The following is a 72,089-nucleotide window of genomic DNA, read 5'->3' as shown; positions in this document are numbered from 1 at the left end:
TGGTCTCTGTCAATACCCAGTGACATGACCAAGTGTAGGGTGAACCACCCCCTTACTCTTGGATGATTTCACATTTCACATCCTGTTCTGGAAACTTTAGAATCTTGTGACATATCATATAATGAAACATGGGTCATATTAAGTGCCTTCAAGTTGCTCAAATCAGCAATCTTGTAACATGATGGCAAGTCACATGAAAAATTATCAGAAACACAGAAAGCACTCAATTGCGTTTGTTGCAGAATTCCTTCTCAAACATGCAGGGGTTGAACTCTCCTTTGTGCTACCCCTTTGTGGAAATGTTTTATGTTTAATCAACCTCTCTTTGCCCACATGCCTGAGAAATGCAATTCCCTTTTCAATAGGGAAAATTGGCCCCTGACTGATTTCCATTATATTTATATATCCTTAGCCTTGCTGGGCATGCATCAGCTGGGTCTCTGCAATGACTAAGTGATGGATGGGGCTCTCTGGAGCGGAAAGGAGATGCATCTCCATAGGACTGAGTTCTTCCTTTCCATCTATCTGCTCTGAAGGTATACCATCTCTCAGCTGGAAGCCACAAAAACACAACACAAAGATCCTGAGACACAACAAAGTGTTTTGAAAAAAAAGAACTGAGAAATATAAAGCATAGTCAAAGGGGTCAGAGTATTCTGTTATAGTCTTGACTCTGCTGCTAGCTAAATAGGTGACCTTGGATAAACCCCATAAACTCATTAGTAAAATGAGATTCCATCTCACTTATCTCAGGAAACAACAAAAAAATGACAATGATACTAGGAATACAAGTTTTTTGATAAATATCAACTAAGGATAAAATCTCAAGGTGCCTCCTCTAGTGCTCTTATTTGGCCCCCAGCAGTAGAGCTTTGTGGTTACATGTAAGGAAGGATGTTGGGAGTGATCTGCAGGGTTTAAATTCCACCTCCAACTCTGGCTGTATGTGTGAGCCCAGGCAAGTTACTTAAACTGAATTATCAACCTTCTTTTCCTGATCTACAAAATAATTAGCTCATAGAGTTATTCTCATGTTAGTTCCACTGATGAGAAAAATTAACACAACTGAGGTGATTCCAGTTCTGGACATTAATTCTAGACACGGTGTCAGTTGTTACAGGTGTTGTTTAAAAAACTGAGAAATCAACTTACAGAAGGCTAACACAACAAATCATGGAAAAGGTAAAACTCCTTTCTATGCCCAGTGCCAGAATTCATCCCCAGACCTCCCGTTCTCCTCCCTGTTAACCCTTTAGTGAGCTCAAGTTCAATAGGACTTTAAAGCCGACCTTCCTTCATACCACCCATTGAAGAATGAATTGTAGCTATAAGACATTGCCCTCCAGAATGCGCATCTTGTGGGACCAAGCACAGGACACAAGAAAATCTGAAAGAAAAATTCTAAAGTCTACATACAAATACTCAAGACAAAGGAAGTTAGAAATGAAGAAGCAAGGGAATTATCCTACTGGGATATGGGTCACTGTGGCTATACTAGACGTAATCACAGTTATGTTCTTGAATGGCTTCTGTGAAAACATCCCAACATATTTTATTATCTATAATCTCATTCAGAGTAAATATTGTCATTCCTTCTTTATAGAGGAGGAAAAGACTCAAGGTGATGTCTCCTGGCTGAAGTCACACAGAAGTAAGTTATGAAAAGAAAGGGATTCTGTGATAGGCTTTTACAGCCATACCTTTATACCCCACACACTCGGGTTTTTAAAAGTTCGTTTGGCTGGTCACATAAAATAACTCACCCGTAAATGATCAAGACAGTCTTCTGGACCTTGGACTATTATCTTCCGGCCTTCGTTGACCCACTAAAAGCTTAAGTTCCCAAAATCTCTAGATAAAGAGTGGTTCCAAAGGCTCCATGAACCTAAGAGAAAGAAGAGAATAATAAATGGGCAAAATCCTAATTACACAAGTAAAAAATACTGGCAGAATAAACCACTAAAAATAGGAACTACCATTTTCTAGAAAATGGGGGGAACAGAGTTTAGGCCTTCATCTTGAAAAATATAAAGCTAAACTGTATTAAAAGGAGTTAATTTAATGTTTAATAAAAACATGAGTTATATTGCAATTATTTGATGATCATTAACAAAGAATATCTGAAATTATTTTCCAAGGAAATTACATAATCGCATGCTCATGATACCCTTCAATGTAAAGAGAATCATTTTTACATTTAAAAAAAATGAAATTTCATCAATTTTCCCAAAGGCCTCCCTGCATCCTTTGATATTCAAATCACCAAATTATTCTCTTTTGAAGCCTATCTTGTCATGATCCTCCTTGTCGATTTTTCTCTTCTTCAATTATTAACTGGTCTAACTCTGTCAGATCCTCATTTGTCAATTATTTTGCATGTGATTAGAGAAATTCTCCATCATCATCCCTTGATCTTTGCAACAATCCTGCAACTTTTTTCCAAGATGTGCAACTTTTTCCAAGATGTGCAGTGTTCTTCTGAAATCAAATTGGAATATATATGTGCTATGTTATCAGATGTCTGAGAGCACCCAGTGAAGGTACCAATGCCGTGTATGTAGAGAGGTGCGTTAAGTGAAGAGAGATACTCACACGGACACTAACCGTAACGAGTGGACTGTTTAGTGCATGCTGTCATGCGCGGATGCTTTTCATCCCACTCTCCTATATAGCTGTAAACTTAGGGGTGCTGGTAAGTAACATTGGGATAAAAGGATTCTCTGTAGTAGAAAGAATAGTAACTCCTAACTCGTACAGATCTCTTCACAGACAGCAAGTTAATTTCACAACCATCACCTGCTGTCATGCTAACACCATCCTTCAAAGAGGAGGGGAGCAAGTATTTTTATACACAATTTACAGATGAGGAAACAGACTCAGCAAGAAGGCCATTTTTTAAAGAATTTCTTCCTAGCCTACTCTCTATCTTCATAGTAGTAACTTTCATTTACTGTTCTCTTGCTTGGTATTGAGTACTGTGCTAAGCATTTTACACATATCACCCTATTTATTCCTGATAATTGTCCTACCAAATGATTACAATTAGGCATTATTACCTCAAATTTAAAAAGACAAAATGAAGGATAATTGAAGTTAAGGAACTTGCTGTGTTAAGTCACGTATTGCTACAAAAATGCTGCATAACAAATGACCCCGAAATCTCAAATGCTTCCAACAATCATCATACATTTCCTATTCAAAGAATCAGTTGAAGGACTGAGTTGACTCTGGTTCAGGTTGTGGGTTGGGTTCAGAAGTGACCCAAGCTAAAGTTGCAGTAGGTATCTGGGACAAGACCTCCTCATGACATGTCAGCAGTGCATGAGGCTATGTTCATTTATATCCCCCAACTTATCACTCTCCTAAATGAGTCAGAGGGTAAATACAAAGTCAATGGAATAAGGATGTAGAATTTGTCTACTCGACTGGGAGGCACTGCAAACTCACAGGATTAAGAATACGGGTGGAGGGCACCTGGGTGGCTCAGTGGGTTAAGCCGCTGCCTTCGGATCGGGTCATGGTCTCGCGTCCCAGGATTGAGTCCCACATGGGGCTCTCTGCTCAGTGGGGAGCCTGCTTCCTCCTCTCTCTCTCTCTCTGCCTGCCTCTCTGCCTGCTTGTGATCTCTCTTGTCAAATAAATAAATAAAATCTTTAAAAAAAAAAAAAAAGAAGAATATGGGTGGACAATCCTATTACAGGTATGGAGGGTCATACAGGGTAACAGTTAAGCATCTTCAACAATAGACTTATTTTACCACTGGCCCAACTTCCCCTAATAAGTTCTGGCTCCAGAGCCCATGCTGTTAACTACCTCAGGGTACTTCTTTGAATCTGCACCTAATGCATAAAGGTGAGTCTTCATGGTCATGTTGATATTATATCACTATTTCCTCCTGACCAAAGTTGTTTAGCACCTGTTGGCTGAACCCTCTTGATCCTCCTTTGTATATCTGGCCCCATATAGCTGAAAAACTGACCCAGATCTGGGTGATTATGTATCTTTCATACAGCAGCTAAGTAGGAGGCAAAGATTTCTTCCTGGCCTGGACTGACCTGTATTGAAATAGCAATTCTCAGTTCACAAAGCATTTTCATAGGTCTTATTTCAGTCGGTTCCTCTCCCCTTAATTTTAGGGGGTAGACATTATTATACAGATCTGCAGATTGAGAAGGCGAGGCTTAGCAAGACAAAATGACCCTCCAAATGCATAGCTCATGAGCTCCATGGTCCTGATGTGACCTGCAACGTTCTGTTTAATGTACTTCTAACATTTGGGCAAGAAACTTAACTGGAAAGTACTACAGATGACCTCATCTAATCTTTATAGCAGTGAAATGGGCAAGATGCTCTTAACCCTTTCTGTACATGACAAGTTAGAACAACTGTCTCAGGTCATATGTTAGGAAGTGGCAAAGCCAGAGTCCAGCCCAGCTGTGTCACTCCACTGTCTATGCCTTTAAACTCTGCACTATTTTGTTTCTTCTTTCATTCTTATCCCATCTCTCTGCTTAGAAATCAGCTGCCAAGAGCTAGATGGTCTCTTGTCTTGAACCCTTGTCATACAGTCAAACCATGGTCTGGTTCCTTGTCTCCAGGTTCCAGATCCCTCATCTTCTTGACTCCATGCCTTAATCTCTCTTTTCTTTCTTTTCTAAGACACCTGTTTGCTCCCATGTTTTTTAGTTCCAGCTGGATCAGTTGCTTTCTGACCCTCAAGCCCACTGGCTAGATTCTGATGCCTGTTGCCTTCATCCTGCCACAGAAAACTCTCCCTTCTTAATGTCTTATTTTAAGGCATTTCTGCATTTACAATTCTATCAATTTGGGTTGGAATGGCTTAGTTCAACTTTGAGACAAAGAGGTTGACAAATATGTTTACAAGAATAAATCTATCATTGCTGCTTTTGTCCACAATGTATCTCACATATTTAAATTGTTCTTTTTAAATTTACATATAATAAAATTAAATCTTTTTAATGTCCAGGTTGATGGATTTTAACACAAAAATTAGTTTGTGTAACTACTATCACAATCAATATACAGAACCATTCTATCACACCCCCAAATTTTCCCCCTGCTTTCCCTTTATAGTTATACTCTTCTTCACTCCTAACAATTGATAACCACCGAGAAGTTTCTCATTATTATAGTTTTGTGTTATAGAATGTCATATAACTGGAACCGTATAATACATAACTTTTTTTTTCTTTTAAAGATTTTATTTATTTATTTGACAGAGAGAGATCACAAATAGGCAGAGAGGCAGGCAGAGTGAGAGAGGGGAAGCAGACTCGCCACTGAGCAGAGAGCCCAATGTGGGGCTTGATCCCAGGACCCTGGGATCATGATCTGAGCTGAAGGCAGAGGCTTTAAACCACTGAGCCACCCAGGTGCCCCAATACATAACCTTTTGAGACTGGCTTCTTTCTCTCAGCTTAGTACCTTTGAGATACATCCAGGATGTTGTATGTATCCATAGGTCCTACATTCTTAGTGCTGAATAATATTCCATTGTATGGATATTCCACAATTTGTTTACCCTCTCACGTGTTGGAGGACATTTGCCAGTTTCCAGTTTGGGGTGATTGTGAGTAGAGCTGGCATGAACATTCACATGTAGATGTTTGTAAGAACAGAAGTTTTTACTGCTTTAGGGTAAGTCTTTAGGAGCAGATTGCTGGGTCATATGGTAGCTGTGTTCTTAACTGTATTAAGAAAGTGCCACAGTTTTCCAAAGCTAGAGGTAGTTTTCATATCTACCAGATTGCGGTTTTATTACAGGCAGATGCTATTACAGTGATTATGTCTGCTCTTTGTTCCTCCAGATCCATTCTTGGCTCTTCTTCATTTTTCTCCATGCTCAGAAGACCGGTGTCCATTGCTTCACCAACTGCCTCCCTTGTCTTATTGTTTCCATTGGATTTAGCTTGTAAAAGACACTTGTCAAGATCGCAGAGGGCAGAAGAAGGATGTCGGGATTTATTTGCCTGATGCTTCCCTTTTGGTCGCCAGAATTGCTACCTCTCTCTAACATAGCTGCTCCTTCTTCCAGGCCACACATTTTCTTTCATTCCTTCACCTCCATCAACCTACTCCTGGTCACCAGGAGTCAATGTGCTGTCCCTGGTCATTTTATATTCAGTATCTTAATCTTCCCAAAATAGTGATTTCCTTCCTTCCTATAAAATAGGAAGATCAGTGAGAAAACAGAGTCTCAAAGATAACTTGTCTAAGGTCACATGGCTGGTAAGCAGCAAAGCCAAGATGAAAATCCAAGTCTTTTGACTCTTATGCCCATGCATTTCCCAATAAACTGACTGCACCCATTTGTGTCAATGCTCTTATTACATATCTCTACTGCATATGCTGGAAGCATTAAAATAAATTAGCAAAGTCTTGAATACATGATTCAAATCTTCTGAGCAGATTGACTGTATCAACATAGCTTTTTTTCTTATTATTTATTTGATTTTGTTTCTTAATTCCTAATACTTGTGGTACTTTCACATCAATTCTAAGCTTAATAAAAATGATCAGAATTCCTGAATAAAACATGGGAAAACTAAATAAAATATTTTCCGTTTAAGTGAATATTGTGTGATGGTAATGTACCCCATACTCATTATTTCAATGAATTGAATGGATTAATAATTTCATTTAGACTTTACATATTTTAAATAAACATCTACTTACATAATTACCAATGGTGAAACTGAAAGCAACTAATCTTGTTTATTAACCAAATAACCAGGGCTTACTGTTGGTCTGGTCTTACCACCTTTAGGGAGAAACATAAATATAGGTCCAATGGAGAGCTCTATATTCACATTCATTTATTCATTCCTTTGCAAATAACTATTGACTTCATTTAAGCCCCTTACCCAAGGTCTCTCTGCTAGTAAAAGGAAGAGCAACTTCTCTTGATTTTCACATCAGGAATCTATTTGCTATGTGAGTGTCAACAACAGGACTCCTGAGATGCACTCTTAAGGGATCTTGTAGGTGCTCTTTAGGGAGTCCAACAATCACAATTTGTCCAAGAGTGGGGGAGTTTTCCCAAGATGTGGGACATTTAGCACTAAAACTGGAAAAATCCTAGACAAACTGGAATGAAAGGGTCATCCTAACTAGACAGCACATGTTTGAATTCAATTATAAGAAGGTCACCTAGATGATTCAGTACACACACACAAACACACACACATACATATATATTTATACACACACACACACACACATATGCAGACTCTACTGGAATTATGCATACAAAATTATCTGTAGCTTCAATTCTCTTCCCTACCACATTTCTTTCCCTTTATCCCTAACTGCAGAGGAGCCAGAAGCAGCAGGCTGAGTTGGGGAAAATGTGGAGAAAGGAGAGCACATTCCTGCCTGCATTTCCTTTCCTATGGCTAGTCAGTGGAATGCAAGGCAAGTGTAAACCCAAGTGAGCAAATCAGCTGTGAACTGATGACAGACTAGACTCTTGAATTTTCTATCTCTGAAAATGATATCTGAGTATCTGAAACCAACCAGAAAACTAATGGAATCTGTTTAACACAATATCTTGGAACAAAGAAAGGAATTCAACAGAAGATATCTGAAGGCAGAGCTGGGCATAAAACAAAGCCATTTCTTGGATGTTCCCTATCAAGACCAGCCTGCTTAAAAAAGTAGTTTGGCGTGAATTCCCAGAAGTGGAACTGCTGGATTAGATGGTAGTTCTATTTTTAATTATTTGCAAAGCCTCCATATTGTTTTCTACAGCAACTGCATCATTCCCACCAAAAGTACATGTGTTCCAGTTTCTCCACATCCTCACCAACACTTATCTTTTTTTAAAGTTTCCATTTAAACTAAATTAAATTTAATGAACATAAATTATATTGTTAGTTTCAGAGGAAGAATTTAGTGATTCATCAGTTGCATACAACCCAGTGCTCATTATTTCAAGCACCCTCCTTAATGTCCATTGCCCAGTCACCTCATCCGCTCACCCACCTCTCTTCCAGCTACCTTCAGTTTGTTTCCTATAGTTAAGAGTCTCTTATGGTTTGCCTCCCTGCCTGTTTTAGTCTTATTTTTCCTTCACTTCCCCTATGTTTATGTTTTGTTTCTTAGTTTACATGTGAGTGATATCATATGATATCTGTCTTTCATTGACTGACTTATTTCGCTCAGCACAATAATCTCTAGTTCCATTCATGTCATTGCAAATGGCAAAATTTTATCCATTTTGATAGCTGAGTAATATTCCATTTTATAGATATACCACTTCTTCTCTATCCATTCATCTGTCAATGAACATCTTTCCATAGTTTGGCTAACATGGACATTGTTGCTATAAACATTGGGGTGTATGTGCCCATTTGGATCACTATGTAGTCCAATTGCTGGGTCGTAGGATAGCTCTATTATCAACTTTCTAAGAACTTCATGGTGGTTTCCAGAGTGGCTGCACCAGTTTGCATTCCCATCAACAGTGTAAGTTCCCCTTTTTCTGCATCCTTGCCAACATCTGTCATTTGCTGACTTGTTAATTTTAGCTATTCTGATTGGTTTGAGGTGGTATCTTTTTTTTTTTTTTAAAGATTTTTTATTTATTTATTTATTTATTTGAGAGAGAGACAGTGAGAGAGAGCATGAGCGAGGAGAAGGTCAGAGAGCGAAGCAGACTCCCCATGGAGCTGGGAGCCCGATGTGGGACTCGATCCCGGGACTCCAGGATCACGCCCTGAGCCGAAGGCAGTCGTCCAACCAACTGCGCCACCCAGGCGTCCCTTGAGGTGGTATCTTATTGTGGTTTTCAATTAGCAATAATTGCGCCTAAGATAAACCTCATTAGCTATAATACTGCCACTGTGCAAAGCTTCATTGTGGTTTTGATTCGTATTTCCTTGATGCCAAGAGATGTTGAGCATTTCTTCATGTGTCTGTTAGCCATTTGTATGTCTTTGGAGAAGTGTCAGTTCATGTCTTCTGCCCATTTTTTCTTGACTGGATTTTTTTGTTTTGTTTTATTTTCTGGGTGTTGGGTTGGATTAGTTCTTTATAGATTTTGGATACTAGCCCTTCATCTGATGAGACATTTGTAAATATCTTCTCCTATCACAAGGTTATTTTCGTTTGTTGACTATTTTCTTAGCTATGCAAAAGCTTTTTATCTTGATGAATACAATAGCTATCTTAACAGGCGTGATGGGATATCTTATTATGGATTTGATTTGCATTTCCCTGATAAATGATACTGAGCACCTTTCCATGTACATGTTGGCCCTTTGTATGTCCCCTTTTGCAGAAATGTCTATTCAAGTTTTTTTTATTAATGAGATTATTTGGATGTTTTTGCTATTGAGTTATAGGAGTTCCTTACATATTTTCCATATTAACCCCTTATCCAATATATGGTTTGCAGCATTTTTTGTAATATCCAATATACAGAAACAACAAAAATGTTCATCAGTGAGTGGAAGAAAAAAGAAAACACAGTATACACATACAATGGAATACTACCCAGTTGAAAAATAATAATCATGCCACCTATCATCTATCCTTGAATTCTGAAACCTTATTATATCTGGTCTTTTATTAGATTTCCAGTTAATGCTGGGCCTTTCCAAAGTGACTCTCTGCTCCTTAAAGATAGATATTGGTCTGTCTCTGTTTTGTTCACCCCACAATGTCAGGATATGGATAAACACTTCCAAGGTACTCAGTAAGTGCACAGTGGCTCTTAGCTCATGAATCTGACTGAGGTAGGGAGTTGCCACTTTCTCCATTATCTTTGCCAACTGCAGCTGGGGAGCACTTAATTCTGAACTCGATGCCAGTTGAATCTCTAATTAAAATAAATTACTCGGATTCTAACAAGGCCACATGGAGCCATAGAGTCCTCAAGCAATGGGTCTCAGACTGTGTCCCCCAGAGTCCCAGAGTTCACTGCAGAATCTCACAAACTGGGAGCCTGGGTGGCTCAGTGGGTTAAGCCGCTGCCTTTGGCTCAGGTCATGATCTCAGGGTCCTGGGATCGAGTCCTGCATTGGGCTCTCTGCTCAGCAGGGGGCCTGCTTCCCTTCCTCCCTTTCTGCCTACTTGTGATCTCTCTCTGTCAAATAAATAAATTAAATCTTTAAAAAAAAAAAAAAAAGAATCTCACAAACTAAGGAGACAGAGAAGCTTGGTGGAGAGCCAAAGGGGAGATTTTAAGTTTCCTCATCTTTTCTTTAAACCAGGCAGCTGTTCTCTCTGTTCTATACATTAAGGTTTCAGGTTAAGATTTTAGAGGTATTTTCCACTTTACATAAAAGGGAATTACCCAGATAACAGAGGGAATCAGCGGCTAAAAACAGGCATGAGAATGCTACCCATGAGAAAACTATAATGATAATCTCCTTCAAGCGGAATATTTTCTAAGTTTCTATGTGATCTGAGCCTCACTTTCTATGAAAACAACAGTCCCCAGAGCCCTCTCTGTATCATGTATTCTACAATTTGGCTCATTTGGCAGCATTATTACCATTTAGAAAGTATAATTTAATAGTCATCAGTAGTGACTTGCTAAGTATCTCAGTGTGTGGGCCCATGCATGTGAATTTCCTCATGGGTGTGGACTTAGGTGTCTCTTCCATACAAGTAATCATCCTGTCATCAAGTCTGTGGACTGCCGCACTTGTCTGCAGTAATCACGGCAATATCAGTAATAAGCAGAACACAGAATAGATATTTTGGGGGAAATGGACACATCCAAGACTTTATAAAAATAGAATGATCTCTAGTATTTGCATTTGTTTTTCTGTGTATGTGGTTTCTACTTTCATTGGCAATGCCTTTTTTTCCCTTGATTATTATTTCTGGTTTTTCGTCACATATAAATTTATAATACCATTTTTCCATTTCGCAGTCGTACGTGCTGAATCACTGAAAACATAAGATTAAACCAGTGAAAGAGAAGAAACCTATTTTAGGAGCTGTAAAACAGGGAATATAGAAGATCTTCTAGGACAAGAGACACTGGTTTTTCCCAAGAAGAGTTGTTATTAATCTAACCATGAAAAGATATTTTCCAGACCTAAATGTTCATAATGGAAAGAAACAGAGAGACACACACACAGCAACAGATCACTGAGAAAGAAGTTCAGAAATCATGAGGGAAAGTTGGTGAGAAAAGAGCATGAGTCTTAGAGCTTATTTAAAGGAAAAAATTATTTAAAGGAAAAATACTTGGGGCACCTGGGTGGCTAAGAGGGTTAAGCCTCTGCCTTCGGCTCAGGTCATGATCTCAGGGTCCTGGGATAGAGCCCCGAATCATCATCGGGCTCTCTGCTCAGCAGGGAGCCTGCTTCCCCCTCTCTCTCTGCCTGCCTCTCTGTCTACTTGTGATCTCTCTGTCAAATAAATAAATAAAATCTTAAAAAAAAAAAAAAAGGAAAAAAACTTGCCCTGACAAACCATTTTTAACCTCTTTTGGTCCCTATATTTTAGGTACTAAATCTATTGAAGACCCAACAAAGCATTTGTTTATGAGAGCTGTATCTTCTAATATTGACCATATCTGAAATTAAACCTGAAAAATTTAAAGGATATTTATTTGTGGAGCATAACAAATAGCATGGAGGACATGGGGAGTTAGAGAGGAGAAGGGAGTTGGGGGAAATTGGAAGGGGAGGTGAATCATGAGAGACTATGCCCTCTGAAAAACAATCTGAGGGATTTGAAGTGGCGGGGGGGGGGGGGAGGTTGGGGGAACCAGGTGGTGAGTATTATAGAGGGCACGGATTGCATGGAGCACTGGGTGTGGTGAAAAAATAATGAATACTGTTATGCTGAAAATAAATAAATTTAATTTTAAAAAAGGATATTTATTAATTTATTTTAAATAACAATAAACTTACTACATTCATAATGCAGTTCTATGAAAATGAAAAAATAAAAAGGCATTAAATATTCAAGCTTAGGTTGGCAAATATAAATTTTCCAAAATTCTAAAAATGGTTGCCTGGAGCTTCAAACTTGCCATTGGCAACTAATACTCTCAGTTGTTTGTTGTTGTTGTTGAAATGACAAGCTCACTTCATTCATTTTAGAGAAAATGTTTCTCAAGTGCCCAAGACCAAATACTGTCAGTTGGTCAGTTGGTCTTTCAAGTAAAAATGGTGTTCAGTGAAAAAGCAGGTAATTCTGCTCACAGCTCAACCAACTGCCTAAGTATGTTTCCTTAAGATAACCATTATACTATATATACCTAGTTTGCAATGGAAGTGTGTGTGCCCTGCGTATTTCTTATTTCTTTACACAGAATATAAAAATAATTTTATTTCCTCATCAAGGACAGTCCTAAATGAAACTAGCATTTTTTAAATAGTGTAAATGCATGGTTTGAAGAATACAACTCCTCATATGATTTGAACCCATGGTCTTGATTTGTACTGAAGCAACATTATTCTTGTAATAGCAGTGCAAGTGTCAGTAGGAAAAAAACATGGTATCTCAGTATTACCATGAAAATATTTTTGACCTCTAGAACTCCCTGAAAGGGTCTTAGGGACCTCCAGGGCATTACTGTGATGACTACTGTCTTAAATTCTTTCCCTCTTCACTTTCCTCCCTATGCTTGTGAACAAAGCAGGTAGAGGCTTGGAGCCAAATACTAATGGACAACCACAGATAAATATAACCTGTCTCCTGTCCCCACAGATCCTAGTCTCCTTGAAAGCTCCATCTCCTAGTGATACACTCCCTTTCTTCCCCTACTGCCCCCTGTCACTTGCAACAAAAAATCCCTAATCAAGCAGAGCATTTAAAAGACCCAAACCAGATCCTTCAGATTTGATTTCATTCCATGGATTTTCCATAGCCTATTTAATCTATTATTAATATCTATAACCTATTAGCATTGATCAATTTATCAGTATCCTCATTAATTTTCTTATGTTCTGCAACATGAGTATGTTTATTAGTTTGAATTATATCAAATGTCCATTTTTGAGTGTGTCAAAAATGGTTAAATAACATCAATTTCACGTAGTTCAACCAAATAGCCAAAGTATTATTTTCTATTATTGGAGGGGAAAAAACAAAATACATCAGCTGAAAGAAAATGGACTGTTTCCAAGTGATAGGATGGACTTTTACTCCAGTAAGAACAATTTCATTAAGGTAAAGATCACATGACTGAAAATGTGCCTTTGTTGAAACAAAAAAGTCCATTTTGGACCATGCTGTTTTTGTTCAAATACTGAGCTCACCTGTTTGTTTTTATGACCCTATACTGTTGAGGAAGATAGATCTCCCATGGCTGGTATCCTTCCAGGTGGACATCTAGCCTCTCACACACACCATCCCACTCACTCCTCCCCATAAGAAATTTGAGATAAAGAACAGAGCTTTATCTGGAGTCACCCCCTTTATCTTAGGATGACAAGTTCAATCTACTCCTTCAAACTGTACCTTATACAGGGGCAGGCTCCTGGGTGGGAAGAAGAGGTATGCCGTGTTGATGCAGCATTGTCTTTGGGTGGAAAGTTTTATAGTAATCTGAGATTCACAGTAAAGAATTACATCATAAAAAAAAAAAAAAAGGAATTACACCATAACCACACACCCAAAGCACTTTATGATTTCTCAATGTCTAGCTCTAAATTTGGCAGGAAACGAAAGATTAATTTTTCCTCTTTAGATATCAACATGGTGCTGCTCACATTTATTTGCCTAATCCATAACATAATGCCTGGCACACAGCAGCCACTCAACAAATATTTGTTGAGTGAGTGAATGTTTGCAAACATGTTATCTTCTTAAGAATGAGAGTCTATGGCTTTATCCATGCATGACAGCCAAGGGAAGAAGTTTATATTTTATACTAAGGATGTTAAGGGAGTAGGAAATTATTGAAGGTTTTAAGCAGGAGGATACATGATCAAACTCACGTTTAAAGTGTTAATTAAATAATCACGAAGACAAATGGGAAATTGTTTCTGGTGGAGATCCAGACAAGGGCAGGTGGTGGTTAGTGGGGGAGGAGGATGTCATATGGGTCTGTTTCCACCTCATTACTTTCATGGTCTTCTTTCCAGAGATGAAATGGGGAGATTTGCATCCTGCTTGATCTCTGTAGGTGGTTGGTGTTACTTTTGTGACACCTGCTTCACAATATCTGGTTGTTTGTCCTTGATACAATGAGGCTTCTCTGGGGCTTATGACAATGATGTCAATTATTTTTCCCAGAGGGAAAATAAAATTGACTGCAGAATCTTATTGATGAGTTTTGGCTATCTGCTTCTCAGAGATAAAAAGCTTTCCACACATTATATGACTGGCAATTTAAACACTTTTTCATAGTCATTGTGGTCTAGTGATCATGGATGTCATCTGGGGACAAACCATTTATTTGTCTTTGCCTTCTGCCTCAGAACAGCTCTATAAACAGACTGATGGAATATTCCAGATTTGGAAAGGGGTCTTGAGGACCTACTGTAGTATTTTAAAGGTAACTTTACTTCTTGCCACCCTTAACTGCAGAATAGGTCTATGGTCTCTTAAAAGTCACCATTTTTAGTAAAGGCCACATCATCTACAACATGGAAAGAAGAAGTGGGTATCAGCCTACCCAACTAAATCCCAGCTGGGTTAATCTTGACTGTAGGGTGACAGAGGTTGGCAAATCCCATCTTTGTATCCAAATTGTAAGAAAAACTTGAAATTAAAATTAAAGCCAATAGTGACCATGAGTAAATGAAAATAGGTTTGACATCATCACAAACTGATGAAGCTATGTGTTATCATACAAAACGGTGACGAGGAAGCACAACAGCTATTGATACTATTTTCCCCCACAGTCCCCAAGACTTCAAACTTGTATTCCTGATGAAAATTGATAGGGTTTAGATCATGCTTCCAGTAAACACAACACAAGTGAAACCACACCATCTTTCCAATCTCCAGCATAACAGTACTAAGTATTCTCTTTTACCAGGGCCATATTCATCAGAGAAATGTTTGCTTACAACTCCAGTTGTTCAATTTTTTGCATGGATAAGCCATAGAATCTAATTCTTAAGAAGCTAAACACTTGCAAACACTATTCATTCAATAAATATTTATTGAATGGATCTTACATGCCAGGCATTATGCTATAGATTAAGTAGATAAATACTCACAAAGCACATACAGTCTGTGACCTCAGAATTACATATAATTCAAGCATGTGCAGAAAATTGCCTATAGAATATAGAGGTCACAAGAGCAATTTAACCTATCCAATTACACAGATGAGAAAACTGAGACCTAGGGAGTTATTTTCCTAGCATCACACAGTAATAAACAAGAGCATTGGAGATGATAATAAGCACCATTAATCTTTACTGAGTACTAACTATGTGCCAAGTACCTGGTAAGCAAGTTTTTCACTTAGGCTATTTTCATGAATTTTTATACAATTTTTCTCAAATAAAAAGACTGAGGTAGGGGCGCCTGGGTGGCTCAGTGGGTTAAGCCGCTGCCTTCAGCTCGGGTCATGATCTCAGGGTCCTGGGATTGAGCCCCGCATCGGGCTCTCTGCTCAGCGGGGAGCCTGCTTCCTCCTCTCTCTCTCTCTCTCTCTCTGCCTACCTCTCTGCCTACTTGTGATCTCCCTCTGTCAAATAAATAAATAAAATCTTTAAAAAAAAAAAGACTGAGGTATAAGTTCATAGAGTAAGATTTATCTAGGCAGGGTGACTTGAAAGAAAGTGTTCCTAGTTACTGTCACACTGCAAACATGTATCATCTCAGTGGCACATGCACTTACCACCACCTAAAGTCCAACACCTGCTAATATCCACAAAACTAAGGGAATTTACCCAATGTATAAAGAAATGGTGATACAGAAAACATCTTCTTGCTTGCATTAAAGCCACGAATGACCATGAAAAATAAAAATTTTTCATTTAAGGTTTCCAAAAAATGTCTGAAATTTTGGTCATTGGTATATCAAGTTTTCCTGTAGGAATTATACATGATGCTAGAAAATGATTATTTTTAACAACAGAGGATGAAACCAAAAGCTAACTTTCTGTAAAGGTGAATGTCCTTCATTTTACCAGACAGCTCCCCAAGAGGGCCCTTGAAATGTTATGACTTTCAGGTCCCTCAAAACTTACATTTATTAGTACTTTAGCCAATATAGAAATGTGCCCTAAGAGAGTTAATTCTGGCTTTGAATTTCTAACTACAAGACTTTGGGTAATTTATCTATTAGAACCCTTTTTTCCTATCTACTAAATGGAAATAAATGGAAATAATCATTCTTGACATCATAGGATTATTGGGAGAACAAGAGTGGGCATGTTCATAAAGCAAGAAAGACCAATGGTACATGTTGCCTCTTATACCTGTTTCCCTGAGAATGGATTTTATCTATAATAACAACACCTCAAGGTACAGTGACTAAAATGAACAAGGGTCCATCTTTCTCATCTGATAAGAAGTCTAGAAAGAGTCTCAGAGATGTCTTTGGGATCCAGTCTCATTGAATCTTTCTCTTTAGCCTTCCTTGGTGTGGACTCCATCTTGACAGCTTCAGAATGGCTCTCCATCCCAGACATTATGTTTGCATTCCAAGAAGAAAAAAGAAGGGAAATGAGGTATGCCTACTGAATTCATCTCCTTGTAACAGGAAAATACTATTTCCAGGAAGTCCACTGTGTAGGGAGAGAGTTAATTTATAGTTTGCCTGTGATAATTCCATTCCTATCCCATGGATAGCTAGAACCATGCCAGGAACCATGGTACTGGCCCTTGAACAAGGAAGGGATGAAACACATTAACTAGTGCTTTACAATATTATGCTTAAAGTCCAGAATCGCCAGGAGGCATGGTATACCAGTTTCTCTACACTGTTCATTGAAAATGTGTAGACTGATAGGCTGCAGCTGGTTTACCTGGTTTTATAGCCTAGTTTTTGTTACTCGATGAGTATTGTATAAAAAAAATCTCCTCAGTAAACTTGTGCCCCAGGTTCCCTAAGAACGGGCTATCTCAAAAGCACAAGGGTAGTTTATGATCTGGTGAGGAGGTACTCCTCTGAAACTGAGAAGCTGTGCCTAGATATTTCAAATCTTCTTGATATTTACCTATGTTTTCTTTATCTTTCTATATTGTATCTTAAGCCTTCATTTAAAAAATATATATATGTATCTTTATATATATAAACAGATGTATCTTTAAATATATAATCTATTTTATATATAGAATAGATATATAGAGATAGACCTCTGTAACAAGAAAATATATATATGTGTATATGATTTGTATTTACATATAGGATCTGTATGTATGGTATACACACATGCATACACACACACACTCACACACTTGTGAGTTGTTTTAATTATCCAACCCCGTGTAAATGTTGCAACCACCCAGTTATATCTCACTGATAAGCAAATCCCATAGCAATCTCAGTTCTAGGGGATCTGGGGTGGAAACGATTTTTAACTAGTAGCATCTCTTAAACAAAACTGAAGTTCTGTACACATGAAAGAGAAAGGCATTTATCTAGTACAGGGTTCTCAAACTTCAGCTAACATCAGAATTACAGATTGTCAGGCCCCAACCCCAGAGTTTGATTCAGTAGGTCTGGGATGGAGCCTGAGAATTTACATTCTTAACAGCTTCCCAGGTGATGCTGTTTCTGCTGGTCCAGGGATTACACTTTGAAAACTATTTGCCTAGCAGAATGAAAAAGGGTAGGATTAGCTTTGCTTCATGTTTGACAGCTTCTACTAGGTTGATTTTATGGTCCAAGCAAAGCAGAAAATAAATGAAGAAACCAATATCAAGCCTGGACGGGGCTTATTTCTATCTTCCTAGGGAAAATGCCACATAAATATCAATCCATTTCATTGGCTTTATTTGGTCTGGGGACCAGAAGGGTACTAATGAAGAGAATGGCTATTTGGCCAAGGATTTTTAAACCCATCTCAGCAGTGAAGTGTGAGCCATTTGTGCCAACTGCCATAGAAGAAACACTGAGGAAATAGGACAGATGAATCCTAGGGACAGCCAGTTCTGAAAATGCTATTTTCTACTGCAAAAATATGACCAAAGAGACCATGCATTCCAGAAGCTGCCAAGCAGAAGCAACAGGAAAGAGAGGAGAAAAGCTGAGAACTGATGCCCACAGCTTTGTATTTTAGGTCTTCACTTACTTCGACATAATGTTTGTGTTCTGGCTGTCATGGGAAGGAAATCCGGGGCTTTCCGACAAGCCAGTGGAACAGGACGCTAGACCTACCCTGACTTAACTTGAGAAATGCCAGACCTATCTCTTCCCTCCTAAATTCTAAAGACCTATTTCCTTAAATCTTGCTTGATAAAGGTCCATGATTCCTTATCCACAATTCTAGAATCCAAACTCTCTGACAACCAAGAGTTTGTAATCTGTTTGTGGTAAAACCTGACCTGATTACATTTGGCAGCAAAGCCTGAGGTGAACTCACATAAAACTATTCGTAGTCTTTAAATTTTCTTACTTGGTGTGAACAGCTTTACATTTCACTGCAGAAAAATGAACACACTTGATTGTAAAGCTCTGCCCAGACATGCTGGGGAGATTTTACATAATCAGTGAAATATACATCATGTTACCTTTCAAAAGAAGAAAAATTCCAAACTCCAAAATGTCCCAGGAGCTTTTAATATGGTATTGTGGACCTGACCTTTACTTTGCCTATTCATTCTGGTTCCCATTTTTTGATGAATCTTTCTGTCACAGCCTTGCCCAGATCTCTTTCCCCTGGGGCAATTTTCCAATACATCCAGATGTTCGTGAGTTCCTTAGCAACTGGAGACGTGACGCCACTAGTCCGTGGCTGAATCCTATTTTGAACTCAGCAGGGAGCTTTGCTCAAAAAGTCCCTTCTCAGTAGTCTGAAACTCAGGAGAGGAAGTCTGAATCTCCTGACTTGACTGCTTACTTTGGGAAAATCAACTTAATCATTTAAGTCTTCCATTCCTTTCCTTAGGCCACGTTGCTGGCAGTATTTTTATATACAAAGGGAAGAAACCACAGCTCGGAAAAATTAATCAACTTCCTATAACACTACCCCAACATGGTTCTAAGACACAATACTGTAAGCAGCTTGAGGGAAGAAACAGACTGTACATCTTCTGTACAGAATAGGTTGCATAATTTGCAGAGCCCTGGGAAAACAAAAGTGCAGGATCCCTTATCCAAAATACACTAAGAATTTCCAGATGGTAATGTTAGAGCTCTAAACCAAACAGCAGGTGCTTTAAGTGAGAGGTTGTGCACAGGTGCACAAGTCGCTTGCTCTTGAAGCCGGCACTGCTTCTCTATTCTCCATAGCACCTAACAGAGGATGACTTAATGAAATAATGTTTTAATTGAGTGCCATCAGTAACAATCAATGGGAGGTAATGCCAAAAAACGACATTCACAAAGTATTACAAAGCTGACTTCACAATATTCCTCCCTACTTTAGTACTATCCATTAGACGGTCTGCTTAACTTGCAAACTGCTTTTTTATGCGTTGAAACAACACTTCTGTAGCAGGCATATTGCCCAGGAGATGGCAACACTGCTTAAAACCTATTGGTACTCAAAGTAATTTATTATCCTTAAAGCTTTTCCTTCTTTTTTATACACCAAGTTATAACCTCTTCCAGAAACCATTACCCAACACTTTCTCAAAACACTTCCTTTTGGTTGCATTGTGGATGTGATGGCATGTCCATTTGTCATGGTGAGTTTATAAACATCCAACTTTTCTTCATTGAATATTCAACTTATTCAAATACTGCCAGCTCATGACATAAAAAGCAAGCTAACCAGCCAGGAAGGCCAGAGTCTATACAATCATACCTAATTGGTAGAAAAGGTTGGTTTCATTATGAATAAGCCAGTAATGTTCAATTACCTGTACAAAGGAAAGGGAGCAGAAGTATTTAAAATATAAAATAATGCATAATTCAAAAACCTCTTTTGTGACTGTAGCGTTGTCTTCTTTTCTATATTCTCATCAACTATGCTTTGTGTGTGGTGCGTGAAGAGCTCTATCTACACAAATATACAGGCAGTTGAGTTGGATTAAGCCAAAACCTTGTCTAGTGTCCCCTTTTGGTGACCTTGTGCAACTGTAAGGACAGAAAGATGCTCAAGCTCTGGGAAATCTTAAATATGAATAGTTCCTGCTTCCTCACATCATGGAGGGAGAATGTGAAGTTCAAAGAGACTTCTTCCTGCGGTTCCTATCCATACTGGAAACTGGAATCAGATTCTTGTCTCCCCTGTTCTCCTCAAACTCGCCATCTACTGTACTGGCCTAGGTACCCTATCGAACATAGAGCTGAGCTGTCAAGGAAACTGCTGAAAGCAGATCAGGCATCATGGTATTTTGCCTTTTGAAGTGTCCAGAAAAGAAGATTCTAAGAGTGGCAGGCATTAAGTGTAACAAGGTCAAGCTATTTACTGAATCGTTAAATAGCAGCATTCCCTGGCTAAACAGCACTCTGTCAGGCACTGAAGGAGTTAACAACAACAGACAACTAGGTGATAGTATAGTCTGCTTCCTCATGAAAGGAGTCAACAACCAATTTGGGAGACAAAAGTGGGTTCTCACTAGACCCTAAGTTCCCCTGGAGCAAGTTCTGTCTATGTGCCTGGTTTTTGTTCTGTTTCGTTTTATTTGCTTTCTTACATGGGACAAAGATCACTGGCCTGTTTGTGCAATGGGAAAGAGACCCAACCCACCGACCACATCATCCTAACACTGTGCCTCCACCTTGTGGAGGGAAAAAAGACAAAAAAGGAATCCCAAGTCAGGACACAGTGCCAAAACCCTCAATAAGTGATCTGGTACCCCAAGGTGTGGACCTTGTGATGATCAGGCAGTTGCTGGGGGACACATCACAACGTAGGATGGAGGAGGTCTCAGGTGCCTGGAACAGCATGGTCCAACAGGTATGCCATAGCTGTTGACCAGGTCATCCATGCTAATGCTCTGCTCAAGAGGGGAGAAGCTGAGACCCAAGATGGTTCCATCCTTACACCCCACCATGTGCTTCTGCCCCCTCAGGTGGGCTGCAGCCACTGTTGGCCATTGGTTGTACCCACTAGCACCCAGTCCTCTGGGGGCACTAAGGGATAGGCTCATTATCTGAGACTCAAATTGGTATTCTTGGACTCCAGTGGTCCTCAGGTCCCACCCCTACAGGCAGGTACCCAGACCCCTGCTCCACACCCTGTTCAGATGTTCTGGTCTTTAACAGCAATGCTTTTGCCTCCATTTAGGTGGCTCAGCAGGTCCCTGACAAATCTGTTGTCCCACAGCTCCTGGATCCTGACTGTGCCATCAATGAAGCCAATGAAGGTCAAGTTGTCTTCAGGGTAGAAGGCCAGGGCCTGGCAGGTGAGAACTGTACAGGGTAGCTCATCTGTCCCATGCAGGGAGGGCACTGTCAGGTCCACACACTTAAAGCAGGGAGGTTGTGGCCACCCATCAGCAGGGTTAGACTGTTTGAGGACAGCAGGCAGGTGTGTAAGTAGGCTAAATAGGTCTGTACACACAGGTTGTTCTTGTCCTATACAAGGATACTTGTCCTATACCACCTGGCTAACCAGACTCCACACTTTGACACCACCCTTGTCAGAGGTGAATGTATGTCATGTGAAGCTGCTGACAGCCATGGCCAGCACCAGCTCCCTGTGCTTTAGCATCTACATGTTCTCCATTCCATGTGGGACGGCCAACTTCTTTGATTGTCAAGGCAAGACATCTGGTCTTTTCCACATATCCCCAAAGTCCTCAGGGTCCCAGCATATGGGCTTCAGAAATGGATAGCTTCTCATAGCAGGCTTCTAGGCCACACAGGAGAGCATCTTCTCTGCTTTGGTACCTGGTTCTGTTCCCCTTTCTTAGGAACCCTCGAGCTGGGGGTGGGGGGAAGCACAGGTGGGATTAGAACCCAAGTGTTTTTGGTACATGGCTCCAGTCCCAAGTAACATGGTCCTGGTTCCTGGCTCTCCAGGCTTGGTGCCTGTTCTGTCATCTTGTGCTGTGGTTGGTCCACCTTCTTGAGGGTCCCAGCAAAGATCTGCCAGAGTTGTTCAGTTAGAATATCCTGCCAGTAATGGGGCTCAGAGTCCCAAGAAGGCTGCATGTGCAACTGGTATACTGGGAGAGTGTCTGCTCCAGAGGGCTGCTTGTTCCTGTCTGATGACCTGTGGCCATGACATCTTTGAAGTGTGGTCCCTGAAGACTGGAGGGCTATGGGGTCTTGGACACTGGGGGTGGGGAAGCCTCAGATCTGACTGATCCTCAGGAATCCTGGTGAGCAGTCTCAACCAGAGGAGACTTGGCTCACCTGGTACTCCCTGGGTTGGAAGCCTAAAGGTCAGCTCCAGGTCTCCATTGTCCACAGGAAGCTTTCTGCCTGCTTGTGATGTTCCTGGAGACTCTGCTGGATCTTCTGGAGTATGTAGTACATGCTCTCCATCTGCACCATCAGATAAAGGAAGAACCTGGGGAACTGCTGTCAGAGCTGATCCAGGACACCCCAATAGTTCAGTTCAGGATGAGCCCAGTTCCTGGGGCCTCATCCTTTGAGGGAACTCCTAGGGGCTGAGATGGCCCCAACAGGTCATCTTCAGGCAGTAGTCACAAGGGCTTTCTACAAGGACTCTCCTTTAGGATGGAGGCCCAGGACAGCAAGGTGGAAACTGTGAAGGGTCAGCCAAATTCAGGCTGAGAATGAACACTCCTGTGCAGTCTATGGGCCTTTCATCACTGTGCAGCCAAAGCAATCCTTCTAAAAGGGAAGTCTTCATAGGCTTCCTCTGCTCTTAGAATAAGTGCCAAATTTTTAATGCTGTCTTTGAGGTATGGCACAGTATGAGCTAGGGGTCAAAAAACTTCTGTGAAAAGGGCCAGAGAATAAACATTTTCAGTGTTGTCAGCCAACCAATCTCTGTGGCAACCTCTCCATTCCATCACTGCAGCAAGAAAACAGCCACAGACACTTAGTAAATGGACAGGCAAAATAGAAGTCCAATAAAACTCTCTGTTTAAACACAGGCAGTGGGAGGATCCAGCCTGATTTCCACAGTTTGTAGACTCTTGGACTATGCATCTGAACTTCATGCCTATTAGTCACCTGAGCATCTTGTTAAATACAGATTTTAATACATTTGCTTGGGGTAGAGACTTAGATTTTATATTTTTAACAAGTTTTCAGGTGATGCTGGTGCTGCAGATATAGAGAATAGGGACTCTACCTTTTTAGCTTCAGCTCACACCTTCCCTTCACTTTCCATGATGGTACACATAGGACCTGTCAGCTCCTCCTTCCTATCATGTTTTCTCTGCTCCAGGGCCTCTGTGCACACGGTCTTTGGGCTGACTTGTTCTCTTTTTCCTTAATCTGTTCACTTAAATTCCATCTCAGATGCCCCCTTCCACAGGAAAGACGCTCCACAGGAGATCAAACATACCCCCATATGCCCTCCTTGGTCCAGATACTCTCCACCAGAGTGATTAACACATTTGCCCTTTTACATTTGTTTGTGTCATTGCTGATTAAGGGCCATCTCCTCCACTGGAATGTAAACTGCTTGAGAAGAGACATTATGCCAGTTTGTTTATTTTACACCATGTCCCTAGCACAGTTTTCTGTATTCATTGCTACTCCATATTGAAAAAAAATCAATGAAACAATTAATCAATCCCCACTGTCTAGAATAGACAGGGGCTCAGTTAATACAGTTGGGTCACTTTTAGAAAGTTTTGGAACTCACAAGATTTTTACATTTTGGAAGGTTTTTTCATTTTGTTTTGTTTTGGACCCCTTTACTGTTCCCCTCCCTCCCTTCTGTTCTCTACTCATCTCTCTCAAAATCAATCATGCCCAACAGAACTTTCTACAATGATGAGACTGTTCTATGTTGTCCAGTATGGCAACCAGCTGTGCTACTGTGTATCTGAAATGTGCTGGTACAACTGAACTGTAATTGCATTTTATTTTAATTTAAATTTGAATGTGAATGGACACATATGATTTATGATTACTATACTGGACAGCACAACTTTAGATTTTTTTGGAGTAATTATATCTATTATAAAACCAATAGCCATCACTATGATGACAGTTACTAAATCAATTAGAATGAATCACCAAGAGTGCAAGAAATACCTTGTTTTGGAATCCATTGTATTGTTCCAAGTCTGGCACCAATTCGAGCATGCTCTCAGCTTGCAATAGATCTGAGTGGCACATCTCTAGGACTTCCCAGTCCCCACATACATTCTTTTATGAAAATCTGAGAATGCTCTTCCTCCTCTTACTTACTTACACAATCACATCTATTCTTTTTTGGTGGGGGGAATAACTTGAATGTGGGTTTTATCATGCTTTTTGAGATATAATTCACATCACAAAATTCACACCTTCAAAGTATATAATTCATTTAGTACCTTGATGACATTGTACAATCATCACCGCTAATTCCAGAACCTTATAAGCACCAAAAAGAAATCCCATTTCTTTTTTTTTTTTTTCCAATTTATTTATTTTCAGAAAAACAGTATTCATTATTTTTTTCACCACACCCAGTGCTCCATGCAAGCTGTGCCCTCTATAATACCCACCACCTGGTACCCCAACCTCCCACCCCCCCGCCACTTCAAACCCCTCAGATTGTTTTTCAGAGTCCATAATCTCTCATGGTTCATCTCCCCTTCCAATTTACCCAAAAGCACATACCCGCCCCAATGTCCATAACCCTACCCCCCTTCACCCAACCCCCCTCCCCCCAGCAACCCACAGTTTGTTTCGTGAGATTAAGAGTCACTTATGGTTTGTCTCCCTCCCTATCCCATCTTGTTTCATGGATTCTTCTCCTACCCACTTAAGCCCCCATGTTGCATCACCACTTCCTCATATCAGGGAGATCATATGATAGTTGTCTTTCTCCGCTTGACTTATTTCGCTAAGCATGATACGCTCTAGTTCCATCCATGTTGTCGCAAATGGCAAGATTTCGTTTCTTTTGATGGCTGCATAGTATTCCATTGTGTATATATACCACATATTCTTTATCCATTCATCTGTTGATGGACATCTAGGTTCTTTCCATAGTTTGGCTATTGTGGACATTGCTGCTATAAACATTCGGGTGCACGTGCCCCTTTGGATCACTACGTTTGTATCTTTAGGGTAAATTCCCAGTAGTGCAATTGCTGGGTCAAACAGCATGGAGGTTCCTCAAAATGTTGAAAAAAGAAATCCCATTTCTACTAGCAGTCCCTCCTTTCCTTCCTCCCTCCCTTTATTCCTTCTTTCCTTCCTTTTCTCCTTTCTTTTCATTCCCTTCCTTCTTTTCCTTCCTTCCCTCCTTTCTTCCTGCCTTCTCCTAAAGCCCTGTCATCCACTATTGAACTGACTAGTTCCTCAGATTTGTCCATTCTGGACACTTCATATAAATGGGATCATATAATATGTGGCCTTTTTTGGTTAACTACTTTCACTTAGCATGAGGCCTTAAAGTTCATGGAGGCTATAGCCTGTTATCAGTACTTTCTTATTTTTATAGCTTTTAAAGGAACACCACAATTTCATCATCCATTAATTATTAGGCACTGGGGTCATTTCCATGTTTAGACTATTATGAATAATATTGCAATTAACTTCCATGTTTGGGTTTCACGTGTACCTATTTTCATTTATCTTAGAGATATACCAATGAGTAGAATTTCTGGGTCAAATGATAGCTCCTTGGAACTGCCAAATTGATTTCTAAAGTGGCTGTACTGCTTTCCCTCTCGAACAGCAAAAAGATGGTTCCCATTTCTCCACATCCTCACTAACATTTGCTATTATTGTCTGTTATTTTTAAAGAGACTTCATTTATTTTTGAGAGCGAGAGAGAGAGAAGGAGTTGGAGGAGAGGCAGAGCAAGAAGTAGACTCCCTGCTGAGCAGGAAGCTGGATGCGGACGGGACTCCATCCCAGGACCCTAGGATCATGACCTAAACCAAAGGCACACAACCTACTGAGCCACTGAGGTACTCCATGTCTTTTTTATCATAGCAATCTTAGTGCATGTGAAGTGGTACCCAATTGAAATTTCAATTTGGAATACACCAAAAACTAATGATGCCAAACATTATTCATGTGCTTATGTGCTTATTGACTACTTTGGAGAAATAGCTATTAAAATATTTCCCCCAATTTTTTTTTTTTTTTTTTTAGAGAGAGAGAGATCACAAGTACACAGAGAGGCAGGCAGAGAGGTAGGCAGAGAGAGAGGGGGAAGCAGGCTCCCCACTGAGCAGAGAGCCGGATGCGGGGCTCGATCCCAGGACCCTGGGATCATGACCTGAGTCAAAGGCAGAGGCTTAACCCACTGAGCCACCCAGGTGCCCCCCATCTTCTTTCTTTTACACATGGACATCCATTTGTCCCACACCGTTTGTTGAAAAGACTACACTTTTGCCCCATAAATCATATGGTATCCCTTTATTTCTTTTTCTTTTACTTGTCTAATTGCCCTGGCTAGAACCTCCAGTGCAGCCCTGAAAAAAAATTGATGACAGTGGCTTTCCTTGCTGTTTTCTTGATCTTGGAGGGACATTTCAGTTTTTTATACTTAAGTAGGACGTTAACTATGCTGGATTACCTTTATCATGTTGAGGAACTTCCCTTCTATTCATGGTTTGATGAAAGTGTTTTGCATCACAAAAAGGTTTTATAAAATGGTTTTTCTGCATCTATTTGTATAATCAAATAAGTTTTTTCTCTTCATTCTATTAATGTATATTACACTGATTGATTTTTTTACATTAACCAGGACTTGCATAGCTGTGGGATAAATCCCACTTGATCCTGGCATATAATCCTCTTTGTATGTTGTTGAATGTGGTTCACTGGTATTTGGTAAAGGATTTTCATTTCTATATTAATAAAGTGTACTTTTTTTCATTCATATCAAAGTATTTTCTAATTTCCTTTGTGATTTCTTCTTTGACTCACCGGTTATTTAGGAAAGTGATGTTTCATTTCCACATATTTGGGAATTTTCCCAATTTCCTGTTGCTTATTTTCTATTTCATTCCATTGTTGTCAGGGAACAACATATTTTGTATGACTTCAACTCTTTTAAATGTATTGAGACTTGTTTTATGGCCTAATAGTTGTCTACTTTGGAGAATGTTCCCAATGCACTTGAGAATACATATTGTGCAGTTACTGAGGGAAGAGCACTAGAGATGCAGGTTAGGTATCGTTTGTTTAGTGTCGGTAAAGTCTTCTCTTTCCTTGTTCATCCTAGACCCAGGTGTTTCAGTTATTATATAAAATAGAGCATTGATGTTTCCAACTACTAAAGTTGAATTGGTTGATTTCCCTTCAATTCTATTAGATCTGTTTCATGCATTCTGAACTGTACTGTTTTGTTTAAAGATGTTTATAATTATTATATCATCTTGGTGAAATTAACATTTTATTATTACAAAGTGTCCCTCTGTGTGTCTAGTAACAAGCTTTGTCATAAAGTACAATTTTGTCTATTATTAGTAGAGCCATCCAGATTGTGGGGTTACTTTTTTATGGTATATCTTTTTTCTATTCTTTTACTTTCAACCTATTTGTGCCTTTGAATAAAAACTGTATCTTTTTAGACAGCATTTAGTTGAATTGATTTCTCCAGTTTTAATGATAATAATTGACATACATCAGGGCGCCTGGGTAGCTCAATCATTAAGCATCTGCCTTCGGCTCAGATCATGATCCCAGGGTCCTGGGATCAAGACCCACATCAGGCACCTGCTCTGTGGGAAGCCTGCTTCTCTCTCTCCCACTCTCCCTTCTTGTGTTCCCTCTCTCGCTGTGTATCTCTCTGTCAAATAAATAAAATCTTTAAAAAAAAATTGACATACATCACTATGTAAATTTAACATACACAGCATTATAGTTTGATTATCATAGATTATAAAATGATTACCACCAAAGGTTTATTTAACATCCACCATCATATAGACACTATTTTTTAAAAAGAAAAAAAAATGAAGCAGCCCATGTGTCCATTGATAGATGAATGCATAAAAAAAAAATTGTGTGTGTGTGTCTGTCTGTGTTTGTGTATGTGTGTGATGGAATATTATTTGTCCATCAAAAGGAATGAAACCTTGACATTTACAATGATGCAGATGAAGCTAAAAAGTATAATGTTAAGCAAAATAAGCCAGTCAGAGAACTACAAATACCATATGATTTAACTCATATATGGGATTAAAGAAACAGAACAAACAAGCAAAGGAAAAAAGACAGAGACATAAATAAAATCACACTCTTAATTATAGAGAACAAACTGATGGTTACTAGAGGGAGATGGGGGAAGATGGGTAGTACAGGTGACAGGATTAAGGAGTACACTTGTGATGAGCACTGGGTAATGTATGTGGTAGTTGAATCACTATATTATACACCTAAAACTAATATAACACTGTATATTAACTATACTGGAATTAAAATAAAATTTAAGAAATACCAAAAAGAGTTCTTCTTGGATGAGAACTCAGGAATTACTTTCTTAACAACTTTCCTATGTATCCTACAGCACTGTCAGCTACAGTCATTATGTTGTGCATTAAATCCTAATACTTATTTATCTTATAATAGCAAGTTTGTATCTTTTGACCACCTTCATCCAATGCCCCCACCCTTCCACTTCCTGACTCCAGTAATCATAAATCCGACTTCTGCTATAAATTTATTAGTAGTATTTTTTATTAGATTCCACATATAAGTGATATTATATAATAGTTGTCTCTGACTTATCTTACTTAACATAACACCATCAAGTTCCAGCCATGTTGTTGCAAATAGGATTTCCACATCTTTACAGCTGAATAATATTTTACTGTCCATACATAGCACACCTTCTTTATTTATTAATTCACTAATGCACACTCAGTTGTTTCTACGTTTGGTATTATAAACAATGATGCTGTGAACACAAGAATGTGGCTATCTTTTCAAGTTAGTGTTTTTGTTTCTGTTGGATATGTACCCAGAATTCAAATTACTAGATTATATAGTAATATTATTTTTAATTTTTTGAGGAATCTCCATACTGTTTTCCAAAGTAGCTGCCCCAATTTATGATTCCACCAGCAGTGCACAAGTGTTCCCCATTTTCTCTACATCCACGCCAGTATCTTTTATCTTTTTGTTTCTAACAGGTATGAGGTGATCTATCACTGTGGTTTTAATTTTAACTTCCCTAATCACTAGGGATGTTGAGCATCTTTTCATGAACCAGGTAACCATTCATTACCTCTTTGGAAAAGACACATTTTTAAAATTTTACTTAAATTCAATTAACCAACATATAGTACACCATTAGTTTTAGATGTAGTGTTCAATAATTTATCAGTTGCTTATAATACCCAGTGTTTATAAAATACACATCATGTGCCCTCCTTAATGCCCATCACTCCATTACCCCATCACCTACCCACCACCCATCTAGCAACCCTCAGTTTGTTTCCTATAGTTAAGAGTCTCTCCTGATTTGTCTCCCTTCACTCTCTTTCCCTATGATCCTCTGCACTGTTTCTTATATTCCACATATAAGTGAAACTACATGGTAATTGTATTTCTCTGGTTTACATATTTCACTCAGCATAATACCCTCCAGTTCCATCCACGTTGATGTAAATGGTTAAGTATTCATCCTTTCTTCTTTTTTTTTTTTAAGATTTTATTTATTTGACAGACAGAGATCACAAGTAGGCGAGAGGCAGGCAGAGAGAAAGGAGGAAGCAGGCTCCCTGCTGAGCAGAGAGCCTGATGCAGGGCTCAATCCCAGGACCCTGAGATCATGACCCAAGCCAAAGGCAGAGGCTTTAACCCACCGAGCCACCCAGGCACCCCTATACCAGATCTTCTTTAGCCATTCATCTATCAATGGACATGTTGGCTCTTTCCATGGTTTAGCTACTGTGGACATTGCTACTTTGAACACTGGGGGGCATGTTCCCCTTCAGATCACTACATTTGTATCTTTGGGGTAAATACCCAGTAGTGCAATTGGTGGGTCATAGTAGCTCTATTTTTAACTTCTTGAGGAACCTCCATACTGTTTTCCAGAGTGGATGTACCAGCTTACAACCCCACCAACAGTTTAAGATGCTTCCCCTTTCTCCAGAACTTCACTAACACTTGTTTTTTCTTGTCTTGTTAGTTTTAACCATTCTGAATGGTGTGAGGTGGTTTATCATTGTGGTTTTGATTTGTATTTCCCTGATGCTAAGTGATGTGGAACATTTTATCCCTGTGTCTGTTGGCCATGTTATATGTCTTCTTCGGACAAATGTCTATTCAACCTTGGACACAGCAACTTCTTGCTAGATAGGTATCCAATGGTAAGGGAAACATGAACTATTTGGACTTCATCAAGATAAAAAGCAAAATTAACACAGCAATATTAACAGTCAACAAAACTACACTTGATCTTAGCCAAAAGGCCAAGAAGCGATCACACTCAACAAAGCTAAAAGGCAACCTACACAATGGGAGAAGATATTTGCAAATGACATATCAGATAAAGGACTCATATCCAAGATCTATAAAGAACTTACCAAACTCAACACCCAAAAAACAAATAATCCAGTCAAGAAATGGGCAGAAGACATGAACAGATATTTTTCCAAAGAAGACATACAAATGGAAAAACTCATTTTTGATTGGATTATTTGGGGTTTTTCTATTTGCTATTGAGTTATAGGAATTCTTTATATATTTTGGATATTAACCCCTATCTAATATATGGTTTAAAAATATTTTTCCTATCCTATAGGTTGTCTTTACACTTTGTTGACGGTTTTTTTTGCTGCCTGGAAAGCTTTTTAGTTTGATGCAGTCCCACTTATTTTATTTTATTGCTTTTGCTTTACAAAGCACAAAATTGATTTACAAAATTATTATTACCAAGGCCCATGCTAAGGAGATTTTATCTTATGTTTTCCAAGATTTTGTCAATTTTATCTTTTCAAATAACCAGTTTTTAGTTCAGTTAAACTTTTCTACTGTTTTTTTTTTTAATTCTCTATTTCATTTACTCCCACTCTAATCTTTATTTGTCCTTCCTTCCGCTAATTTTAGGCCCAGTTTGGGTTTTTTTTTTTTTTTTGCCTAATTTCTTTTTTTTCTTTTTTCAGTGTTCCAAGATTCATTGCTTATGCACTGCACCCAATGCTCCATGCTGTATGTGCCCACCACCAGGCTCTCCCAACCACTCATCCCCTCCCCTCCAAAACCCTCAGTTTGTTTCTCAGAGTCTACAGTCTCTCATGGTTTGTCTTCTCCTCTGATTTCCCCCAACTCACTTCTCCTCTTCTTCACCCAATCTCCTCTGTGCTATTCCTTATGCTCCACAAGTAAGTGAACTCGTATGATAATTGACTCTCTCTGCTGGACTTATTTCACTCAACATAATCTCCTCCAGTCCCCTCCATGTTGATACAAAAGTTGGGTATTCATCCTTTCTAATGGAGGCATAATACTCTTATTATATATATGGACCACATCTTCTTTATCCATTTGTCTGTTGAAGAGCATCTTGGCTCTTTCCACAGTTAGATGACTGTGGTCATTGCTGCTTTGAACATTGAGGTACAGATGGTCTTTCTTTTCATTATGTCTGTATCTTTGGGGTAAATACCCAATAGTGCAATTGCAAGGTCATAGGATAGCTCTGTTTTTAACTTTATAAGGAGTTTTGTTTTCTTAACTTCATAAGCCACTTTGTTTTCCAAAGTGGCTGCACCAACTTGCACTCCCACCCACAGTGTAAGAGGGTTCCCCTTTCTCCATATCCTCTCTAGCACTTGCTTCCTGCCCTGTTAATTTTGGCCATTCTAACTGGTGTAAGGTGGTATCTCAATGTGGTTTTGATTTGAATCTCCCTGATGGCTAATGATGATGAGCATTTTTTCATTGTGTCTGATAGCCATTTGTATGTCTTCTTTGGAGAAGAGTCTGTTCATGTCTTCTGTCCATTTTTTTTTATGTGATTATCTGTCTTTTTGAGTGTTCCATTTGAGGAGTTCTTTATAGATCTCAGATATCAACACTTTGTAGTGTCATTTGAGAATTGAGAGGACCATGTGGTTCTATTACTGATTTGTTCTATAAGAGAAGAGAGAAAAACAATATGGCCCTCTCAATTGATGTAGAAAAAGCATTTGACAAAATACAGCATCCTTTCCTGATTAAAACTCTTCAAAGTATAGGGATAGAGGGAACATTCCTCAACTCCATAAAATTTATCTATGAAAAACCCACAGTGAATATCATTCCCAATGGGGAAAAGCTGACAGCTTTCCCTTTGAGATCAGGAACATGACAAGGATGTCCACTCTTGCCACAGTTGTTCAACATAGTACTAGAAGTCCTAGCAACAGCAATCAGACAACAAAAAGAAGTAAAAGGTATTCAAATTGGCAAAGAATAAATCAAACTCTCTCTCTTCGCAGATGACATGATACTTTATATGGAAAACCCAAAAGACTCCACCCCCAAACTACTAAAACTCATACAGAAATTCAGTAAGGGGTAGGATACAAAATCAATCCACAGAAATCAGTTTCTTTCTTATATACTAACAATGAAATTATAGAAAGGGAAATTAGAGAATCAATTTCATTTAGTATGGCACCAAGGACCATAAGATACCTTGGAATAAACCTAACCAAAGAGGTAAAGGATCTGTACTTGAGGAACTACAGAACACTCATGAAAGAAATTGAAGAAGACACAAAAAGATGGAAAAGCATTCCATGCTCATGGATTGGAAGAATAAACACTGTTAAAATGTCTAACTGCCTAGAGCCATCTATACTTCAATGCCATCCTGATCAAAATTCCACCAACATTTTTCAAAGTGCTGGAACAAACAGTCCTAAAATTTGTATGGAACCAGAAGAGACCCCTGAATTCCTAAGAAAATGTTGAAAAACAAAACAAAACAAAACAGGTGGCATCACGTTGCCTGATTTCAAGCTTTGCTACAAAGCTGTGATCACCAAGACAGCATGGTACTGTCACAAAAACAGACACATAGTCCAGTGGAACAGAGTAGAGAGCCCAGATATGGACCCTCAACTCTATGGTCAACTAATCTTTGACAAAGCAGGAAAAAATATATATTGGGAAAAAAAGACAGTCTCTTCAATAAATGGTGCCTAATTTCTTAAAGTATGGAATTAGGTTGTTGATTTGGATCTTTCTTGAGTGTTTTTCCTTCTTTCTTTCTTGATTCTTAATGTAAGTGCTTATTGCTATGAAATTTCCTCTTACAACTGCTATTCCTGAATCATAGAAATTCTGGTATGCTACACTTCCATTTTTGCTTGTTTTAAGAAACTTTTTTTATTTCTCTTTTAATTTATTCTTCAATCCATTGATCATTCAAGAGAGTGTTGTTTAATTTCCACATATTTGTGAATTCTCCAGTTTTTTTTTTATTTTATTTTTTCGGTGTTCCAAGATTCATTGTGTATGCACCACACCCAGTGCTCCATGTAATACACTCCCTCCTTAATACCCGCCATCAAGCTCAGCCATCTCCCCATACCCCTCCCTTCTAAAACCCTCAGTTTGTTTCTCAGAGTCCACAGTCTCTCATGGTTCATCCCCCACTCCAATTTCCACCAATTCACTTTTCCTTTCCTTTTCCAAATGTTCTCCAAGTTATTCCTTATCCACAAGTGAGTGATACCATATGATTCCTCTTGCTATTGATTTCTACTTTTATGCCATTGTGGTCAAAGAAGATATTCAGTATAATTTCAATCTATTTGAATTTGCTAAGATTTGCTTTGTGGAAGAACATATGGTCTATACCCTAGAAAATGTTTCATGTGTATTTGAGAAGAAGGTGAATCTACTATTGTTGGATAGAATGTTCTGTGTATGTCTATTAGGTCCATTTGGTCTATAGTCTTGTTCAAACCCACTATTTCCTTATTTTGACTCTGTCTGATTTATTCATTGGTGAGACTAGGGTATTTAAATTCCTAACTACTATTGTATATCTGTATACTTCTCCTTTTAGCTCTGTTAGTTTTCTTTTATATATTAGGTATGTCTGTGTTGGGTACATATTTATAATTGTCTGTGAGGTGAGTGTGGGGTAGAACTTCCCACAGAGCAACTCACAATGCTAAGGGTGCTGGTTCTTCCTTGGACTCTCTTTTCCCACTGGAGAAAAAGGAATTCCCTCTGCACTGTGCTGCAGTGACCTAGAGAAAGAGCCATGTGGTCAGCATGTATCTGTTCCTCTTCCCCTACTAATGCAGTCCATCTTGGTCTCTAGGGTGCAGGGAAATATTTCAGCTTCACCCCCATATCCTAGAAGTCTCTCAGTGGTGTCTTGTTTGTAAATAGTTGCCATTTGTTTTTCTTGTGAGGGGGAGTGAAGTCAGATGATCTATGGGGCCATCTTGGTGATGACATCCTTGGATAATTTTTTTAAAAAACTCATTCAGCCAATTTCTGCCATTCGACCAGAGAATGTAATCCATTTATAATTAGTGTTATTACTGATAAAGTAGAATTTGCACCTGCCATTTTACTATTTATTTTCTGTATATATCTTCTGGTTTCTTATTCCTCTGTTCCTTCACTTTTGCTTTCTTTTATGTTAACAGATATTTCCTAGTCTATAATTTTAATTATTTTGCTATTTCTTGTATTATTCTTTATTAATGGTTGCCTTACAGATTAACCTTTTAGCTGATAACATTATAGTTCAGATTAATACCAACTTAATTTCAATAGAATACAAAAACCTTATTCTTGTGTATCTGCATATCTTCCCCTCTTCTTATGCTGTTATTGTCATATAAATCACATCTTTATAAACTGTATGTAACTCAACATAAATTAATAACTATCACTTTATGTAGGTGACTTTAAGTCAAATAACAGAAAAAGGAAGTTACAAACCAAGCATACATTTATACTGCCTTTATATTTACTTACAAATAAAAGAGGACCTACTGGTCCCCTTTATTCCTTCCTATGGATTAGATTACTCATTTCATTTTATTTTATAGTTTTTTTTTTTAAGATTTTATTTATTTGACAGACAGAGATCACAAACAGGCAGAGAGGCAGGCAGAGAGAAAGGAAGGGAAGAAGGCTTCCCGCCAAGCAGAGAGCCCGATGCGGGGCTCAATCCCAGGACCCTGATATCATGACCCAAGCTGAAGGCAGAGGCTTAACCCACTGAGCCACCCAGGCACCCATCACTTTATTTATTTTTTAAACTTTTTAAAATTTCTACTCTTCCAAGTTATTTGTTTGTTTTGTTTTTTGTTCTTGGGGTTTTTTTTGTTTGTTTGTTTTTTGGTTTCAAAGAGAGAACGAAAGAGTGTGTGAGTGGGGTGAGGAGCAGAGAGGGTGGGAGAAGGAGGGGCAAAGCATTTCAAGTGAACTCCACACTGAGCATGGGGCCCCACATAGGGCTTGATCTCACAACCCTGAGATCATGATCTAAGCTTAAACCAAGAGTCAGATGATTAACTCACCAAACCACACAGGTGTCCCAGTATCATTTCATTTTAGCCTGAAGGACTTTATTGTTTTTTCCACGGCAGGTCTGTCAACAACAAATTGTCTCAGTTTCTGCTTACTGACAATGTATTCACTTCTCCACTGTTGAAAAGTAGCTTCACTGAATACAGAATTCTCAGCTTATAATCTTTTCCTTTTAACATGTTGAATATGCATAATGTGCTGAATACTTTTGATCAGAAATCAGCTTCCATTCTTATGGAGGACCCTGTGTCTATGATAATTTTCTTGTTTCTTGTGGCTTTAAGGTTATTTCTGCTTTGGGCTCTTAGCTCAGCTATAACATGTCCAGGTATTACCTCATAGAGTTTACCTTGTTTGGAATCACTGAGTTTACATGATGGATAGATTAATGTTTTGCATCAAAGTTCAGCCATTATTTATTCAAATAGGTTCTCTTTCTAGAACTCTTTCTCCTCTCTTTCTAGAACTCCCATTAAGGGTGTGTTGATGTTCTTTATAGTCTCCCACAATTCTCTTAGGTTCTATTTTTCCTTATTCTTTTATCTGTATTTCAGACAGAATCATCTCAATTAATCCATCTTTAAGTTTATTGCTTCTTTCTTCTTCCTGATCAAATCTGCTGTTGAATCCCTCTGGTAAATTTTTCATTTCAGTTTTTATACTTCTCAGCTGCAAATTTCTATTTTTTTCTTCATTTTAAAATAATTTCTATTCCTTTATTGATATTCTCTATTAGGTGAAACATTGTCTTTATCAGTTTGGGCTGCCAAAACAAAATGCCACAGACTAGGTGAATTCAACAATAGAAATTATTTTCTCACAGTTTTGGACATTGGAACTCTGAAATCAGGGTGCCAGTATGGTCAGGTTCTGGTGGGGTATCCTCTTTGGTGTCTTGCTGCCTTCTCAGTGTGTCCTCATGAGGTAGAGACAAAGGGTGAGCAAACTCTTTGCTCTCTCTACTTTAAGAGCACTAATACTATCATAAGGACCTCACTCTTATGAAATCATCTAATTCAAATTAACACCCAAAGGCCCTGTTTTCAGATAAAACTGCATGGAGGGATAGGTCTTCAACATAAGGGGACTAAATCCTAAGCTGTCTCTGACCTATTTCTATCTTTGATATGTAATTTTTAAAAATCTGATTTTAGAACATTCCAAATGAAAATTAGCAGATTTAAAAAATAAAAAATAAAAAACAATTTGTTACTGAATTCAACTCAAGCCAATAAAGTTGTTGATGAAACATTCCTACAGGTTTCCCTGCTCTTCTCTGTAATCTTCTGTCTTGCCGAGCTTTTTTCCCACTCCTATTTCTCCAATTCCTTCTACATCTTTTAAACTAACCAAGGATTTTCCTTTCCAACAGAAAACGCCCTGTAATGTGCTCAGTGTAAAGTGATAAGTGATGGATAATACAGTGAAAAGGAACACTGAAACTTAGTTTCCACAGATTACTTTTATATCCAGACTCAGTTCATAATTTGTATTGGAAAAATTTCTTCTCCCCTCTATGCCTCAGTCTCCACATCTAGCACATGAAAATATCGATGTCTACAGTTATACTTTTAGTGTTGCATAAGTCTGTTACTATTAAATCAACACCCTTAGGCACTATATATATTTTAAGAATATATGCATCTAAAGGAAAATTTTAAAAGATGACAATGTTGTATCTGAAGTCAGGACTTGCCAGTAGTGAGATTTCAGGTACTTTATATTTATTGTACAAACACTTACTGAGGGTCCATGCTAAAGACCTTCTCTATGTGTCAGTAATACAGAGAGTGTACTTACACAGTGGTCACAAGTGATCAATGCCCTATGAAAGCACACAGTCACACAGAAAGTCAATTTTTGAAGAAGACTTAGTCCAACTAGGGTTGGTAAATGATATCTTAACTCCCCTGCTAATTTCATTCTAATATTAATCCCCAACTTAATGGTCATTTTGGCTCTTCAAGTTAGACTGCTGAGAGTAGATATGACATATTCCTTAGCCATCTTGGTGATACAATTGTACCACAGTTTTCCTATCCCTGCTCTTAGACTAAATCATGTAATGGCTGCCCATCTGTATTAGTTTTCCTTCTCTTCTCATTAGTTTCCCTTCTGGTTCACTATGCTTTATTTCCTTGAATCTAATCTCTCAACTATATAATGGGAAATAATGATAGCACTTACTTTATGGGACTGTGTGAAGACTGAGTTAGAAGACATATGTGATACAAAAAGCAGAGTCTGACACACATAGGGAGCCATTATCCTCTAAATCAGTGGTTCTCTATTGATTAACAGGAGATATGGTCAAGCTATCCCCCACCCCACCCCAGGGGACCTATGGCAATATTTGGAGATATTTTTTGGTTGTTACAACTTGGAGAGGCACATTACTGGCCTGTACTGGGTATAACCCAAAGATGCCTCTAAACAGCCCACAATGCACCAGACAGCCTCCCACAAAAAAGAATTATTCACCCTAAAATGTCAATAGTATCAAAGTTGCTCTAAATTAGTAGAAAAAATACTAAAACAAGTTTTGGCTATATGACATTAATTTTTGTTAACTCTCAAACTAAATATCTACTTACTTTTCTTAAAAATCTTAATACATGAAATTCAAGAAAAATGATTGCATGCTCAGTGGTGAGTACCAGGCAACACACAAAATAAAGCCCAGCTTCCCTCCCTCCTTACATCCTTTTATTCATCACTTCCTTTCTCTCTTTTTCCGTCTGTCTCTATCTCTTTCCCCTCTCTTTCCTTTTACCCAAAGTTCTTGCAAAACGTCTGCCAGGTGCAAGCAAAGATTTGCAAAGAACATCAAAGCACATAATTTGCATTTCAAGTTCACCATGAAAATTTATGTTCCCGTAACAGGCGGGAAGCCCAGGAAGCTGATTTTCTCTGGTGACATATGCACTCCATAAGGCAGAAATTGTTGTTGTCAGAATAACTGGCTAAAATATCAGGATATTTGCCTAAGCTCAGAGAGCTTGTCATATAAATTGCCACTGAGCTGGGACTGCATATGGGATTAGAACCTGCCTTTTGGAGGGGCTATTTGTCAGCCCAGGCAGCAGAACCAGCACAGTAAATAACACCAAAATGAAATAAGCTACATTCTCAGAAACGCTGTACTTTATGTTGCAATGGGCAGTTAGGGAAATAGAGATAAGTAATGACTGCCCACTTCATGCTCACACTTCTATCCAACCATGGCCTCCTTACTCACAGGTACAGTGTACCAGTGTGAAGACTGACCATGGGTGTGACATCCTTGATGAGGAGGAACATGTGCATAGAGCTAATAACATATTAGAGGAAAAAAATATATGGATCTTTGAAAAAAAACATAGCGCTAAGAGTGGATAAAGGAGGTAGGTTCATTACAACTGGTTGGGATTAAGAAGGACTTTGAGAAAGCATGTTTGAACTCTGCTTTAAAATATGTGTAGGATCTAGATAAAGACTTCTTGAACTCCATGGACCTTTGGGTAGAGTCCATGAACTTGAATGTGAAAAAAAATCACGTCTTGATTTTCACCAGTCTCTGATAGTTAGCACTTCCTTCATTTACTAATGTAAGGCACACATGTAATAGTTTTGGTAGAGCCTGTGATTTTTGTCACCAGTAGAAATCACAGGTATTCTCATGGCACGTTACTACATTACAGATAGCTGAAATATTATTTATGTTCATTGTTCCTTTGAAATTATAGTAATTATTAGACCAACTGTTATATCTTATTTATGAGTCCATTAGAAAAGCACATACATTACCCTAACACAAATTAAGTTTTTGAACTTTTGTTGATTATTTTTAAAAATAATTGGTTTTCCATATATTTATGGATTTTATATCACACATTTTAAAATGTTTTTCTGACACGAAGTGAACAGACTTCACCAGATGCCACATGGGCCCATGTCACAGAGGAAACTAAGAACTATGATAGAAAACAGAGACGAGAGGACATGTTTTCACATAACAGTATAGACAAAGGTATATATGACTCCATAGCTTAGAGAAATGAGTTCATGGTCTGAGAACAAGAATAAGATCTGTCATTTTTACAATGCTTTCCTATCGGTCAGACACCACTCTCTATTAGCCAATTTAACACCCTAAAACTTTAGAAGTTTATGATTATTTTTCCTCATTTCACAGATAAGGAAACAGGTGAAGAGAAGTTGACCACAGTCATACAGCTCTTAAGAGGTAAAGGTGGCCAAGCTGACAACAATTACATTATACTGGCATACAATGAAAACAGCAATCCTAATAACAGCAATGATCATTTGCTGAGAGCTGCAAAGTCATCAGGCACTGTGCTACTGCATTACAAGCATCATATAGTTTGATTCTTATGACCATTCTGGAAGGTGGTTACTATCTCTACAGTACAGAAAGTGAGGCATAGAGAAACTATGAGATTTTTCCAAGTCAGGCAATTAGTAAGTAGCTTAAGGAGAACCTGAACTCAGAGCAGTATGACGCCAAGTCTGGGTTCTTAATGCCTGCAGCCATGCCAAGAAGTTTGATTTTAGTCTATGGCAATGGGGAATTACTGATTCCCCATTTTGAGTAGAGAACCTACACTATATTATCTATATTGCAGAGAGATCAGCATGGCAAAAATATGGAAGATAGCTGGTGGAGCAAAAAGAGGAGATGGGACCAGTTAGCAGCCATGGGAAACCTACCCCAGGAGAAGATAAAAGAACAGATAGGAAAGATATTTGAGGAAAAGAATGTAATCTTGTACATATCAGACACCAATCTGGTACGGATCAGACACACAGGGGGCAGTGTAAAAAGTGCAGAGGTCAAAGATATCACCCAGTTGTCTAGCTAGTGATTAGGTGGAAGATGGGGCCACGAAGTGGAAGAAGGAACATAGGAGGACAAACAAACAAGCAAAAACTTATCTCTGAAGGGAGAAAAGAGTAGAAACTCCACAAGGTCTTCATTGCACATACTGAGTTTGAGGTACCCATGAAATACCCTAGTGGGTATATTCAACTGAAAGCTGGAAGTTTGGGTGTGGTCCTCTACAACCAAGATGTAGTGCATGTCCTGGGAATGTTCCTGCATTTCAAAACCAGATCAAAGAAGTGGAATCAATGGAAACAAGAAACAGACAGGTATAGGATGTAGACATCAAGAGAGGAAATTGCTCTTAATAATGGATGGAGTTAGTGGAGACAACAGAACAATGAAAATAATGAAATAGATACTCAAAAAAGATCTTGAATTTCCTTTTTTGAAGACTCTCTAAAGCAGGTAAGAACAGGCTTCTTGGATTATTCAAGTCCTTATTTGCATGGAGTCAAAGGGATGGGAAAAAATGACATTACTAGGTCCTACCTGATCCGGTCACAGATTGGAAGTTCTAAGATAAATAATGAAAGAACCATTTGGGATCCCACACAGAGAGAGGTTAAGGCAGTGATTAAATGTCTAAGGAACTCTCTTCTCAGTTGGAAAACTGGACTGATGGAGGCATGTGTACATGTGTGTGTCACATGAATATACATGTATATTGGGGGTAGCCTTAAATTATTTACATTTATAAGCCAATGTTACAACATTGTTCAAATTCTAAAAACAACCTGCAGAGAATTTAAACCATGACAACCATAAAAGGAGCCCGAATATGAATGTGCTAATTTCTATAAAAAGCCATGATTCTTTGGAGGCGTTGGCAAGATACAGAGTGGTATATAATAAACTACTCAAGCAGGTGAATCATTTTAAATACCTGGGGAATCTCAATGGCCCAGGAGAGGAAAGAATCCCGCAGCTAAGAGATTAAAATGTATTACAATAAAGAAGAACATTAAAGGAGATTTATAATTTAGTCACAAAGCTGATTATTAAATTTGGCAGGGCAACTTGGATATGGAAAGAAGATAAAAAGACAAAATGGTAGAAAACTGTCAAAATGAAATTTCCCCTCTTACTTGAGGCTTGGATAAGATTTAAAAAGTGGAAATATGCAGGATGCAGAATATTGGTAATCAGTGACCAGAATTTACTTTTACAAAAATAGAAAAAGATCAATTAGAAAACACATGGAGACTTTGAAATGCCAGGTAGTCTGAACCAAACAAGACATGCCAGATAATGCCTGCCCATTCAAATATAGATCCCATCAACTCTGAGAGTGAGCATTAATCCTCTCTGTGTCTGACTCAATTAGAAGTCTTCTGATTTGCCAGTAACAGAAAATCAAACACTCCAGGAGGAAAAGAAGAAACTCTTGACTTCTGATCCAGGAATTTCTAGGGCTAGAATTATTTTTAAAGTCAGCTTAAGACAGATGCTCAAATAGTTTCCCAAGAGCTCCATTCTTTTTATCTCTGGATCACCTCTGTTCCCCTACTCCTGTGATTTCTTTCTTACTCAGGATCTCTCCTCCTGGTCTCAAGGTGGCTGCCAAACTCTAGACCTCACCTCTTCTCAGTTTTCCAGCCAGTGGAAGGAGAACTGCTCTCCCCACAATGGTCACTCATGAATATGGGATATGAGGCTCTCTGACCAGACATGGGCCTTTTGCACATACCAAGTCAATCACTATGCTTAGGGAATAGGGATATGATAATTGGCTTAAACCAATCCAAGCCCAGCCTGGAATGGACTGGTGGAAATTAAATCATAGGAGTTAAAGGTGAGCAAGTGGTGGTTTCCCCAACAAAAAGTAGGGGAAATTTTTCACAAAATGGGACAAGAAATGCAAAAATAATAAATGTTCGCTACAGTTAACAACCTTTAGCTCTCAGAGTGTCATCTTTTATATCACTTCAGCTTCTTATGCTAAAGTTTGAATTCAGTCCACTTGGATCAATGGTGGTACCAAGTACACATCAATAAGCAAAAATCCTCATTTCTGCAATGCAGAAAAGTCTTTTGACACTTCACATGGATGGCCTGCCAAATTGGAGTAATTCTGGTTATTGTATTTGAGCTATTCTCATGTTTTTTTTTTTTAACAACTTAAGGAAGACAATAGTGGAATATATATTTAGGAGGGTAAAATTGCCCATCCACACAAATTATCATATTGCTTATTATGTAAAGACCTTTTGAACCTTTATTTGAGTTCCTCTGGTGATCACCTGTACCTCTGTGCTGTGAAATGTCCACCATTCTCTGGCTCCAGCTTTACAAAGCAAGGTCTGAACATATTAATTACAACCTATTAGACCTCAGTGCAATTAATGCTGTTGAGAACATCAAATGTCTTGGAAAATAACTAAGGAGGAAAGGTGGCTAAGCATTGCAGAGGTTCTGCACTGCACATGACAAAGCAGCACACACTCATTTATTAAAGAGAATGTGATTTTTAAACAGAATGTTATTATCATGCAGAAGAAAGAAGTCAAATGGCACTGGATCTCTTGCTCCACAGGTGGGGGTATTTGAACACATTAACACATTAAACTTTTTTAAAACCTGGGAGAAGAGTTAAACTCTCTCTCCATGTTATATTTTCACAGTGTATAATTACAAATGCCAATCCAGACACAGCAAAGGCTGCCCTTGAATATATTTTTTTAGTTTTATTTATTTATTTGACAGAGAGAGATCACAAGTAGACAGAGAGGCAGGCAGAGAGAGAGGGAAGCAGGCTCCCTGCTGAGCAGGGAGCCCGATGTGGGACTCGATCCCAGGACCCTGAGATCATGACCTGAGCCGAAGGCAGGGGCTTAACCTACTGAGCCACCCAGGTGCCCCACGCCCTTGAATATATTAAAGGCAAAACCATGCATCTCTGGAGGGATAGAAAGTAAGAGAGGTAAATTGTATTGTGTCATCCATCAGGCAGGGGCAATTCTCTGCATTGAGAGTGCAGGAGAAGAAACTACGTACACAGGGAAAGGTCCCTAAGCAGGAAGATCAAGAATCTTGATCTCTCTGTTCAGTCTCACCTCTTTCAACACCCCCACTTCTCTCTTGCCTAAGAAAACCTTGACACAAAACAGCAAAGATAGAGGAATCATTAGAAAAATATACTTTTTCATAGAAACCAAGCTCTGATTTCTTAGAAGCTTACTTAAAATATGAATTTTTTAAAATGCTCTTTCTGGCCATCCCCACATTGTGCTGTCAGCTTTCAAATACAAAAGGAATTACAATTCTTTTGTGTCACAAAAAGCAAAGCAGATAGGAAATCTTCCAAGAGAATGTATCTAAGAAACTCAGCAAATCGTGTAATATAAATAGACAAGCAAGATACTGCCCCAGAAATACACAACCCAGGGCTTTGTCAGTTTCTACAAGCAAGAGAAAAACATTTGAAATCACAGTCTTCCTTAAGTACTGCAAGTAGCTGTGAAGGACATTCATGCACTTACCGAATGAACACTGGTTAGTGATTATATGCTAGATACTGTGCTACTTACATCTACATATTGTTTCATTCAATCCTCACTTTTTCATTTTCGTGCTGAAAAAAATTGGGGGCCCAGAGAGGTTAAATAACTGGTCAAAATTGAGAAATCCAGACAGTATAGAGGCTGGGTTTTGAACCAGCATCTGCCTGATTCCAAAGCTTCCAAAGCTCCTGTATTTCCAGTACACTGCACTCCAGTGAAAGGCACCTAAGAAAAAGTTCCCAGCAAACTGTGGTGTTAAGGACTCATGAAGATGACGTTACCTGGATGTCAGGGCCCTATGTGAAGAAGACTCAACTAAGACGAAGGGACCAGGGCCTCCAGCCATCCTGTATTCAGCACTCTCTGCATCTAGGACCTCAGGAAGAAGAGAGGACTCTTCCTTCGGGAAGCAACATCATGGCCCAGGCAAGGGTGGGTCCAAAGGGAACACCAAAACTCCCCCCTCCCCGGGCTTACCCTCAGGAATGAAATCAGAGCCCAAAGTTGAGGACATATTCATTTAAGAAAGTCACAGATTGCAGACGTTAGTCAGTGAAATGGCTTTAGGAATGCTTGAAAATCCATGGAAATTGCCCCTTCCCTTTGCATCTTATTCATTTTAAATCTTTATATCATTTTCTAAAATATTTTATTTATTTATTTATTTATTTGAGAGAGCATAAACAATGGGAGGAGCAGGCAGAGGGTGCAGGAGAAGCAGGCTCCCCACTGAGCAGGGAGGCCGATATGGGATTCGATCCCAGGTCATGACCCAAGCCAAAAGCAGACACTTAACCGACTGGGCCACCCAGGCGCCCAAATCTTTTTTTTTATTTTTTATTTAATTTCTTTTCAGTGTAACAGAATTCATTGTTTATGCACCACACCCAGTGCTACATGCAATACGTGCCCTCCATAATACCCACCACCAGGCTCCCCCAACCTCCCTGCCCCTTCAAAAGCTCCAGATTGTTTTTCAGAGTTCACAGTCTTTCATGGTTCATCTCCCCCTCCAATTTCCCTCAACTCCCTTTTCCTCTCCATCTCCCCATGTCCTCCATGTTATTTCTTATGCTCCACAAATAAGTGAAACCATATGATAATTGACTCTCTCTGCTTGACTTATTTCACTTAGCATATTCTCTTCCAGTTCCATCCATGTTGATACAAAAGTAGGGTATTCGTCCTTTCTGATGGAGGCATAATACTACATAGGGCATATAAACCACATCTTCCTTATCCATTCGTCTGTTGAAGGGCATCTTGGTTCTTTCCATAGTTTGGCGACTGTGGCCATTGCTGCTATGAACACTGGGGTACAGATGGCCCTTCTTTTCACTACATCTGTTCTTTGGGGTAAATACCCAGTAGTGCAATTGCAGGGTCATAGGGATAATTTCTTAAGGAATCTCCACACTGTTCTCCAAATTGGCTGCACCAACTTGCATTCCCACCAACAGTGTAAGAGGATTCCTCTTTCTCCACATCCTCTCCAACACACATTGTTTCCTGTCACAAAAATATGGAAGACCATTCCATGCTCTTGGATTAGAAGAATAAACATTGTTAAAATGTCTATACCGCCTAAAACAATCTATACTTTTAATGCCATTCCGATCAAAATTCCATCAGTATTTTTCAAAGAGCTGGAGCAAATAATCCTAAAATTTGTATGGAATCAGAAGAGACCTCAAACTACTAAGGAAATGTTGAAAAAGAAAAACAAAACTGGCGGCATCACGTTCCCTGATTTCAAGTTTTACTACAAAGCTATGATCACCAAGATAGCATGGTACTGGCATAAAAACAGACATCTAGACCAGTGGAACAGAGTAGAGAGCCCTGATATGGACCCTCAACTCTATGGTCAAATAATCTTCGACAAAACAGGAAAAAAAATATACAGTGGAAAAAAGACAGTCTCTTCAATAAATGGTGCTGGGAAAACTGGACATCTATGTGTAGAAGAATGAAACTCAACCATTCTCTTACACCGTACACAAAGATAAACTCAAAGTGGATAAAAGACCTCAACGTGAGACAGGAATCCATCAGCATCCTAGAGGAGAACATGGGCAGTAACCTCTTTGATATCAGCCACAGCAACTTCTTTCAAGTTATGTCTCCAAAGGCAAAGGAAACAAAAGTGAAAATGAACTTTTGGGACTTCATCAAAATCAAAAGCTTCTGCACAGCAAAGGAAACAGTCAACAAAACAAAGAGGCAACCCACGGAATGGGAGATGATATTTGCAAATGACAGTACAGACAAAAGGCTGATATCCAGGATCTATAAAGAACTTCTCAACACACACAAAACAGGTAATCATTTCAAAAAATGGGCAGAAGACATGAACAGACACTTCTCCAATGACGACATACAAATGGCTATCAGACACATGAAAAAATGTTCATCATCACTAGACATCAAGGAGATTCAAATTAAAACCACATTGAGATACCACCTTATACCAGTTAGAATTGCCCAAATCTTTATCATTTTAAGGCTTAGATAACACTCTGAAGCCAGGGGGGGTGGGGGGGACGGGGGGGGAGGCACAGGAGATTATTTGCCTGAGTGGCCAGGGAAGTAGGACCATAAAAATTGGCATTCACCTCCACAGTCCATCTGAGGGCGTGGAGGTGCAGTGATTTTAAAAATATGTCCACAAATTGATACTCCTCCCCCGAAGAGGTGGAGCCTACAGTCCCTCTCTTTGAGGGTGGGCTAAGCTTAGTGACTCACCTCTAATGGCAATAGAATAAAGCAGAAGTCACGATGTGTTGTGTGACTTTAGAGATGAGGTCATAAAAACAGTACTATGGCTTCCACTTAGTGGCTCTTTCCCTTGAATCACTTACACTGGGGGAAGCCAGTTTTCTTGTTGTAGTATCCTATGTAAAGACCTACATGGCCACATGGCCACGAGCTGAGATCTCCTAACAACAGTCACAGGAATGAATCCTCCAGCCTCAGTCAAGTTGATACCTTGACTACAACCTCATGACAGAACCCAAGCCAAAACCACCCATGCAAGTCCCTCCTAGATTCCTGATCTCAGAAACTGTGTAAAGCAATGTGTGCTGTCTTAAAGGGCTACATTTGGGGATAATTTGTAACACAGAAAATAAGAGAAAGAGAAACATCAATGTTCAGAGAAGAACAGTGTTGAAGAGTAAAGGAAAGCTGGATGATTCTTGAGTCTTTGCTGATTCCTGAAGTATGGTGCCAAGACTCAATCTGGAAGGAACGAGACTTCCTAGATTCCTTACCTGGAAAAAGACTAGAGAGGTTCCCACAAAGTTAACAAAAAGAATTTTTACCCCTGTTATGTGAAAAGAAAACCTGGTTAAACATATTCCATGTGCACAATATAGAATGGTTAGGAAAAGTATTTAAATGTATGCTATAGAAATGTCTACTAAAACATGACAAAATGTGCCACAATCATATCATAGCTGTCTCTTCTCTGGAAGATGTTGACTAGATATCTTGGGAAGTGAAAGGTGGTTCTTGTCATCAAAGAACATGGATTTTTCTTAGAAAGCAGAGATGCAAAGACTCATCACCTATTCCATAGATACTTCTGCACCAGTTACTATGTGTCAGGTCCCACACTGGCCTCTGGACAGATGACATGAAGTCAGATATAGCTTCTCCCCTCAGGATCTTGAAGTTCATATGGAAACAGATAGGATAACAAGATGCCTTAATACTACATGCAGTAAGGGATAAGCAATGGAAGTTCATAAAAGCATAGAATAGGGTGGTAACATTACTAGATATATGCTTCTGGATAATTAACAATACCGAAGTTTGAGGTATGAGATAAGAGATGTGGACACTAAGGAGTCTGAAGAAGGGAGACTTCCCAGTGGACTGTGGTTATCACTGAAAAATTGGCTGGAAAGGAAAAATACTGGCCCTTGAAGGACAAGTAGAGGAAAACAGTAAGGGGGGCGCCTGGGTGGCTCAGTGGGTTAAGCCGCTGCCTTCGGCTCAGGTCATGATCCCAGGGTCCTGGGATCGAGTCCCGCACTGGGCTCTCTGCTCAGCAGGGAGCCTGCTTCCCTTCCTCTCTCTCTGCCTGCCTCTCTGCTTACTTGTGATCTCTCTCTGTCAAATGAATAAATAAAATCTTAAAAAAAAAACAGTAAGGAAATTAGTCAAAAAAGTGAAGGAGACATGTTATGGTGAAGGAGACTATTTTACCAGCCTTAAGTCTTTCCATAAGAGGTTATTTAAAAGAAGTGAAAGAGCATTTGAGAAAGTGAGTGTATTAGTTTACTATTACTACAATAGTTCTATATAACACCCCCCTGCCCCCAGTCATAAGAGCTTTGTGACAAATTCATTTTCTTTCTCACTCTTGAGTCTTTGGGACAGATAGGACAGCTGTACCTCAGATTATGGGTTGGGCCCCAGTTCATTCATATATCTGTATTCTGGGGCCTAGCTTACATGGATATGTGCTGCCTGGGACATGCTTTTCTCATGGTAGCTCACAGAGAGGGAAATCCATGCAAGCAAAATTCTGTTTGCATCATACTTACCCACATTCCCTCAGCCAAAGCAAAGTCACACAGTCAATTTCAACATTAATGGAGTACACTCTATCTACATGAAGAGGTATGCAAAATTACGTGGAAAAGACTGGGATTTACAATTCTATTGTAAAAAATTTGGAAACAGTAATCTAGTTTATCACAGTCAGTCAGAAAGTTTTTAATTTATGGTCCAGGCAATAGAGATCCATTGAAGTTTTTGAGCATCAGAGTGGCAGGCCATAGAAATGTCTCGGTAGGGCATAGATCAGAGATTGGAAGACTGGGGAAGTTAGTGCCACAGTTCAGGTGTACAGTAATAGGAGTGTAACTATAATGTAACAATGGTGATAAGATAAAGGAGAATGAAGACCTGAGGAAACTGCTTGAAGGGTGGACTGAGAGGACTTTAATGACTGTAAAGTGATGATGACCGGTAGAAATGATGACAGTCAGAGAAAGTTAGAAGACAAGTCCAATATGATTCTAATGTCTCAGATTTGGATGAGCAGAAGTTCTGTGTGACCTTAAAGAAGTGGAGTTGATTTGGAGGACAAGAAAAGAACAGAGTTGTGTATAATGGAATCCTATGGTACACTTTATGTAAATATGGTATAGCCAAGCTGGGGTAGCCAAGAAATGTCTAGAAGTTGGAAAGATCCCATTAACATGTGGGACAAAGGCCAGAATTGAATATGTAGAGTTAAGGTTCATCCATGTGAAGGAGTAGCTGAGATTACCAAGGAAGTGGGCATAAATAGAAAGGACCAAAATTTACAGAAAGGAGATATGGTGGTAAGGATGATAAACAAAGAGGGTAAGACAAGGACAGTGACACTCTGCATTAAAAGCACTAACTCTATATACAATAATACATAAGAAGCAAACTTCTCAATGTAATTATCTTAGATATGTCTTTGTCCATATTAAAATCACTTTGGAATTTTCAAACAGATTGCATTTCTATGCCTTTTTAGAACATTATCTATATAATAAGAACATGTAAAGATGTGAATTTATGGATGTTAAAAAGCTAGAAGAGAAATGCAGCAGCTGGAGTGTTAATGAAAGCATAATCTGTTATGTGTGGAAATAAGCAACATACATTTGCTGTGATGGGGCAACCCTTATGAAACTTCATTGCAGTAAAGTGAAAAATCTGAGCAGGGAAACTTTGCCAGCCAAAAGGGAGATATGTGATGAATTCTTTTAATTTTCTTTAAACTCAAATGTTCCCTTGCATATGCCAGTATCACAAGAGAAGAACAAGCTTGCTGTGTATTGGTGTTGTACACTTCTTCAGAAATTAAATGAATCCTCTTAATGTATTAGATAATCATCATTTATTCATGACCATAATATATATGGTGTCCAGTTTGACATATATAATAGAATCTTACTTTACCATGGAAACATGTACAAATGAGACAACATTCAACCATTATTTGGGAAATGCAAACTACGATTCACAAAATACTTCTGTACACATGATAGCCTTTGATCATTACACAATGCCTATAAAATAGTATGAAGATATGTTCTTGCCCAATTTACAAATGAGGGGGAAAAGCACAAAATAGATTAAACTATTTGCCTAATATCATGTATCTGGAAGGTCAAAGTGTCTTTGAAATCCACATTTGGTGTCCCTGCTATGCTGTCAAGATATTGACCTACACAAGTAAGTCTTCCTAAATCCCTTTACCTCCTCCTCTCCACTGAGACCTCTAGTGGCTATTTATGGTCTACCAGATAAAATTCTACATTCTTTACAGAGTATACAAGCATCTTTGCAATCAATCAGTCCTTCTCCTACCATTCTGATCTCAACCTCTGCCACCATCTTCCCATCGACCTCAATATCCTGGTTTCTCCACCGTGATCATGTGGTGACCATGGGACTTCCTTTGGTCCTTTGTGGTGCTGTCTGAAGGGGGAAAAAAGAAGTTCTCCACCTCGGTCACCAAGTGTTTCTTGACAGGAGAGAGTGTGGTATAGTGTGACTCCCCTACCAATGTCCCCAAGCCTCCCAGTGTCTCTGAGAAAAAGGGTGAGTCCTAGGTCTTTAGGGACAAAATGGCTGCCTAGCCTAAGCCACATGCTGTAACCAGGTCTCTTTTTCTGGTTCTGCTGGTCCATCTGGAATTTGGGGGGTCAGGGAAGAAAGAACCTACAGTTACAAAGAGGTTTACTGGACAGGGAAACTTGCTGTACCTGGTTTATCTTGCTAGTTATGCCACCTTTCCTCTGTATCTCCTGGTAAAAAAGGGGAGTTCCTATCTTGGTGCAGAAGAAATAACCCCTTGTTTCTGGCAGAGCTCCCAATGAATCCTTCTTCCCAGGGGTATCAGACTTACCTGATATTGTGAATGGGATTTCTGTTCAATTCAGGGGAAGGAAAGCATCCTGGACTGTCTTCTGTTGCTACATCAGGAGTCAGAAAATTACCAGTCTGTGACCTTCCTCTGTTGGGTGAGATATAAAACCTCCTGCCACTACATTGTTCTTCCAGACCTAGGATCCCAAACCCACTCAGTTTCTTCTTACCACCTAGCAGAGTCATCCTCTGACAGTCTCTAATACCATTTTTAGGGATTGTGGTTGTGCTTAGCAGAGAAGAACAGAAATAATGGATCTATGACATCTTGCTTCAACCCAAAGTCAACCCATGTTATTTTAACATATATCAATGCAAGGATTTTTGTTAGCATAATATAATTTTTCAGATATGATTCAGTCATGTCCTTCCATTTCTCATTCCTCTCTTCAATCCATAACTCCTGCCCTGTCCCACCCATCCCCAATACCCTCACCACAAGTTTCCTAGCCCTTTTATTTCATTGAGCTCATGCAACTCTCCTGTCCCCTTCCATCCTCTCTTCACCTCCTACCTAATAATAACTATACCAATCATCATCATCATCATCATCAAGATTAAAAATGAAGCTGGTGGGAGGTACCTAGAAAAGCATGCAGATACAGTCCCCATAGATAGGGGAAGATATGGACTAAGGGCAGAGATGACCCATAAGGTCAACCAAGAAAGAGAAATCAAAATTGCTGAGGACTGAAGATGAGGATGCTGAGCACCAGTATGGCTAAAATTTAATATTAGAAATAGGTATGCTTGTGCAACATTTGTGTTTTCAAAAATTAATATTTTACATTTGTTTTGAAGTGTTTATAAATTCCTAGTTTGAAATACATTCAATATCTAGTTTCATTTATTAAATTTGTGAATTCTGAACCATTTAAAATAAAATACTAGTATTAGCATTACTATTTTAGTAATTTGTGAATAAATAGTACAATGCAGGTAGTGATACCTTCTTCAGTATTGAAACTGCTGATCACACATCACACTGCTCTTTAAACATGTCAACATTGGAGCACCTTAATGTTCATTCATCTCCAATATTTAAACAAAGTAAATTCTTCTACTGCACATTGAGCAAGACAAGAACAGCCTATGAGCATTTAGATACTACAGAAATTTGGACAATACAGAAAACACCAGCTCATATCAAAGTCTAGCACACCCCTCAGCCACTGTTCGATGTGGCAGTCAACAAATCACCTTTGCACATTGTGAATGTATTACAGTATAACCCTACACATTCACAACAAAATTAAAGACACAAGTTAATGAAAACCTAGGGGCTTTGGGAATGTTGAGTGGATAAGCAATAGGTATCATAGTCCCATGCTGCACAATGGGAAACAGCTCAGACTATTGCATAGAACAAAGATATTACACCATTTCCAAATTCACCTGCTAAAAATACAGATGCTATAATTTCAGTAAGTGGATTTTATAACTATGGCCCTGTGACTTTTTTCCATGAAATACTCATTAAATATACCATTCTATTTTTGTGTTTGATAATAATTACTTCAGAAAAGATAAAAGGTGAATGCTGAAACTGTTCTACCGTTTCCATTTACCACATCTGGTGACAATGACTAATTCATAGAGATAATAACAAAAAGTAATTCCTTTAACACATACATATACAATTTTTTTACTCCTCATTCTCATTCCAGCTATACTTGTTTCCAAAGAAAACAAATTGATAGGAGAGAGACAGCTGCTCTTATCATACTCCTTCCAAGTGGACCATGAAAATCTCATTCTCTTTTTCTGTTTTTCCAAGAATTCTCTTTAGAACCCACCTTGATAGAATACTGCACCTCTAGAATATTAACAACCACACCTTTGCTCATGATGTTCTCTGATGTAGAAGAGATGCTTCATCTTTTCCACTTCCTCAAAGACTTACCCACCAAGAAGAGTTTTGTCTCCAACTCCTCAAGAATGACTGTCATAAAATCAAAGAATCTCTAAAAGAGACAGGATACTATTTTAACCTCACTTCTACATTCAAGTTCATCAATTTATCTATTTATCCATTCAACAAGTCAAGACATACTTCATTGTGAGGCACAGCTCTAGACATAAAGATGTAACTGTGAGGAGACGCACACATTCCATATCCCCGGAGAGCATACCTGCTCACCTTCTCTAGAGCTAAAATCCGTCTGCTACTTAGGGTTACACTCTTTTCAGTCCTTAAATAGTTCATGAAGGTAACTTTGTCCTTGCTCTCTCTTTATTATTTTCTTAAGATTTTGTTTATTTATTTGACAGAGAGAGATCACAAGTAGGCAGAGAGGTAGGCAGAGGAGGAGGAGGAAGCAGCCTCCTACTGAGCAGAGAGCCTTGATGCGGGGTTCAATCCCAGGACCCTGAGATCATGACCTGCCAAAAGCAGAGGCTTAACCCACTGAGCCACCCAGGTACCTCCCCCCACCCTGCTCTCTCTTTATTCTGAAAGTCTCCAACTCTACTGAACCACTGCATTTTATTTTTAGTATCTGTCTACATGTCTGCCTCCCCAACTAAACTGTGAGCTTCTAAGAGCCAAGTTTCGCTTATTACCTCTATTCATCTAGCAAGGCTTTTACAACATTATGGACTGGATAATTCTTTTTTCTGGGTAGCTTTTCTGTGCATTGCAGGATGCAGAGCAACATGCCCAGTTCCTACTCACTAAATGCCGGTAGGAACCCCCCTTCCAACTGTGGCAACTGAAAAGGTTTCCAGACCTAGTCAAATTTTTCTGAGGGGGGAAAAAATCACACCCAGTGACCACTGCTCTAACACTGCCCCTGGCAATGAACTACACACTGATACACAATTCACATTTATAGAATAATTCACAATTTGCAAAAATTTTCAAACATGTGTCTCAGTGATGTTCTTATTTTTTGAATGTCTTTGTGCTCATTTTGCATTTAAGATTCAAACTTGGATAGTCTGAACCCAGAGTCAGCACTTTGAACCTAGCTGTGTAATCTCAGGAAAGTTACTCAACATCCCTGAACTTCTATTTTCCTCATCTATGAGGTGGAAGAAAATGGACACACCTATTTCAGAGTGCTGTAGTTACGATTACATGAGACAAACCTAGCACATAAGGGCTCCAAAAGAACTGGTTCACATTATTACTCCAATAAATACAGATTTGGGTGGGTATTGCCAGGAGGAGTGTTCCATTAAGTCCTCCAGAGGGAAAATAAAAAGTTATCAGGAAAGACTATATCTCTTTTTGGAGTCTCAAAAGGTGTTATGATTTAGGTTTGATGTCACATTACAGTTATCTTTCCCAACACATGAAAACATCCCATATGTGATAGTAGAAAAGTACAACATATCCAGAGATAAACAGAGACAAGTAAGGAGATGAGAGAGAGAAAGAGACAGAGAATGAGAAAGACAAAGAGAATATTATTGACATTAAATGAACCTCTCGTTCTAACTATGCCTGCAACTAGTTATGCCCTTTGACTCCCTGGTACTTGAACTAATACATTCCCTTTTATGCTTAGGCTAAGTAAAGAGGAGTTTCTCTTGTCTGAAAGAAGCATGACTAATATAAATATTCAGGATGACTACTTACACTCACCCAAAGAAAATTCTTCTTTTATAATCACGAAACCATGACAGAGATCATAAATTATTTAATCTAGTTCAAAATCAACAAATTTTTATCAATGGGTAAGAATATATGCTGGTTTGCCCTAGGGTTTGTTTAATTCTGTTTTTCTGTAATTTATAATGGACAAAGGTATTCCAGTTCAAATGGCCTCACTATTTAATTAGTACTTACTATACAAAACAATTTTGTAGGTCTGATGGCATACTGAGAAAATGAGGTCTTCTCTAACTTTACATGTAACTTTCTAGAAGGAAACAGGTAAGCTTCAAAGATAAGATATTGAGGCATAAACAGAGTTCTATGGAGCCAGATTGAAGGATTTATAAAAGGAATTTCAATACATGACTGATGCTAGTTTTATTTCCCAATGTAAATATTCATGCATATTGTGCACACACACACACACACACACACCTCTTAATTTTAATACTCTCCTGGTCAAAAGGAAGAACAGACAGAAATACACAAATAATAACATGAATCCATGAAAATTATGACCAAAGAGAATAGTCATCTCAAGTTGTAAGGAAGTTTCATCCTATCACTGGCTCCTCAAATGTAGTCTTTGACTTATGGCCACATTCTTATATACTGTTTGCATGCTAGAAATTTTAGTGTTGACCAGAAAGAAGCTGGGTTGAAGATTAAAATCAGAGAGCTACTTTAAAATAGCAGGAAAATTAATTTTCATACTACAAATCCATTCAGCCAGAAGACAAATTTCTGACTAGCAAGTCCTCTGGAAACATACAAATATGTTTTCTTCTCAAACTATCATTCCCTTGCTTTCCAATATTCTAGTTTTTGCTACACCTCTATGGTACCCCTGTTAATTTCATATTTCCTCTACTGACTAGTGTTTTAAGTCTGTAATCCCACAGCTTTCTAATTTATCATTTCTCAGTTTGCAATAAAAGAAAATCTTGTTAGGCAAATACCTCAAGTAAGACACAGATTAACAAACTAAGCTACTGATCAAATTTATATACTTATTTATATATTTGTTTAATGTAGGAATGAGCACATTTGAACATGGAGAGAAAAATCTGTTCTCAAAACTGAATATGTCTTTTGCTCTGGCCCACCAAGTCTAGGGGAACAAAATGTGATGCTGTAATAAAAATGAAAAATTTTACACAACTTGAGAGTTGAAAATTGCTTTTTTTCAATAACCACAATTTGATTTATTCCTCTCAAAGTGTTGGGATTTTTTCAGATGAGGAAACAAAGGCTCGAAAATGTTAAGGAACTAAAAGCTAAGTTATAAGCTAGAAATTGGTCCAAGATCCAAGATCCAAGTCCACTGGCCCTACATTTCATGATATTTACATCACACTTATAGACATCTTGAGCCTTAATCTTGAGAGAGCAGGTAGTGTCTTCCCCAGGGTGAATTTCAGAAGTCCAGATGGATAATGATGGGGAAAAGGAGTCTGAAGTGTTAACACATTAACCATCCCCATGCACCTGTGTAACTAGGAGAAATCATGATCCAATCCTTAACCATTCCCTGTCCTACCTATATTCTGTCCCTCAGATCAATTATCAGATACAAATGCATTCTTCCTACCAATATGGTCTCTATATAAAGCTGCCAAAGTCACAGATGCACGTCCTCATGTCATTCTTGGGCATTCAAAAACTGATTTTGCATGAAAATAAAACTTTATAGAAGAGATGATACCTATTCAGTGCTTAGCAGGTGATTTTTTTTTCAGCCATTAGAAGACATAGACAGACACCTTGATTCTAGATTTCTGACACCATGCTCACTCTACTCTGTACCACTTCTCTTTCTCAAGGGGGAGGTGCCACACCATGCACTGCATGGCCTATGAGCTCTTCCTTCTTTGTTGGTGTGTGAGTCTTGTACAGTTCAGGACTTGTCCTCATGAAGCCTAATCTATTAATCATTAAGAAATCCCTCCAAAGAACTGGTCCAAAAAAGTGATGAGTCTGGATGACACTTCAGGTAATAATATTATACAGAAACACTACTTTGATAAACCATTAGATTCGATACAAAGAAATGAGCATGAAAATAAAAAGTAAGACATGGGGGCAGCTGGGTGGCTCAGTCAATTAGGCATCCAACTCTTCTTGGTTTCAGCTCAGGTCAAGATCTTGGCATCTTGAAATCAAGCCCCATGTTGGGAACTGGGCTTGGAGTCTGCTTGAGATCTCTCTCCCTCTTCCCCTGCCCCTCCCCCATCTCTGCATAGACAGGCACTCACTCTTCAGAAAAGAAAAAAAAGAGAGAGAAAGAGAGACACTGTATGCCTTCACACTTTTGTCTCCATCTTAGGGGAAAAATTTAGGCCAATAAGTAAACAAAAAGAACTAGGCCTCTCCCAGAATAAATAGAACAGAATAAATGGGGGATGGATAGACAAAGCCTTTACCCCTAGGTAAGACCCAGAAATTATACTGGGTCAAAAATCCTATACCAAGCAGAGGTTGCTATGATTGAAGATGAGGTACGAAACTACCAGCTAAGACTAACTACAGATCCAAGTCAGAGTTGGTTTCTCAGGAGGAGAAAGGAAGGAAAACCAAGAAAACATCAGATGTGAAGGGTCTTATAAACCTGAGGCTGGGCCAGAAAAACAGAACACCCTTCTTACCCCCATTCCCCTATGATGCTAAAACTAAGGAGGGAGCAACAGCAGCCCTATGCTAGAGGGGCAAGAACCTGAAGATGCCATCTATGCCACAGTGTGCAGGAACTGCTAAAAGCTGAGGGTGGGTATGCAAAATATTAACCCATGAGTTCCCACTCATAGAAATCAATGGTTGAATACACAAGTAATAAATGAAGAGACAAATCTCTGTGCAGAACTCTTAAGTTACTTATAGATATCTTACCCTCAAAAGCATGAACCATAACTCTCCACACCTTAAGTGTGGGAGAAACATGATGACTTCTTTATAAAGAGTGCAGTACGGAAATGGGGAAAATAGGAGAAACTTTTTAGCATTGAAATCTGAAAAAAAAAATCAGCCATTATAAGGTCAGTATCAACAGTGATAAGTGGTACTAATAGCATGTATTATTGGAGTGATTATGATGAGAATGGCAATTTACCTCTGTGCTGTTCCCCCCAAAAAAAATCCACAATCCCATTCTATCCATAAGGAAAAAAAAAAAAAAGAAATCAGAGAAATCTCAATTGTGGGACATTCTACAAAGTAATTGGCCAGTACTTCCCTTAACCATCCAGGTCTTGAAAATTATAAGAAGTCTGAGACTTCTTATCACTTGTGACTTCTGTCACAAACAAGAGGAGATGAACCTAAGGAGACATGTCAACCAAATACAAGTATTCTGCCCAGGATTCTAGAAAAGAGACATTAAGTAAAAACTAAGAAAATTAGTCCATAATAATGATGTAATTAATATTAGCCCATTAATTTTAATAAATGTATCATGGAGATACAGAAATGCAATTTTTATACTTTCACATTTTATAAGCAACATATGCAAATAATGATAATAAGTTATCAATATTGTACCCAAATATACCATACTAATGTAAAATTTTAATAATAAAGAAAAGTAGTTATAGAGTGTATGGGAACTTTTTGTACTGTATTCACATTTTGTCTTTCTAAAATTATCCCTAAATTAAAAATTTTATTAAAAGATAAGGTCAAAATAAAAGACTTCTCAGAATAACAAATGAACAGATTTTTTTTATTGTCAGCAAACATGAGCTAAGAAATTGCAGAGGATTTTCTTTGGGCAGAAGGAGTAAGATCCCAGACAGAAACCTGCATTTATATAAAGAAATAAAAAGATCTGGAAATGCTCCAAATAAAGGTAAACATATTTCTTTCTTTCCTTCTTTTTTTTTTTTTTTACTTTAAATTGTTCTTAAACTCACTGCCTAAAGCAAAGTTCATTACATTGTTTTGTGGCATTTATAACACATGTGGAAATAAGTGTATCAAGACAACAGCACGAAGGCTCGTTGGAAGAGGCTGGAAAGCTGTTGTCTTAAGATCCCTCTGCATGGTATGTGGCACCACAAAAATCACCTGAAGATGGACTGTAAGAAGTTTAAAAGAGCAATAACATAAAAGCACAAGTAAAATGCAAAATTACAGTTGGTGCCACAATATTAACTCATGATTCAAGCAAGGACTGAAACCTGAAATAATTCAGAAAAGTACATGAGGAAAAACCCAAAGAAAGGAAATAAACAAAACAGTACTCACATTACTTGGTTTTGGAGGGTTTGGGGTTTTTTTTTTTTTTTTCCCCCAACGGTTTTTCTCTTCTGACTAGAAAGATAATAACACTTAGAATCAAAAATACCCCAGGGGCGAGGGGGACAAGATGGCGGGGTACTAGGAAGAGGCGTCTTTTCAGCTGGTACCCCAAAGTGAGCTGATTACCTACCAAAGAACTCTGATCACCCATGAAATCAGCCTGAGATCAGAATTATACACGTCTGGATCTCTACAGGGGCAGAAGACGCCAGTGAGCAGGTAAAGCGGAATGGGAACAGCGGACTGATATCGGAAGATAAACAAAAGGGGGAGGGAGCCACCAGAGGCGACCGGTGCAAAAGTAATACCCCGATACGAGCGAGAGTGCCCTGCGTCTGGGGACCAGCATTAACTCGGAGACTGGTTGAAAGCACTCCAAAAGAGCAAAGGATCGCGGGGGCAAACTGTGGGAATCGGGGCGGCTAGGGACAGGGGCTTGAGTCCCCGGTCCCAGACGGCCTCCCCGGCGCGGAGGCAGAGAGAGTGCGGCGGAGAAACCGGCTCCTGGTCCCTAAGCCGCCAGCGTGCCCCAGAGCGCGGGGTTCCGGCTCCTGTGAGGGGATGGGAGCCGGTCTGCAGAACGCATGCTAGCCCTGCCACAAAGCTTGAGATGCGCGTGCACGTCGCTCCAGCTCTCCTGGGTTTCTAAGGCCCTGGGGCGCTTCTTGACCCGGGCCATTGTTTCAAAGTCTAAGCCTCGCGCCCGCGAAACTCTTCCCCGGACAGAGGCGCGCAAAAGCCCAGCCTGCGGCTTACGGACCAGCGCCCCGTTCTCAGTGCCCCAGACGCGCGCCCGACCCACAGCCGCCTCTGAAAAGAGGTGCGCGCAAGCCGGGCACTCCCAGCCCCGGCCGGCGGCAAAATCTCAGTGTGCGATCGCTGTTTGGAACCTCTCTGGTGGTCAGGAGCTCCCAGACAGCCGCCACTGCCTTGGCTTTGGGGACGAGCAAAAGATCCTGCGCCCCCAGGGTCTTTAACTTGGAACCTGCACTGCCAGCATCCAAGGGGGAATTTATTCAGCTTCTGCACCCAGACTGAGGCTTCTGAGACGGAGATCAGGAAGTGTTCCAGGGTGCACCTTGACTGCACCAGAGTTGATACATCCAGCTACATCTGTTCAGTCTTCTCCCACCAAAATGACTAGGAGGAGGAATGCCCAACAGAAGAAAAATACAGAGGATGGACCTTCTGCAATAGAGCTAACGGCTATCAACATAGACAATATGTCGGAAAGAGAATTCAGGCTAACAATTATCCAGGCAATAGCTAGGTTGGAGAAAGCCATGGATGACCAAACAGAATTGATTAGAGCCGAACTGAAAGCGACCAGACAGGATGTTCACAATGTTAGGGCGGAGCTTAAAGCTACCAGGGAGGAGGTCCACAATGCTCTCAATGAGTTCCAATCCAATCTAAACTCTCTCAAAGCTAGGGTAACTGAGACAGAAGATAGAATTAGTGATCTGGAAGACAAACAGATAGAGAGAAAGGATCAGGAGGAAGCCTGGAACAAACAGCTTAGATCCCACGAAAGCAGAATTAGGGAAATAAGTGATGCCATGAAGCGTTCCAACGTCAGAATTATTGGAATTCCTGAAGGGGAGGAGAAAGAAAGAAGTCTAGAAGATGTCGTGGAACAAGTCCTTCATGAAAACTTTCCGAATCTCGCGAATGAAACCAGCGTTCATGTGCTGGAGGCTGAACGGTCTCCACCCAAGATTATACACTCCAAAAAAACATCACGACACCTGATAGTCAAATTGAGAAATTATAATTGTAGGTATAATCTCTTGAAAGCTGCCAGGGCAAAGAGGCTCCTTACTTACAGAGGGAAGCCCATCAGAATAACGTCAGACCTGTCCACAGAGACCTGGCAAGCCAGAAGAGGCTGGCAAGATATATTCAGGGCACTAAATGAGAAGAACATGCAGCCAAGAATACTTTATCCAGCAAGACTGACATTCAAAATGGATGGAGAGATAAAGAGTTTCCAAGACCGGCAAGACTTAAAAGACTATGCAACCACCAAGCCGATACTGCAGGAAATATTAAGGGGGGTTCTATAAAAGAGGAAAAATCCCAAGAATAGCATTGAACAGAAATATAGAGACAGTCTACAGAAAGAAAGACTTCAAAGGTAACTCGATGTCAATAAAAACGTATCTATCAATAATCACTCTCAATGTGAATGGCCTCAATGCACCCATAAAACGGCACAGGGTTGCAGATTGGATAAAACGACAGGACCCATCCATATGCTGTCTACAAGAGACCCATTTTGAACCTAAAGATACACGCAGACTGAAAGTGAAGGGGTGGAGAAGCATCTTTCATGCCAATGGGACTCAAAAGAAGGCTGGGGTAGCGATTCTCATATCAGATAAATTAGACTTCAAACTAAAGACTGTAGTCAGAGATACAGAAGGACACTACATAATCCTTAAAGGGACTATCCACCAAGATGATCTAACAATTGTAAATATCTATGCTCCCAATATGGGAGCAGCCAATTACTTAAGAAAACTGTTAATCAAGATAAAGAGTCATATTGATATGAATACACTAATCGTAGGTGATCTTAACACGCCTCTTTCAGAATTAGACAGATCATCGAAGCAGAAAATCAATAAAGAAACAAGAGCATTGAACGACACATTGGACCAGATGGACCTCATAGATATATACAGAACATTCCACCCTAAAACAGCAGAATACTCATTCTTCTCAAGTGCACACGGAACCTTCTCCAGAATAGACCACATACTGGGTCACAAATCAGGACTCAGCCGATACCAAAAGACTGAGATTATTCCCTGCATATTCTCAGATCACAATGCTTTGAAACTGGAGCTCAATCACAAGGAAAAGTTCCGAAGGAACTCAAACACCTGGAAGCTAAAGACCACCTTGCTTAAGAATGCTTGGATCAACCAGGAGATCAAAGAAGAACTGAAACAATTCATGGAAACCAATGAGAATGAAGACACTTCGGTCCAAAACCTATGGGATACAGCAAAGGCGGTCCTAAGGGGAAAATATATAGCCATCCAAGCCTTGCTCAAAAAAATTGAAAAATCCAGAACACACCAGCTGTCTCTACACCTTAAAGAACTGGAGGATCAACAACAAATCAAACCAACTCCACACATAAGAAGGGAAACCATCAAGATTAGAGCTGAGATCAATGAGGGAGAAACCAGAGATACAGTAGAACGTATCAATGAAACTAGAAGCTGGTTTTTTGAAAGAATCAATAAGATCGATAAGCCACTGGCTACACTAATCCAAAAGAAAAGAGAGAAATCCCAAATTCATAAAATTATGAATGAAAGGGGAGAGATCACAACTAACACCAAGGAAGTAGAAACAATCATCAGAAGTTACTACGAACAGTTATATGCCAATAAGCTTAGCAACCTAGATGAAATGGATGCATTCCTGGAAAAATATAAACTACCAAAATTGAACCAGGAAGAAATCGACAACCTGAATAGACCGATATCTAATAACGAGATTGAAGCAGTGATCAAAAATCTCCCAAAAAACAAGAGCCCAGGACCTGACGGATTCCCTGGGGAATTCTACCAAACCTTCCAAGAAGAAATAACACCTATTCTCCTGAAGCTGTTTCAAAAAATTGAAGCAGAAGGAAAACTTCCAGACTCTTTCTATGAAGCCAGCATTACCCTGATCCCCAAACCAGGCAAGGACCATACCAAAAAGGAGAATTTCAGACCAATATCACTGATGAATATGGATGCTAAGATTCTCAACAAGATCCTAGCCAACAGGATCCAACAACACATTAAAAAGATTATCCACCATGATCAGGTGGGATTCATCCCTGGGCTACAAGGATGGTTCAACATTCGTAAATCAATCAATGTGATACAACAAATTAATAGGAGAAGAGAGAAGAACCACATGGTCCTCTCAATTGATGCAGAAAAAGCATTTGACAAAATCCAACATCCGTTCCTGATTAAAACGCTTCAAAGTATAGGGATAGAGGGAACATTCCTGAACCTCATCAAATCTATCTATGAAAGACCCACAGCAAATATCATCCTCAATGGGAAAAAGCTTGCAGCCTTCCCGTTGAGATCAGGAACAAGACAAGGATGCCCACTTTCACCACTCTTGTTCAACATAGTATTAGAAGTCCTAGCAACAGCAATCAGACAACAGAGAGAAATAAAAGGTATCCAAATTGGTAATGAAGAAGTCAAACTCTCTCTCTTCGCAGATGACATGATTCTTTATATGGAAAACCCAAAAGACTCCACCCCCAAACTACTAGAACTCATACAGCAATTCAGCAGCGTGGCAGGATACAAAGTCAATGTGCAGAAATCAGTGGCTTTCTTATACACTAACAAGGAAAATACAGAAAGGGAAATTAGAGAATCGATTCCATTTACTATAGCACCAAGAACCATAAGATACCTGGGAATAAACCTAACTAAAGAGGTAAAGGATCTATACTTGAGGAACTATAGAACACTCATGAAAGAAATTGAAGAAGACACAAAAAGATGGAAGACCATTCCATGCTCTTGGATCGGAAGAATAAACATCATTAAAATGTCTATACTGCCTAGAGCAATCTATACTTTTAATGCCATTCCGATCAAAATTCCACCGGCATTCTTCAAAGAGCTGGAGCAAATAATCCAAAAATTTGTATGGAATCAGAAGAGACCCCGAATCGCTAAGGAAACGTTGAAAAACAAAAATAAAGCTGGCGGCATCACCTTACCTGATTTCAAGCTTTATTACAAAGCTGTGATCACCAAGACAGCATGGTACTGGCATAAAAACAGACACATAGACCAGTGGAACAGAGTAGAGAGCCCAGATATGGACCCTCAACTCTATGGTCAATTAATCTTCGACAAAACAGGAAAAAATATACAGTGGAAAAAAGACAGTCTCTTCAATAAATGGTGCTGGGAAAACTGGACAGCTATATGTAGAAGAATGAAACTCGACCATTCTCTTACACCGTACACAAAGATCAACTCAAAATGGATAAAAGACCTCAACGTGAGACAGGAATCTATCAGAATCTTAGAGGAGAACATAGGCAGTAATCTCTTCGATATCAGCCACAGCAACTTCTTTCAAGATACGTCTCCAAAGGCAAAGGAAACAAAAGCGAAAATAGACTTCTGGGACTTCATCAAAATCAAAAGCTTCTGCACAGCAAAGGAAACAGTCAAAAAAACAAAGAGGCAACCCATGGAATGGGAGAAGATATTTGCAAATGACAGTACAGACAAAAGGTTGATATCCAGGATCTATAATGAACTCCTCAAACTCAACCCACACGAAACAGACAAACACATCAAAAAATGGGCAGAAGATATGAACAGACACTTCTCCAATCAAGAAATACAAATGGCTATCAGACACATGAAAAAATGCTCATCATCATTAGCCCTCAGGGAGATTCAAATTAAAACCACATTGAGATATCACCTTACACCAGTTAGAATGGCCAAAATTAACAAAACAGGAAACAACATGTGTTGGAGAGGATGTGGAGAAAGGGGAACCCTCTTCCACTGTTGGTGGGAATGCAAGTTGGTGCAGCCTCTTTGGAGAACAGTGTGGAGATTCCTCAAGAAATTAAAAATAGAGCTTCCCTACGACCCTGCAATTGCACTCCTGGGTATTTACCCCAAAGATACAGATGTCGTGAAAAGAAGGGCCATCTGTACCCCAATGTTTATAGCAGCAATGGCCACAGTCGCCAAACTATGGAAAGAACCAAGATGCCCTTCAACGGATGAATGGATAAGGAAGATGTGGTCCATATACACTATGGAGTATTATGCCTCCATCAGAAAGGACGAATATCCAACTTTTGTAGCAACATGGACGGGACTGGAAGAGATTATGCTGAGTGAAATCAGTCAAGCAGAGAGAGTCAATTATCATATGGTTTCACTCATTTGTGGAGCATAACCAATAGCATGGAGGACAAGGGGCGTTAGAGAGTAGTAGGGAATTTGGGTAAATTGGAAGGGGAGGTGAACCATGAGAGACTATGGACTCTGAAAAACAGTCTGAGGGGTTTGAAGTGGCGGGGGGGTGGGAGGTTGGGGTACCAGGTGGTGGGTATTATAGAGGGCACAGCTTGCATGGAGCACTGGGTGTGGTGAAAAAATAATGAATACTGTTTTTCTGAAAATAAATAAATTGGGAAAAAAAAAAGATATCAGGCAGTATTATAGAGGGCACAGCTTGCATGGAGCACTGGGTTGTGGTGAAAAAATAATGAATACTGTTTTTCTGAAAATAAATAAATTGGAAAAAAAAGAAAAAAAAAAAAAAATACCCCAGGGGCGCCTGGGTGGCTCAGTGGTTTGGGCCTCTGCCTTCAGCTCGGGTCGTGATGTCAGGGTCCTGAGATCAAGCCCCGCATCAGGCTCTCTGCTCAGCGGGGAGCCTGCTTCCTCCCCTCTCTCTGCCTGCCTCTCTGCCTACTTGTGATCTCTCTCTGTCTATCAAAAAAATAAATAAAAATCTTAAAAAAAAATCAAAAATACCCCAAAGATAAACAATATAATGATTTCACCCATAATAAAGCTTTTGGCCTGTAAATTTACTTAATGGCTTTTTGGCATATGCCTTGCCTGGAGCAGCAATGAATTAAAGGTTTTAAGCAGAGGTGCGTACTTTCACAGGAATTCATAACTCCAGGCTCTCCTGAGAGTAGGGAAAGATGCAGGAGGTGATTATTTATGGAGGGGAATAAAGAGAGCACAAACTGAGCAGGATGGTTTCATCTCCCAACTTAGCCTCTTCAAGGTGTGACCTTGGGCAACATTCAACTTTACAGAGCCCTCAACTGCTCCTGCAAATTCTCAGGCTAACACTCCCTACTTTACAGGCAAGCTTTCAGGAAGAAATTAAGGCACACAGTAGGTTATCAATAAATGTTACCTGCCCTCTCCAACAGAAAGATGCCAATGAAGTATATTTTACCCAAAACCAGGGATGAGATTGAAAACATGTGGTAGATATCACCCAATCCAACATATCTCACAACCAATCAGAATGGATGCTACTCTGAAAAACTTCACCAGACTTTGGCAAGTCATACCAGATGATTATCAGCTCCACTTGATTTTTGATTTTTACTTTTTGATTTTTTAATTTTTACTATCAGCCTGATCATCCAGTCATAATTACTTCCAAAAGAATTCTTGTTTTTTGTTTCTATGATAAGCAAAGCAAACACCATGAAAAAAAACATATCTCAGAGGAGGAGTCAAGATGGCGGAGAAGTAGCAGGCTGAGACTGCTTTAGGTAGCAGGAGATCAGCTAGATAGCTTATCTAAAGATTGCAAACACCTACAAATCCAACCGCAGATCGAAGAGAAGAACAGCAATTCTAGAAACCGAAAATCAACCACTTTCTGAAAGGTAGGACTGGCAGAGAAGTGAATCCAAAGTGACAGAAAGATAGACCCCAGGGGAAGGGGTCGGCTCCTGGCAAGCAGCAGAGCAATGGAGCACAGAATAGGGACTTTAAAAGTCTGTTCTGCTGAGGAACATTGCTCCAGAGGCTGAACCAGGGTGAAGCCCACACGCGGTCAGTGTGGCCTCAGGTCCTGCAGGGTCACAGAAGGATCAGGGGTGTCTGAGGGTCACAGAGCTCGCAGGTATTAGAACAGGGAAGCTGGCTACAGAGACAGAGCCAAGGAGTGAGCTCCCAGCTCGGGGTTACCTTGAATCGGTCACAGGCTCAGTGAGCTCGGAGCGCGGCTGGAGGCCAGGGAGTTGGGAGTGAATGGGCGCTGTTCTCGGACGGAGCATTGAGGAGTGGGGCCCCAAGCTCTCGGCTCTTCCGGACCAGAGACTGGGAAGCCGCCATGTTCATTCCCATCCTCCAGAACTCTATGGAAATCGCTCAGGGAACAAAAGCTCCCGAAAGCCAACCCAAGCAGATTACTCAGCCCGGCCCCTGGTAAGGGTGGTGCAATTCCGCCTGGGGCAAAGACGCTTGAGAATCACAACAACAGGCCCCTCCCCCAGAAGATCAATAAGAAATCCAGCCAGGACCAAGTTCACCTACCAAGGAGAGCAGTTTCAAAACCAAGGAGAGCAGTGGAATTCCAGAGGAGGAGAAAGCAAAGCACTGAACTCATGACTTTCTCCCCAGGATTCTTTAGTCTTGCACTTATTTTTTTTTCTTTTTCAATTTTTTTTCTTCTTCTGCTAAATCTTTTTTAGCTTTTACGTTTTCTTTTTTAACGTTTTTTAACTAGTTTATCTACTATATATATATTTTTTTCTTTTTTATACTTTTTCTTCATTCGTTTTCTTTTTTTAATTGTTTCCTTTTTTTCTTCTTCTTCTTTCTGAACGACTTTTTATCCCCTTTCTCCCCCCTCATGATTTGGGATCTCTTCTGATTTGGTTAAAGCATATTTTCCTGAGGTTGTTGCTACCCTTCTAGTATTTTACGTGCTCCTTCATATACTCTTATCTGGACAAAAAGACGAGGTGGGAAAATTCACCACAAAAAAAAAGAACAAGAGGCAGTACCAAAGTTAGGGACCTAACCAATACCTACATTGGTAAAATGTCAGATCTAGAGTTCAGAATGATGATTCTCAAGGCTCTAGCCAGGCTCGAAAAAGGAATGAAAGATATTAGAGAAACCCTCTAAGGAGATATAAAAGCCCTTTCCGGAGAAATAAAATCTAACCAAGTTGAAATCAGAAAAGCTATTAATGAGGTGCAATCAAAAATGGAGACTCTCACTGCTAGGATAAATGAGGTGGAAGAAAGAATTAGTGATATAGAAGACCAAATGACAGAGAATAAGGAAGCTGAGCAAAAGAGGGACAAACAGCTACTGGACCATGAGGGGAGAATTCGAGAGAAAAGTGACACCATAAGATAAAACAACATTAGAATAATTGGGATTCCAGAAGAAGAAGAAAGAGAGAGGGGAGCAGAAGGTATACTGGAGAGAATTATTGGACAGAATTTCCCTAATATGGCAGAGGGAACAAGCTTCAAAATCCAAGAGGTGAAGAGAACCCCCCTCAAAATCAATAAGAATAGGTCCACACCCCGTCACCTAATAGTAAAATATACAAGTCTTAATGACAAAGAGAAAATCCTGAAAGCAGCCCAGGAAAAGAAGTCTGTAACATACAATGGTAAAAATATTAGATTGGCAGCTGACTTATCCACAGAGACCTGGCAGGCCAGAAAGAGCTGGCATGATATATTCAGAGCACTAAATGAGAAAAACATGCAGCCAAGAATACTATATCCAGCTAGGCTATCATTGAAAATAGAAGGAGAGATTAAAAGCTTCCAGGACAAACAAAAACTGAAAGAATTTGCAAACACCAAACCAGCTCTACAGGAAATTTTGAAAGGGGTCCTCTAAGCAAAGAGAGCCTACAAGTGGTAGATCAGTAAGGAACAGAGACAATATACAATAACAGTCAAGTTACAGACAATACAGTGGCACTAAATTCATATCTCTCAATAGTTACCCTGAATGTTAATGGGCTAAATGCCCCAATCAAAAGACACAGGGTATCAGAATGGATAAAAAAACAAAACCCATCTATATGTTGCCTCCAAGAAACTCATTTTAAGCCTGAAGACACCTCCAGATTTAAAGTGAGGGGGTGGAAAAGAATTTACCATGCTAATGGACATCAGAAGAAAGCAGGAGTGGCAATCCTTATATCAGATCAATTAGATTTTAAGCCAAAGACTATAATAAGAGATGAGGAAGGACACTATATCATACTCAAAGGGTCTATCCAACAAGAAGATCTAACAATGTTAAATATCTATGCCCCCAACGTGGGAGCAGCCAACTATATAAACCAATTAATAACAAAATCAAAGAAACACATCAACAATAATACAATAGTAGTAGGGGACTTTAACACTCCCCTCACTGAAATGGACAGATCATCCAAGCAAAAGATCAACAGGGAAATAAAGGCCTTAAATGACACACTGGACCAGATGGACATCACAGATATATTCAGAACATTTCATCCCAAAGCAACAGAATACACATTCTTCTCTAGTGCACATGGAACATTCTCCAGAATAGATCACATCCTCAGTCATAAATCAGGACTCAACCGGTATCAGATGATTGGGATCATTCCCTGCATATTTTCAGACCACAATGCTCTGTAGCTAGAACTCAACCACAAGAGGAAGTTTGGAAAGAACCCAAATACATGGAGACTACACAGCATCCTTCTAAAGAATGAATGGGTCAATCGGGAAATTAAAGAAGAATTGAAAAAATTCACGGAAACAAATGATAATGAAAACACAATGGTTCAAAATCTGTGTGACACAACAAAGGCAGTCCTGAGAGGAAAATATATAGCGGTACAAGTCTTTCTCAAGAAACAAGAAAGGTCTCAAATACACAACCTAACCCTACACCTAAAGGAGCTGGAGAAAGAACAAGAAAGAAACCCTAAGCCCAGCAGGAGAAGAGAAATCATAAAGATCAGAGCAGAAATCAATGAAATAGAAACCAAAAAAACAATAGAACAAATCAATGAAACTAGGAGCTGGTTCGTTGAAAGAATTAATAAGATTGATAAACCTCTGGCCAGACTTATCAAAAAGAAAAGAGAAAGGACCCAAATAAATAAAATCATGAATGAAAGAGGAGAGATCACAACTAACACCAAAAAATTAAAAACTATTATAAGAACACACTATGAGCAACTCTACGCCAACAAATTTGACAATCTGGAAGAAATGGATGCATTCCTAGAAACATATAAACTACCACAACTGAAACAGGAAGAAACAGAAAGCCTGAACAGACCCATAACCAGTAAGGAGATTGAATCAGTCATTAAAAATCTCCAAATAAACAAAAGCCCAGGGCCAGACGGTTCCCCAGGGGAATTCTACCAAACATTTAAAGAAGAACTAATTCCTATTCTCCTGAAACTGTTCCAAAAAATAGAAATGGAAGGAAAACTTCCAAACTCATTTTATGAGACCAGCATCACCTTGATCCCAAAACCAGACAAGGATCCCATCAAAAAGGAGAGCTATAGACCAATATCCTTAATAAACACTGATGCGAAAATTCTCACCAAAATACTAGCCAATAGGATTCAACAGTACATTAAAAGGATAATTCACCACGACCAAGTGGATTTATTCCAGGGCTGCAGGGTTCGTTCAACATCCGCAAATCAGTCAATATGATACAACACATCAATAAAAGAAAGAACAAGAACCATATGATACTCTCCATAGATGCTGAAAAAGCATTTGACAAAGTACAGCATCCCTTCCTGATCAAAACTCTTCAAAGTGTAGGGAGAGAGGCCACATACCTCAATATCATCAAAGCTATCTATGAAAAACCCACCGCAAATATCATGCTCAATGGAGAAAAACTGAAAGCTTTTCCACTAAGGTAAGGAACATGGCAGGGATGTCCATTATCCCCACTGCTATTCAACATAGTACTATATCCTAGCCTCAGCAATCAGACAACAAAAGGAAATTAAAGGCATCCAAATCAGCAAAGAAGAAGTCAAACTATCACTCTTTGCAGATGATATGATACTCTATGTGAAAAACCCAAAAGACTCCACTCCAAAACTGTTAGAACTTGTACAGGAATTCAGTAAAGTGTCAGGATATAAAATCAATGCACAGAAATCTGTTCCATTTCTCTACACGAACAACAAGACAGAAGAAAGAGAAATTAAGGAGTCCATCCCATTTACAATTGCACCCAAAACCATAAGATACCTAGGAATAAACTTAACCAAAGAGGCTAAGAATCTATACTCAGAAAACTATAAAGTACTCATGAAAGAAATTGAGGAAGACACAAAGAAATGGAAAAATGTTCCATGCTCATGGATTGGAAGAATATATATTGTGAAAATGTCTATGCTACCTAAAGCAATCTACACATTTAATGCAATTCCTATCAAAGTACCATCCATCTTTTTCAAAGAAATGGAACAAATAATCCTAAAATTTATATGGAACCAGAAAAGACCTCGAATAGCCAAAGGGATATTGAAAAAGAAAGCCAAAGTTGGTGGCATCACAAATCCGGACTTCAAGCTCTATTACAAAGCTGTCATCATCAAGACATCATGGTACTGGCACAAAAACAGACACATAGATCAATGGAACAGAATAGAGAGCCCAGAAATAGACCCTCAACTCTATGGTCAACTAGACTTCAACAAAGCCGGAAAGAATGTCCAATGGAAAAAAGACAGCCTCTTCAATAAATGGTGCTGGGAAAATTGGACAGCCACATGCAGAATAATGAAATTGGACCATTTCCTTACACCACACACACAAATAGACTCAAAATGGATGAAGGACCTCAATATGAGAAAGGAATCCATCAAAATCCTTGAGAAGAACACAGGCAGCAACCTCTTCGACCTCAGCCGCAGCAACATCTTCCTAGGAACATCGCCAAAGGCAAGGGAAGCAAGGGCAAAAATGAACTATTGGGATTTCATCAAGATCAAAAGCTTTTGCACAGAAAAGGAAACAGTTAACAAAATCAAAAAACAACTGACAGAATGGGAGAAGATATTTGCAAACGACATATCAGATAAAGGACTAGTGTCCAAAATCTATAAAGAACTTAGCAAACTCAACACCCAAAGAACAAATAATCCAATCAAGAAATGGGCAGAGGACATGAACAGACATTTCTGCAAAGAAGACATCCAGATGGCCAACAGACACATGAAAAAGTGCTCCATATCACTCAGCATCAGGGAAATACAAATCAAAACCACAATGAGATATCACCTCACACCAGTCAGAATGGCTAAAATCAACAAGTCAGGAAATGACAGATGCTGGCGAGGATGCAGAGAAAGGGGAACCCTCCTACACTGTTGGTGGGAATGCAAGCTAGTGCAGCCACTCTGGAAAACAGCATGGAGGTTCCTCAAAATGTTGAAAATAGAACTATCCTATGACCCAGCAATACCACTACTGGGTATTTACCCTAAGGATACAAACGTAGTGATCCGAATGGGCACCTGCACCTGAATGTTTATAGCAGCAATGTTCACAATAAACAATGCCAAACTATGGAAAGAAACTAGATGTCCATCAACAGATGAATGGATAAAGAAGAAGTGGTATATATACACAATGGAATACTATGCAGCCATCAAAAGAAATGAAATCTTGCCATTTGCAACCATATGGATGGAACTAGAGCGTATCATGCTTAGCGAAATAAGTCAAGCGGAGAAAGA

At 39.3% G+C, this 72,089-nt stretch overlaps 3 pseudogenes; all 3 read right to left on the bottom strand.

Annotated features, from left to right (window-relative positions):
* Positions 1-8,741: 8,741 nt before the first annotated feature.
* LOC122910934 lies at positions 8,742-8,874 on the bottom strand (annotated as a pseudogene).
* An 11,925-nt stretch (positions 8,875-20,799) lies between these two features.
* Positions 20,800-44,333, bottom strand: LOC122910182 (annotated as a pseudogene).
* LOC122910859 lies at positions 30,409-30,537 on the bottom strand (annotated as a pseudogene).
* Positions 44,334-72,089: the final 27,756 nt, after the last annotated feature.

The sequence above is a fragment of the Neovison vison genome, chromosome 6 (assembly GCF_020171115.1).
Source record: "Neovison vison isolate M4711 chromosome 6, ASM_NN_V1, whole genome shotgun sequence".
In the NCBI taxonomy this organism is placed as follows: Eukaryota; Metazoa; Chordata; class Mammalia; order Carnivora; family Mustelidae; genus Neogale; species Neogale vison.
Note: the sequence above shows the minus strand (reverse complement) of the source record. Positions and strands in the feature narration are given on the sequence as shown.